A 72,089-nucleotide genomic window follows, 5' to 3' on the forward strand; every position below is an offset into this window, starting at 1 on the left:
ATAAAAGAAACAGGAAACTTTGCCATTTGCAACTACCGGATGAACCCTAAAGGCATTAAGTGAAATAAAACAGAGACAAATAGTGTATAATCTAACCTATACGTGGAAACAAAAATAAAAAAGAACTGAAAAAAAAAAAAAAACCACAAACTCATAGAAACAGAACAGACTGGTGATTGTCGGGTGGATGAAATGCATGAAGTGGGTGAAAAGGTACAAACTTTCTTTTATAAAATAGTAAGTCATGGGGATGTAATGTACAACATGGAGATGACAGTTAATAAAACTGTAATGCACATTTCAAAGTCACTAAGAGTACATCCTCAAAGTTCTCATGACAGGAAAAAAATTTTCTATATATGGTGACAGATGTTAACTACATTATGGTAGTGATATATATAACTATCACATCATTATGTTGCATACTTGAAACTAATATAATGTTGTATGTCAACTGTAATTCAAAAAAGTAAATAAATAAGGTCTGGGCAAAATGGTCCTTGGTACTAGGTGTACACCTAGATGATTACACGTATGATAAAATATTTTAAAGCACTGGAAATATATACAAAAACTGCTTTTTTGCTTTTAAAGGTTAAGCATATCACTATGGGTAAGAAGTCAACTAGTTCTTTTCGGTTCCTTTTAAGTCTGGAGACCTTGAAGGTACTCTCTGAATGCCATTTGTTACACATCCTGGAACTTAACTGTCTCCACTTAGCAAATCAGGTTAACTCTGGGGGATGTCGATTTCCAAACAGAACACCTGACAGCAGAGCCTCTGAAGTTTGCCAATTATCCTATTCTAATAGGGTGAGACAGACATTTTGACATATTTTTTTCTTTGTATTCCTATTTGGAATAGAACAAATTAGTCCTAAAGCTACTTGATTTCCCTGAATTTCCACTAGATCTGACTAGTTCGATTTAGACTTTGAGGTTGGGATACACCCTCACTCTCAGGCAAAGAACGGGAAAGCAGACTTTCCATCCGGAGGAAATGGCAATTATCTATTTCTTAATGAACATCTATCTGATGTGAAGATGACTGAGTGAGCCTCGTGTGTGCAAATACACGAGCGAATGGAGAAAGGAGAAGGAAATAAGGGGCCCCCCTCTCCGAACCTCTGTTTCAGCGAGCTGGCATCAACAGAGCGGAGGCACGGAGAAGCGGCAACTGGAGCAAAGGGGTACCAGGACAGCCAAGCGGAGCGAAGAAGGGGCGGGACGGCGCGGCCTCCGCTCCTCCTCGGTCGGGGCGGGCCCGAGACCGCGACCCACCTCTCCCGCGCCGTCCTCGTCAAGGCGCCACGGTACAGCCATGCCGGGCCGCCTGATGCGGAGCCTCTGGCAGCGATGGCGCCGTTACAGGTACCGCTTCGTACCCTGGATCGCGCTGAACCTAAGCCACAACCCGAGGTGAGAGGGCGACGCGGCTGGATCCAGGCCGTTTTCCTACCTCCCAGCGCCGCCATCGCGGCCGGGGCGACTTACGCTAGCGGACCGAGGTGGGCGGAGCCTTAGGCGAGTGGAGCCTCAAGCAGGCGGAGCCTAAGACGGCCTACGGGCCTGAGGCGGGCGGGACCTGAGTGGGCGGGGCTCGAAGTGGGCAAGGCCCCAGGTGGGCGAGGCGGAGGCTGGCTGAGTCCGAGGCCGGCTGGGGGCCTGAAGACTGCGCGGGGCTTTTAGGTGGGCGGGGCCTAAGGCGCATTTCCCATCGTTCCCGGCGCTGCGAGGTCTCCCAGACCGTGTTGCCCGCGGGCGCTGGCTGGCGTTTTAAGTCTTAACGTCTGCAGAGGTTGGGTGCTTGTGTTTGGGCAAAAAAATAGGAACTTTTGAAAAAGGGAAATAACTTGTACGGCGTGAAGGTGCGTGGCCTTCTCTCTATCCAGGCATAGTTAGGAGCTTGAAGTGCCTTAGAAAAGCCAAACCGTGGTTTATTTTTACAGCTCTGTAGTTTGTACGGAGAAAACAACCCAGCTCGGCTGTGAGGGTAACAGCTTGGAGTAGTTGACGTACAAAAACGAAGAAGAAGCCACCAAAAGCACGTCGGAGTATTGGGTTTAGAATACGGATTCAGTTCCTAAAGAAGGCCATCTAGCTGAGTGGATGGCCGTAGGATCAGTGTTAATACTGGCTTTAGTAAATAGCCTTCTTGGAAGAAGTCAACGCGATGCTTACTTAAATAGGCAGACTAGCTCGGTTGAAGGCTGGTTAATAGCCAAAGAGCTCTCCCAGAGTTTAGTACTACAGAAATGTAAATTCAGGTGCATCATTACTACTATCAAACTGTGAGGCGGAAATTGGTTCCTTGTAAGTAAAACAAAAAGTAGAATAATACTTAAAAAGTGATCCTTAAAGTACTCCTGAGAGAGACTGACGACATATATATTGTTAAATGTGTCTTTGAAGCTACACGCGTGTAAAAAGAGCCATTGCAATTTGAGGACGTAATGGCTTTAGGTGTACTGGGAACCAACCCATTTTCTGCTTCTGGTTCTGCTGTTTACCAGCTTTAGGACAGTTGGGCAAGTTCCCTAACATCTCTAGGCTTGAGTTTCCTTGTCTGCAAAAATGGGATAATGAAAGTAAGGACCCAACAGAATTTGGTATGGAATGGGCCTTTTGTAAGTATTAGCTCTTGTTGATTTGTTTAAGTATTGTTGGGAGTCAGGTAACTAGAACTGAACCCCCAAAACTCTTTTCTGAACTTCTTTTATGCGCTTCAAACACATGAGAATTATCTTCATAAAGGCCAGTAACCCTGAGAACATCAAGACAGTCTGGCTTTTATCAGTTGAAGGGTAGTGAATAGAAACTTTTCCCATTTTCAGGACCCTCCGATATGTTCCAGAAGAATCCAAAGACAAAGTTATCTCAGATGAAGATGTCCTAGGAACATTACTGAAAGTTTTCCAGGCTCTATTCGTAAATGATTTCAGTAAACAATCAGATATCTTGACTGTGCTTCCAGAACCTGTTAAATCAAAATATCAAGACCTACTGTCAGTTCAGCATCCAAGGGTGAAACAGCTTGAATACAGACATCAGCAGCAAAATACCTTTACGCCAGAAGAAATTCTTTATAAGACATTGGGTTTCAGTGTTGCCCGAGCACCTAGCTCATTGATTTCTGCTGGAAAAGGTGTCTTCGTTACTAAAGGATTGGTACAGAAAGGCGCGGTTGTATCTATGTATCCCGGTAATGACATAATTAGTACTTGACCAAGAGTTTCTTATATACAGATAAATATAAGTTCAACAGAATACCTAACCCTATAAACCTTACAGTAAGGGGTTGTATTGGAAATGATTTCCACAGATTTTTTTTTAATTGGCAGATAATTGCTTTACAGTGTTCTGTTGGTGTCTGCCATTCAACAACCTGAATCAGCCATAGGTATACATATGTCCCCTCGCTCTTGAGCCTCCTTCCACCACCCACACCCCACCCTCTAGGTTATCACAGAGTACCAGGTTGAGCTCCCTCTGTTAAACAGCAGCTTTCCACTAGCTCTCTATTTTATGTCTGGTAATATATATGTTTCAATGCTATTCTCTCGGTTTGTCCCACCCTCTCCTTCCCCATATCCACAAATCCATTCTTTATGTCTGCATCTGTATTCCTTCCCTGCAAATATGATTTCCATGGACTTTTAAATCTTGAGTTGGAAATTAACTGTTTGTAAATTATCTCATGTATTAGAAAGTATCCAGGAGCATTTTGGGATAAATGCATTTTTCTTTTAAGGAAATTTTCCTAATCAATATTTAAATTTAGGCGAGTTATAGTATGGCCTGCTTTGATAAGACTGATTACTTAGAAATTACTAGAGAGTAAGTCAGTTTGTCTTAGATAATAATTAAAGGTAAAAAATGATATGGATTAAAACATAAAGATTAAATTTAATCTATAAATCACTGAATAAAGATCTTCCTGCCATTTCTAAACTTGATAAGTAAAGCAGTTTCTTTGCAAAAGATCATTAACTGGAATCCTCAGTAGAATATGTTATTTGTTAAACCTGTTATTTGGTGCAGTAGAAAGTATGTGTGAATGTTTGTCAGACATACCTGTTTTTTAAGTAGTCATTCTACTATCTTCTAATTCTATGTCCTTAAACAGGGGCATCTCAGTTTCCTCCTTCACAACTGTCCTAACTCTGTAAAGACTAAACAGAACAAGCCGGCAACAAACAAATAAATACCAAAATAAACTTAATAAATAAATTAACAGGGCTTCCCTGGTGGCTCAGACGGTAAAGTGTCTGTCTGCAATGCAGGAGACCCAGGTTCGATCCCTGGGTTGGGAAGATCCCCTGGAGAAGGAAATGGCAGCCCACTTAAGTACTCTTGCCTGGAAAATCCCATAGACGGAGGAGCCTGGTAGGCTACAGTCCATGGGGTGGCAAAGAATCAGACACGACTGAGCAACTTCACTTTCAACATGCCTGTGGCATAGGAAGCACCCTGTAAATATTTGCTCCTTTCCTCCATTGCAGATGAAAGGAAAAATAGCCTGAATGCCAGCCTCATCTATTCCTGTACATATCTACACTAATTGATTAATAACAAAATACATTTCTTAAAAGTCTCTTTAATAGATGTCAAATAGAACTCTACTTTAAAAAGAAAAACAAAAACACAACTTTGGAACTGAGCCTAAAATGTGGTGTTCACATGTGTGGACAAGTTGGTTCTGTGTTCCTTCTGATATTGGGCACTTTTTAAAGAGGGAAGTAGCCAAAGAGAATATGATAGTCTAGATTGGAGAATGGAAACATTAGAAAAAGGTAGAGAAATTAAAGCAAATTCTTCCATGTTATGTTCCAAAGAAAGGTCCTTATCATGATGGTTATGATTTTTATAAGTTGCTATAATATGTTTTTATCTTGTATATTAGGTACAGTATATCAGAAGTACGAGCCAATCTTTTTCCAGTCCATTGGAAATCCGTTTATTTTTAGATGCCTAGATGGGGTACTCATTGATGGAAATGACAAAGGAATATCAAAAGTCGTGTATAGGTAAGTTGGTGCCATGTTCAAATTTAATTGTAGGAGACAGAACCATACCACAATGACTCTGACCACTGGCATTTATACTTTAAGTAAAAATCTATTTAGCAAGCCAGAACAAGATATGGAGGAAACTTAAGGGCATGTTACTCAGTGAGAAGGCTGATTTGGAAAAGGCTGCATAATATATATAAAGTCCAACTATATGACATTCTAGCAAAAGCCAAACTATGGAGACTGTAAAATGATGAGCATGTGCTAAAGTCTGGGGAGGTGAGGAGAGGGCAATAGGTGGAGCATGGAGAATTTTTAGGGCAGTGAAAATATTCTATGATAACCATCATGACGGATAACCTCTCATCATACATGTATCCAAACCCATAAAATGTACACCACCGAGAGTGAGCTATAAGGCAAACTGTAGACTCTGAGGTGGTTATGATGTGTCAGTGTCGGTTCATCAGTTGTACCAAACATACCGCTGTGGTTGGGGATGGTGAAAACGGGGGAGGCCGTGCATGTATGGGAATGGGGGGTACCTAAGAAACATCTGTACCTTTTCCTCAGTTTTGCTGTGAACCTTAAACTCTTCTGAAAAAGTCAATTTAGAAAATTGACCAAAAATAAAATCTATTTAATTGCCCAGTTGATTAGATAAGTTTTTTTAACACAGACTTCAAGAACGAGCTTATGGTTGCTGGGGGGTGGGTGGGGAGAAGAATGGGGGGAAGGGATAATTAGGGAGTTTGGGATAGACAGGTACACACTGCTATATTTAAAATGGATAGCCAGCACTGTATAGCACATGAAACTCTGCTCAATGTTATGTGGCAGCCTGGATGGGAGGGGAATCTGGGGGAGAATGGGTACATGTATATGTATGACTGAGTCCCTTCTCTGCTAACATGAAACTATGACAACATTGTTTGTTTATCAGCTATACCCTAATACAAAATTAAAAAGTTTAAAACAATAAAAAGTTTTTAAGAAAAATTTCACTGCTCAATTCTAGGGTTAACTGAATTTTAAGATACAGAGGGACAGTCTCTTAGCTAATGCTTCCACATGTTTCAGATCTTGCCATGGGAGGGATCGACTTGGCCCTTTAAAAATGAGTGATAGTACATGGCTAACATCAGAAATTCATAATCCATTGGCTATAGGACAGTATGTGAACAATTGCTCAAATGGTAAGTTGGCACCTTGGGGCTGTGAGATAAAAATATAGCAGTGGTAATGTTCCTCCTTTGCCATATGACTGAGTGCCAGAGGCAGTTAAGTTTAATATCTCAGATATTGAAAGCCCTTAAGTAAATTTTATAATCGCTGATATCAACCAGAGAATTTGGGGAGATAATGATATTTTTTAATTGGAATTCTTTAACTGTTTTTATTCTGATTTTGCAATAAATGAGGCAATTGATAACTGCCCTTTTGATCACTATTATTTATTTTTACTAGTTATCTTAGAAATTATTTTGTCAGTTCCTCAACACAGCCTTACAGATTAATCACTACATTGGTTCTGTTACTAAGTTTGTGAGTTACCAATCTTCTCTAGGGCTTTACTTTCCTATAAGCTTGATCATCTGGCTACATTTAACACAGACTTTGGTGTTAGACATGAACTTGAAGCCTGACTCTTCTACTTAACCTTTATTCTCTCTGAGCCTCTGTCTCCTAATCTTCAAAAAGTAAATAATAAAACATGCAAATATATGTATATATACAATCTCGCAGTGCCTGGAACATAATAGTGATTATTAATTTGAGCATTTTCTGATAATTTAGAAAACCATACATCAATTGCCGTAATTCAGTACTGTTTTCCATGACCTGATAAAATGGTTCTGCTTCTAAAAGTTTTATACTTGTTCTTAGACAGAGCAGCTAATGTCTGTTATCAGGAATTTGATGTGCCTGCAGTTTTCCCTATAGAACTGAAGCAGTATCTTCCAAACATTGCCTACAGCTATGACAGACAAAGGTTAGTCTTCGCGAAAAGTTTTTCCTATCTTCTGTCTTATGCTGTACCTTAAAATAGATACATATTTTCTAAGAAAAAACTATAGAGAGTTTGGGTTTTTGTGTGTGTGTGTGTGAAAAAGTATAACTTAGATTTTTATGTTCATCATAAAATGTGTTAATGTAGGTTATTTGAAATTTAAAAATTTCTATTAACTTAGCTCATTCTGGTTATTATTACCACCCACTTTTATTCTATGTAGTACTTTATAAGTTTCAACCTTAAAAGTTTTTTTAGGCGATTCTATTGTTTCTCCGACCTTCAAACACTTCAAATAAGCTTTAATCATTTTAAGAATCCTGTTCTCCATTTTACATGAAAGCACCCAGTTGAAGAAAGGGACCAAATTTTACATGTTATTGACTTTGTGTACTTCACTATTAGATTCAGAAACTTAAGAGTGAATAAAAGGGAAATATTCAAAAAAATATGCATTTTTTTTGCTTTTGTTTTTATTTTTATATAATTTTTAAAGAGTATTTTCCATTTACAGTCATTACAAAATATTGGTTATATTCCCCATGTTGTACACTGCATCCTTGTAGCCTGTCTTATACCCAGAAGTTTGTACCTCTTACTCTCCTACCCTTGCATTTCCCCTCCCACCCACTGGTAACCACTAGTCTGTTCTCTGTGCATCTGCTTTTTCCTTGTTATATTCACTAGTATGTTGTATTTTTTAGATTCCACACACAAGTGATAAGAATAAATATTTATGGCTGCACTGCATCTTCTTGGCTGCACACAGGCTTTCTCTAGCTGCAGTGCGCAGGCTTCTCACTGCAGTGGTCTCGCGCTGCGGAGCCCATTGGCTCTGGGCACACAGGCTTCAGCAGTTGTGGCATGTGGGCTTTGAAGTTGCGGTTTGTGGACTCTAGCGCTCTGACTCAGTAGTCATGGTGCGTGGGCTTAGCTGTCCCGCAGCATGTGGGGCTTCCCGGATCAGGTATCGAACCCGTGTCCCCTGCCTTGGCAGGTGGAGTCTTCACCACTGAGCCACTAGGGAAGCCCAAGAATATATGTATTTTTAATGTAACATTTATTTTTAGTGCATTAAGTGGAAAGTCTACTGAGAATACTCAAGTAACAATTTTTAAATATAAGTAATTATATATAGCTAAGAGTTTTTTTTTTTAACAATGCTATAGGAAGACATTACCTTTATATCATTTCACTTAGCTGCCAGTTGCTAGCAAACTTTATTTTACACAGGTCCTATTGTCCTTTGATGATGAATGATATTTAAAACTTAAACAATTCCCTATACTTAAAACTTGATGACTTTTATGTCTCTATATGTATGTGTGTGTGTGTTTTAACAATGAAGTTTTTTTAACCTGATATTCTGGGGCATAATATTATTACTGTTCAGCAAGTACAGGAAAAGTTAGAAGAGTAGGAACATTAAGGGTATGCATATGTCTTATTGTGTCCATAAAAGGTATTTTTTAAAATTTCAATAAATTTTAAGTAACGTTTCCAGCTTTGCAGAGTACAAAGATACAAATTAATTTTTTTTGAAGTGTTGAACTATAATGTCATTTTAAAATGCATCTTATGATACCAGTTTTGAGGACTGGAACATAGAAACATTTTCAAAGAAGTAGTCAGTTATATATACTTGTTAATTTGTGGGCTTTTTAAATGATGCAAAACAAATATGCTCTAAAATGCCTCCATCAGTGATGAGAGCTATTTCTTTATGGAAATCAAGTACATAAATTGAGATGATAGTAAGGAATCTGAATAAAATTATCAATAAAATCCATCTTGATGGATTTTGTATGAGCTTGTATCTGTTAACACTCCTAACATTTGTCTGTTTTTTTGTTTGCAGTCCACTACGATGTGTCGTTCTTGTTGCACTCAGGGACATTGAACAAGGAGAAGAGCTTTTTTCAAACTACTATACAATTGTCAGCTAACTCTATGAAATTACGTTTACTACTCAGTTATTGAGTTAATTCTAAATGTTTGTTATTAAGTTCCACGTGCAGAACAAATGTTTTATACCTAATTGGACTGGGAATTTTATTTTTATTGATATTAGTATTTCATCATAAAACCTATTTGCTTTGTTACAATTTCAAATTTGTAATGCAATTCCAGTGTTAATTTGGTTTTCACCTAAGTACATAGTAGCTCACTAAATTAAAAGCCACCATCTGAACTTATAATTTCAACTATTCTTTTGATTGTCTTTGATAGTTTATCAAATTTTAGCCAAGTCATCAGCAGTTCTTACATGTTGATGTGTACTAACATCCATAAAAACTTATTCAGAATAAACCAAGACCAAAAATATTTGTTGTGTTGTCATGAGTTAATTGGGGTTTGTGTATAATTTCAAGATTGTTTTAGCTGGTTAAGGGGGCAATGGGGAGTCATTATACTATTTTCTCTATTTGAACATTTTCACACACGTGCACACCTACAAAGCTTAAGAGACTGTAAGAGAGATTGTTTTGGCATGGAAATATAGTTAAAAGATAGTGGTGGGAGGAACACCTATTCCCCACTTCTCATGTTTAGAAGGCTTCCATTAGTAATTCTTCCTCTCTCTCCACCTTTTGGAGGAAGAATAGTTCTCTGAGATTACTTTTAGAGAAGAACTAGACACCATGGCCCAAACCCCACTAGTTCCTTCTCTGTGGACTCTCCCAGTAGAGTCTGTTCTGGGTGGTTCTCAGCCCTGGATGGGGAATAGCCTGTAGTCAGCCCAGCCAGGAGAGGAGTGAGTCTAGTTCAGAGGTGGAGTATCAAGTGAGCTGGCCTGGCATCAGCTCTGAAGCCACATTCTCCAGTTCTATTAGTAGGAGTTACTTTGATCCCCATCGACGTGACTCTTACATCCAGCCCTCAGCTCCATACTTGGATAGTGAGGGTGTGATTTATGGGCCTCTCCATGGCACCTGTACAACCAGATTCTGACCCTTTTTACTGCTACACCAACAGCTCTTCTCACTTAAGTTTATTGCAATTCCAGTAGCCTCCTAATTGCTTTCCATGCTTCCATTCCTGCCCCCTTTTCAGAATAGACAGCCAAGAGTGATTCTTTTAAGCACAAATCAGATCCTGCTGGCATCTACTCAGAACTCTTGACTACTCCTACTTTAGAATAAATGCCAAGTCCTTCACTGACCTCACATCCTGCTCTCTCCACACAGCCTCAGCTATCTCCTTACCACTCCTGAGACTCCGGGGTGCACTCCCACCTCAGGCTTTTTGTACTAGTTCTGCCTCCAAAAACCTCCCCGCAAATAGCCATATAGCTCATTCCGTCACCTTCCCTAACTAACCTACTGAAATTTACAATCTTCAACCGCCAACCCCAACACTCCCCATTCATTTCTCTTATGTAGCGTCTATGATGTATATGCACCTAAGTCCATGTGAGCATCTTTTTCTCAGCCTCATTTGTCTTTTATTTGTGCCACCAGGGGAACTCACTTTGTTAACAAGCCAAGGACTTCCCTGGTGGCTCAGTGGTAAAGAATCCACCTGCCAGTGCAGGAGACACGGGTTCAATCCCTGGTCCAGGAGGATCCCACATGCCTCGGAGCAGCTAAGCCTGTGCAACACACAGGCTATTGGGCCCGTGCTCTGGAGCCCAGGAGCCTCGACTACTGAAGCCTGAGCACCCTAGAGCCCGTGCTCCACACAAGAAGCCGCTGCAATGAGAAGCCCAAGAACAGCAACCAGAGTAGTCCCCACTTGCCGCAACTAGAGAAAAGCCCTCTTGCAGCAACAAAGACCCAGCACAGCCAAAAATAAAATATACAGTCTACATATATATATATATATAAAAGCCAAAAATAAAATATACATTCTACACATATATATGTAGAATGTATATTTTATTTGTATATTATTTATATATATTATTATTAGCATTATTTATATATATAGTATAGTATATATAAGTAAATAGTATTATTTATATATGTGTGTGTGTGTGTATATATACATATATATATATATATAAAAGAAGCCAAGTTAGTTGATCAAGAAGATCCTATTATCCAGAACTTTATGTTAAATACAGAAATGTAACTCCTGTGGTAGTGTTAGGTAGACTGATGCATTTAGGAGTGAAGTGTTGCCATGTCAGACTTTTTAAAAATAATTCATTAAAAAATGTGTATAACATAGAGTACAAATATGGTATAACATTAATTGTTCAATCAGGATTGTTCTTTATACTCTTACTTTAACTTTTGTCTTAAAAGTTTTACTATCTTAAGTTGGGAGGAAAGTTACCATCAGCTTAAGTGTAATATAGTGAAACAAACATCAAATTCATCAAACATTTACTGAATGCCTACTATGTGAAGGGTCCTGGAAGATTCAAAGAATAAAACAGTTCCTGCTGATAAAATGCTCACAATGGGAGCATAAAGCGTGCCAGTATGATGACTTGGTCTGGACTAGAGGGATGGAGTTATTTTTAAAAAAGAAAACACTGCTATTTTTTTTTAAATCATTTTTTCCTTACTGGAAAAACTTTTCAAGAATTTCTTGAACACTTTCTGAATAACTTTTCAAGATTTATAAATGACTTATTTCATTTCTGACATGTTTATGAAATATTTTTAATTCTACACCAGAAAAACAACTTCATGGCATTATTAGCTTTACTTGTATAAAAACAATCTCATCAAAATCTAGGTATACTATGAAGCATGTCTCTTGCTGAAGTGAATGCCAGCTAAAGTATATTAAGCCTTGAAAAATGTGAGCATTTCTGATCTAGGACTAGGACCTCAGTGCTCCTGTGCAGTTTTCTTCAGAGAACCCAGCCAGTCACAGAAAAGAATACAGATTAGAGATCCCTTACCTGGGTGGGAAATCCTAAACAGTGCTACACCCCAAGACTAATTTAAATTAAAAATGGAAGTGTGTATAACAAACTACCGAATTGAAGATGCCACGAAACCTTTGAAAAAGGAAGAGAAGCAGTATGCTGGAAAAGCAAACCATGGATGGATGAAATGGGTTAAGGTCTACAAGTGGCTAGATTACTCTGCTCTCACGAGGCTCTCCTCCCTCCCCTAAACGCCTAAAGTGCTGTGCTCTCATATGGCACCCGTCTGCACGCCTGGCTGTATTTAGCCAAGAAACACTGTTGTTTCTCCCCACTTTGAAGGCACTTCTGTGTATGTGTCCACCAGGGAGGCCTGCTCATCAAGGCTCTTTGGTGTCTGTGAATGAAGAAATGTGGTTTTAGATGAGCAACTGAAGCAAAGATGTCCTCTTGTCCTTGTACAAAATCTGGACATTATGCGCCATCTGATCACTGCATATTAAGAAAGCAAATAGAGAAAGCTCTGGTCAGAACAAGTGAAATACGGGGACTTGTGAAATTAGGCCAAAGTGAGATATTTAGCTTGGGAAGACGAAGACTAGGGAAAGTTATTTCCGGAGTCTACCAAACAAAAGACAGGGATCAAGACCATCCCCAAGAAAAAGAAATGCCAAAAGGCAAAATACTGTCTGAGGAGGCCTTACAAATAGCTGAGAAAAGAAGAGACGCTAAAGGCAAAGGAGAAAAGGAAAGATATACCCATTTGAATGCAGAGTTCCAAAGACTAGCAAGGAGAGATAAGAAAGCCTTCCTCAGTGATCAATGCAAAGAAATAGAGAGAAACAATAGAATGGGAAAAACTAGATATCTCTTCAAGAAAATTAAAGATACCAAGGGAAGATTTCATGTAAAGATGGGCTCAATAAAGGACAGAAATGGTATGGACCTAACAGAAGCAGAAGATATTAAGAAGAGGTGGCAAGAATACACAGAAGAACTGTACAAAAAATCTTCATGACCCAGATAATCACGGTAGTGTGATCACTCACCTAGAGCCAGACATCCTGGGATGTGAAGTCAAGTGGGTTTTAGGAAGCATCACTACAAACAAAGCAAGTGGAGGTGATAGAATTCCAGTTGAGCTATTTCAAATCCTAAAAGATGATGCTGTGAAAGTGCTGCACTCAATATGCCAACAAATTTGGAAAATGCAGCAGTGGCAACAGGAAAAGGTCAGTTTTCATTCCAATCCCAAAGAAAGGCAATGCCAAAGAATGCTCAAACCACCACACAGTTGCACTCATCTCACATGCTAGTAATGCTCAAAATTCTCCAAGCCAGGCTTCAACAGTACGTGAACTGTGAAATTCCAGATGTTCAAGCTGGTTTTAGAAAAAGCAGAGGAAACCAGAGATCAAATTGCCAACATCTGCTGGATCATCAAAAAAGCAAGAGAGTTCCAGAAAAACACCTATTTCTGCTTTATTGACTACGCCAAAGCCTTTGACTTTGTGGACCACAAACAAACTGTGGAAAATTCTGAAAGAGTTGGGAATACCAGACCACCTGACTTGCGTCATGAGGTATCTGTATGCAGGTCAGGAAGCAACAGTTACAACTGGACATGGAACAGACTGGTTCCAAATCGGGAAAGGAGTATGTCAAGGCTGTATATCATCATCCTGCTTATTTAACTTATATGCAGATTACATCATGAGAAATGCTAGACTGGATGAAGCACAAGCTGGAATCAAGATTGCTGGGAGAAATATCAATGATCTCAGATATGCAGATGACACCACCCTTATGGCAGAAAGCGAAGAACTAAAGAGCCTGTTGATGAAAGTGAAAGAGGAAGAGTGAAAACGCTGGCTTAAAGCTCAACATTCAGAAAACTAAGATCATGGCATCTGGTCCCATCACTTCATGGCAAATAGATGGGGAAACGAAACAGTCACAGACTTGATTTTCTTGGGCTCCAAAATCACTGCAGATGGTGACTGCAGCCATGAAATTAAAAGATCCTTACTCCTTGGAAGAAAAGCTATGACCAACCTAGACAGCATATTAAAAAGCAGAGACATTACTTTGCCAACAAAGGTCCATCTAGTCAAGGCTATGGTTTTTCCAATAGTCATGTATGGATGTGAGAGTAGGACTATAAAGAAAGCTGAGCGCAGAATTGATGCTTTTGAACTGTGGTGTTGGAGAAGACTCGAGAGTCCCTTGGACTGCAAGGAGATCCAACCAGTCCATCCTAAAGGAATTCAGTCCTGAATATTCATTGGAAGGACTGATGTTGAAGCTGAAACTCCCAATACTTTGGCCACCTGATATGAAGAGCTGACTCATTTGAAAAAACCCTGATTCTGGGAAAGACTGAAGACAGGGAGGAGAAGGGGATGACAGAGAATGAGATGATTGGATGGCATCACCAACTCAATGGACATGAGTTTGAGTAAACTCCGGGAGTTGGTGATGGACAGGGAGGCCTGGTGTGCTGCAGTCTCTGGGGTCGCAAAGAGTCAGACACGACTGAGTGACTGAACTGAACCAAACTATGAACATTATAATAAGGAAGACTAGTTTACTATAAATATATACTATGAAATAACATCTAATCAGATGTCAGGTCTCCCTAAATGACAACAGTTACTGAGAACAGTGTTTGAAACGTAACAGACATTCAATAAGTATTTCCTGAAGGAAACTAAAAGTACATATAATCCTCACTTTGGGATAGCTAGAGTTTTATTGTATTGATAGATGGACATTTACTGTAGAGGATTTAAAGAAAAGTATTTTACCTATCAATTGTATTTACCTATCAAATATCATTTACTACATCTAAAACCAACTTAACAGTGCTTAAATATCTGCCCATGTGTTACAGCTTAAGGGTCATTAGATAAAAATCTATTTGTGGAAATACTCACACGAACCAAGAAAAAAAAAGATTTCCAGCTTTTTATTTCTGGAACTGTACACCAGGTATTAAAGTACAACAAATACAAAATAATGCTCAAAAAAATCAGTGTTTATGTACAAATATTAAAATCAATGCAACAATAGCAACTTCCTCTTGAACATCTGATACTAAAACTTGTTCTGATTGTCACTAATCAATCTCATACTCACGGCGTACTTATTTCAAACCGGGACAACTGGAATCACTGGTCATCTAAGAGGAGTTTTAATATCTACCATATTTAACAATAAAACTAACAGTTTCCTCCTTTTAGTGAAAAAATTAAGAACTTTTTAAAAAACATAGTAATGTCAATATTTTTATAAATTATTTCAATTTCCATTTGTAGACAATGTGCTTTGAAACTCTGGGCAAACAATCTCCTTGGTGGTCAGGTTTATTCATTAGTTTACATTCAAAGTTGAAATATTTACTAGAGACTTTGGTTAAATTAAATAGTTTCACTATGCTCTATTAGAATCTGATGTTCTCAAATATTATGACCCTCAATTGTACAAATTAAAAAGGAAACAATTGCACAGTTCTTTGACCTAATTGTACAGACTTTAGTATTGTTTAAACAGTATTCTACATCCTTCAAGTAAATTCAGCAGTTGACCATAACAAGAGGAAAACTAAACACTGAAAAAGCTAGCATGAAAAAGTGGAGTACAACTAACAAAAGTAAAGTATTGCTATAATCACAGCACCAGTTTCACTTCTAAATGAATCCGCTGTCCTCTTCAAACCCCCTGTACATAAAAAGACACATCAGCCAACACTGCAACTGCTCACCGTGGATTTTTGGTTTGTTCATATGAAAATAATATGGCAAAGAAAAAAAAAAGAATTTATCACAGTTTGTTATAAGAATTGTGCTTAACTCTTGATAATAAAGGCATTATTGTTTCTTCAAAAGACTGCAAATCAGTTATTTTCACACTCTCAAACGCAATTCTTCTAAGAAACAGTAACAAATTCTCTGTTAAGATGCTTAAACGGAAAGGAAAAAAAACCCAGTAAATCCAGATTTAAAAGGAAATTCAATAAATAGTTATTTTACATGAATAAAGTCATAGTGGTACAATTATGAATGTCACATCAAGCATGCACAAAAATGGTATTATACATGGAGGAAGCAGTCAGAAAATATTGAATTAGATCTAAAAAGATATGAAGAATTTACAGATATATACAAAAATCTTGCAAATTATTGCCTCATTTTAACAAGGAATTAAAAGTAAACGTTACCAGCTAGTTAGCACTCTCTAAGAGGCTAAAATCAGATTGGTGTTTAAAAATCTATTAAACTAGCTGGAATTTATTTTTCTCTCATATCATTTCTGGATTTTGGTCAAAAATCTTTATTTAAATAACTAAAGTGTCCATTCAACTTGCTGATAATCAAAACTTTAGATAAGAAACACTGTTTCCATCTTATATCAAGATCCCAGCAATGCATAGATAAACTGAATATATTACTGCATCAGCTACTGAGAATGGGCATGTTCATTTAAGTGCAACTGGTATTAGCATTCAGTCATCTTTGTGTAAATTATTTTATACAGACCAGCCACTGTAAACCCAGAGTAAAAATTAAAGTTATAACAATGGAAGATTATGGCCAGTATCTTACTAAATTATAGATGTATTCATTTTTAACAAAAGAAATTAGGTTCAAAGTTTAGCACAACACCACAGCAATATGAAGCTGACAACTTGGATAAAAATATCTGAAAGCAACAAAAAGCCCAGGCTACCCATTATTTACTGTGTGCATACAGGAATGCTGACTTTAGATGTATAAATTAGAGACTGACTTTAAGTTATTAATTTAACTACTTTCGTCCACTGTGCTAAACTAACTTTTTTAGTAAATGTGCTAATGCGTAAACACTTCAAAGCAATCTTCATTAAAATGCTGCAAAGAAAAATAAGAATACACATCATCCAAAACTAAGGATGTCATTGCAGTTCACAGTTTGTATAATAAATACCCTCCCTTTCCATCACTAAGGTCACTACATTCTATCTAGTCATCAGCACAACCTTGAAGCGACATACTTAAAAATATCAGCAATGTAGCCAAATATTTAAGTTTTGGCAAAGCAAGACAACTAGTAGAAATTGAAAAATTTAATTAAGACGGTGCAAAAAAAAAAGGAAAATTCTATGTTTAACTGAATTATAAAAGCAAAGCTTATCACATCCTAACACTGCATTACATATTGCATGAATTCACCTTATAACTTAAAGATGCATGTCTACAGAGCAAAAATGGCCAGAGTTTATGACAATGGTTTCTCATTCACAATGTTTAGAATAAAAATAAAAGTGAGTTTTGAGACGCATCTGAACGTCAATCACTTTTTAGAACTTAAAAGTGGTAACGTACCATTGTATTTCAGATAGAAACTCACATTTTTTTCCCCCAACTGGTCCAAGTTAAACAGAAAAGTTTAAATATACTTCAAGGTTCTACTGCATTATGTGTAGGATCTAGAAATCCCACCTAAAGATTAACATTTGAACTGCAGCACTACAAAACAACTGAAAAGGTGTCCCAAAATGTAAACCAGTCTAAGTGGCAACATCCTCGGCTTTGTAGACTGTGCCCTGCAAGTCAACTGCCTCAGGAAAAACTAAGTTATCAATGACCAGTATGACTTTTATGACTACAATCTTGATAATGGTGGACAAAACCCCATCTAAATACCGTATCTTCAAATGCCAATTTTTTAGCCAATAAATGAAATTACACAGAAGTTTTCTGGCAGTAAAATGACCAATTCTGTGTAAGGTAGCCCTGGTCTAGAATTTTGAAACAGGATCCAAGCAAGCGTCTTCATAATTTGCACGCAGTTCCTCGTGCTGGCTTCTATAAAGATGGACTTGCTGTTTTGTAAACTGAAGTGCTCTAGTTGAATAACATGAGAGAAGTTTCCATTTTTAAAAAAATCCTTGCATGTTTGTGCAGTTTAAAGAAACCTACCCCTGCTTTTATTTAATTAAGAAAATAAAACCAAAAAATGCTACATTGAGCAGGGATCAGGATCGGTACCTGTAAACATTGTTATTCCACTGCATCCATTACGGCAAAAGGAATCTACACGAAGAGAAGCCACTCCATTCAGTTCAGAACATCTGTGCTGGTTTTGAGATGGTGGCCTCTGTCTACAGGTTTTAAAACTGGGAGTGAGGGCAGTGGGAACAGAAAAGAATAGAAAAAGAAGGGAGTGGGGAAGAGGTACTGGGGATGAGGAAGAGATAAGCAGAGCTTAAAGCTGCACCACAGAGTTCAATCTTAGTTCCCAACTCTGCTGATCATAGTTCATTTCCACATTTATGGATTGAAAATGAAAATACTCTTGATAAATCAAGATATAGTTCTATACATACTGACATCACTGATGTCATAGTGAAAAAAGTTCAAACTTCCAGTGAAAGACTAAGCAAACCTGATACTTTCCTGGTACTGGTACTGCACACCCACTGTTTCTGGGCCCTTCACTCGTTTCATTCAGAATGCAGGGCGGCATGCTGATGCAGAGCGTGGGCACTGATGAAACCATTGGTCTCGTTGGCAGACAGACTGCCAAAGTCAGCCACAGACACAGCCATTTTGGCACTGGTGATATGATGTGTGTGATTTTCAAAGTCCACACCCAAATTATTTACAGAAACCTCATTCATAAAGGATTCAGGAACAGCAATGCCCATTTTCAATCTCTTTGCTGGTCTTTCTGACTCTTCACTGCACATGTTCATGGGGTTCAGCTCTGAGTGATAAAATCCAGTCTCAAATAAATTAAAACAATCACTTTCCCCATTGCTGGGCAGGGTGAGTAACTCCTCCGTTACAACAGGCACATGATTGACTTGTCCACGGGGCGTGTTGCCCAGTGGAGGAAAGCTATCATCCAAACAATTCACATCCGTTGGACTGCAGACGGTCGCTACACTGTTGGTCAAAGCTAAAAAGAAATGAGAAATGGTTTCAGTAAGTGGTCCCACATCATACGACAAAGAGGATATAATTCTGTCCCACATTATACTAAAAAATGCAAAAAGATGCTCATGTTATTACCTGTCAAATCACTGGCAGTGAAAGAGTTGAGAATGTTTAGCTGTTGATCAGGTACAGGCTCAGGTCGGTTAGAAGTTAAGGCTGAAGAATTTACTGTCCCACCCAGAGCTTCTGTTTCATCCACCAAACGATCCATATAGTCCCTAAAAAACACACCCAAATAATGTTGTGACTGCATATCACAGTTAAAAACAAAAATCCCTGAAGTCAAGCCCATGGTACTTACGTAACTCCAGGGTGATGGTTGTATCGTTTCTTTCCAAATTTTGTCTGTTGAGCAAAGTAATCGTAACGCTCAGATTTCTTCCACATATAGTAGAATGCTACACACTCAGCAACTGTTCTAGTTCTCACCTAATTAAAAAAAGTTGAATTTAAAAAACCAAAAAATTCTACACACCTTTTACACATTTTTTAATAACTTTTTTTTACACCCTTCAGTCTTATTTTCTATCTTCCTAATTATGAAATTCTGAACATGTTACTAGTAAACTGTCTTTATTTTCACACTATTTAATAATGAGGCTACCTTCCAAAGCCCAAGGCTTTTTTCAGAATGTAATAGTAATAATAAATGTGCACCCAGAAATTATCTTACATCTTTACTGAAAATCTTAAAACACTGACACTATACTTTTCTTCACTGAACTTTCACCATAATTCTGACTGTACCAAGGGTACTTGTTAACCCTGAGTGATCCATGAATGAGCCTCAATGGGATGTAGTAATTCCCAAAATGTCATTCAAGTACACTTTTCTAGTGAGAAGGGTGTAGCTTCATCAGATTATCAAAGGACTCCATGACCCAAAAGAGACTCCGTTTGCAAAGGGATCAGTTCTCAACCACATCTGGAATTTAAGATGATTGCCAGCTAAAGGCAAGATTTTTCCTCTACCATGCATTTGGTTCTTAGCTGCAACAAAGTCTGGTAGAAAATCAACAATGATAATGAAATTTGAGCCTCATTCAACTTGGCTCCACATCCAGACTAAGGTTTCTGTAACTATATACAGCTAAAGGTATGAGTTTAGACGTACAGAAAAAAATTCCGTATCTTTACCCATATAAACACTTTCTCCCCTGCTTAATTACCCAATAAGGAAGTTTCAGAACCTCTATGGTGATTAGTGGCTTTGTTAGAAGATCATAATATAGGAACAAGCATTTTAAACCAAGAAATAAAGTATACCTTTCAATAAACACATTAACCATAAGTCTCCAAAACTTGAAAGCAATCAAGATGTCCTTCAAATAGCAAATGGATAAACAAACTGGTACATGCATACAATGGGATATTATTCAGTGATAAAAAGAAATGAGCCACAAAAAAACATGGAGGAACCTTAAATGCATATTACTTAAGTCAAGAAGCCAATCTGCAAAGGCTACATACTGTATGATTCCAATTATATGACACAATTTTTAGATCACTGAAACTATTCTGTAGGATACTACAGTGGTGGATATGTATCATCATATATTTTTCAAAATCCATTGAATATATAACACAAAGAGTGAACCCTAATGTAAACTATAAACTTTGGGGGATAAAAATATGGCAGTGTAGATTTATCAGCTGTAATAAACACACCACTCTGGTGTGGGATGCTGATGGAGGAGGAAACCATGTGTGTGCGGGAGCAGGAAATACATGGGGCCTCTGTCTACTTTCTCTATTTGGCTATGAACTTAAAAACTGCTCTAAAAAATAAAGTCAATTTTTAAAAAACTGTGTATATATTCTAAAAAGCTTGAGATAATTATATCTTATTAAAATATGATTTGTTTATTCTTTCCTTTTGTCCTACAGAAACTAGGATTCTAAAATATTTAACTGGATATTCAATGCTTATTGCTATTCAATATTCTAGGCCTACTGCTTTTTAAACTAGATTTTGTATTTCAGAGCAGTATTGGGTTTGTGGCTCAGAGGGTAAAGAATCTGCCTGCAATGTAGGAGACATGGGTTCAATTCCTGTGTTGAGAAGATCTCCTGGAGAGGGAACTGGCAACTCCCTCCAGCATTCTTGCCTGGAGAATCCCACAGACAGAGGAGCCTGGCCAACCATGGGGTCACAAAGAGTCAGACACAACTGAGCGACTAGATGACATGACGCTGCGTTTACAGAGAGACTGTTCAGAAAGTAACCAATATGTTAATAGCATGGGAGCATTAACAAGTTACAGCTTTTCCCCACCTAAGTGACTTATAAATTAGTTGCTTATATTCGTTGTAATCACTAAACAATTTTTCTGTTTGTTTCTGTCTAATCGCCTAACTTACCTTATTCTTCTGTATAAGATGAAAATCTTTTCCAAAAAGCATGAGTGCATGTTCAAAGCTCCGGCATTCTTCTTCTGTCCATGCAGTCATTCCTTCTAAAGAAATTTTAAAACAAAATAAATTGGCCTCAAAACTCTTATATACAAATCACTGATTTACTTACAGTATGGTTTCCTAATAAAAGACTATAAACTTCTACACACACACACATACAAGTCCTTACTGAAAGTATGCTTTTAGTAATCCCAACTAAAAAATTTAGAATACCAAAATATAAACATTGGGTTTTTTCTCTGTATAATTTTTTTCTCTGTAATTTATGTTCATTGTTTTTCTGATTTCTTTTTTTAAAACAATGAGCATTTTTAATTAGAAAAAAATAAAATGTTATTTCCTCTATGGAAAAAAAAAAAGCCTTACTTTGGTCTTACATCAAAATCATTTATGGTCTCTTTAAATTAGAGACCATAAATAATCAACACACATTTATTTAAAGTCAGTTTGCAGAGTGCTATACTGCAGAAATATGAAGGGAATAAAACACAGCTTTTGCTCTCAAAAGACTAAGTCCCATTCAACTTCCCAGCAGATATTAATACCGATGAATTAAATCTACTTGAAGCAGAGGAGACCTGAAGTGCCTCACTCACAACGGAGAACTGGTCCCCAAAGCCATTCACGGTAGTCCACCACAAAGGTGAAAAACAGTTTGACTAAAAAAGAAAATCTTAGAAATCTTGAACTAAAGAAAAATTAAATGCACTTCGCTTTCCAGAGTTTTGAGAGCTTAAAATAATTTTTCAAAAAAGCAGCTATTACAAGGAAAACTTTCACCCGCAAGTTTCAATGCATTGTTTTCAGCTTTTATATTTTCCCAAGTTTATTTATATATATTATTAAGCATTATTTCACTCTACATATACTTAATGAAAGCTATGGTGCATGCAATCCATTTATATTACAAAAATACTGAAATTAAAGTTAACCTTTTTTCCTTGACACACACAAATCAAAACCTAAGCACTATAAAAATGTTTTACATGATTACTAAAAATATACTTCTTGCATGTTTATTATACATGTTTGGAATATATTACACGTTTCTTTTTTTTAAATCTCCTTTTCATTTCCTGTCTGGTTTGAGAAAAAGAAAAACCAACTTTTTCCCCCAATGAAATCATAAAATCCTTCTTATTAATTACTTTGGATATACTGTCATCTCTGGGGTCTGCTTTGTTCTGGAGGTGACAGGGGGGTAACTAATTGTATTTGAACAATCTCTGGTATGTCTAAAAATAGAAGGCAAGAAAAGGAAAAAATTATTTGCTATGAAGATGAACATAGATCTTACACAAAAGTGTGATAGGACTGCTCCATCCTTATATGATACTTTGCTTATTCGGAACCCTAAGACCACCCCCTGTCCTTTCCCTCTCTTGATCTCAAGTGCTTCTTACCTTGAGATGCCTTTCCATTGCAGCAATATCTTTCGACTGCTTCCTTTATATTATGGTTACACTTGAGAAGTTCATATAATGCCTAGGGGCAAGGGGAAAAAAACTATTCAATAAAATTAACCAAAAGTTCATACTTGGCACTATTAAAAATAAACACACAAACAAAAACATGTGCATTTTAAGAATCCTGACAAATACCAGCTGAAATGCTCATTTCAGGACTTCTGAAGCGTATGTTTGCCCACACATTTAATTTATCCTGTACACTGACTCTGATATCGCAAAAGTTTGTTCATTCTCACGCTACTGCTCAGAAGTTATCTACCAATATCATTCCTCGCTTTTTCTTTTTTAATTGCTAGATCTTCTGAGCTGGGAGAATTCTATTTTAGATGTTTATTTCCAGTTGGGAAAAGTAAGAATCATGGTCTTGTCTCTTGTTACCACCTACTCCCTGACTTTTAGAGTTTTAATAAAAGACGACAGCAGCAGGCCTGGAGTAGAAGGAGAGATATTTTAATGACTGGAGTTTATTATGATCTTAGTTATTTCCATTTACTATGGAAGATACCATTTTTTAAAAAATCAGAATTTCTTCCCATTAAATCTGTTTGGAATTATGAATATACTAAATAGCAGGAGACAGAACTCAACTGAAAGTTAACTAATAATCTACTTTGCCAAGTAAGTTTCAAGAAAGGCAAGGATATGAGTAAACCTATTAACACATTAACAGGTTAATAATCAACCCATTAATGATCAACCATTAAAAACAATTTCAACAGTTGCTAAAAAAGCTTCAGATAAATCAGTACCCATTTTTATTTTTAAAAAGACAAAAAGTGTAACAGTTATAAGTAGCTGGATATTTTCTTATTCTAAGAAAACAGCCGGCATCAAACCATGGCTGGTATTATGCTTAATGTAAAAACCTGAGGAGTATTCTGTGGTCACTCACTCAGCTGTTTCCAGCTCTTTGAGATCCCAGCGACTATAGCCCACCAGGCTCCTCCGTCCAAAGGATTTTCCATGCAATACTAGAGTGGGTTGTCTTTCTCTTCTCCAGGGGATCTTCCCAACCCAGGGATTGAACCCGAGTCTCCTGCATTGGCAGGAGGATTCTTTACCACTGGGCCACCTGGGAAGCTCTTTCAACAAAAGCAGGCCTCATACCACTATTACTACCAAAAGTCTCTGAGAGTTATGGCTGATATAGTAGGACATATAATAGAATAAGAGATATAATAATGGTGAGGAAGGAACAACAGTCTAATTCAATAATAACTTTAAGACTAGAAAACCTAAGAGAAACCAAAAAAATCAACTGAAAAATCATTATACTAAATTAGTTTCAACAGCTTAAGAAAAAAATTTTTAATCTATATATTTCTCTAAATCAATAATATACAAATACAAATATACTAGAGATTCCATTTACAAAGCTAAATACACACACACATTTCAAGACAATGAGGAATCAATTAGACATGTGATATTTAAACAAAAACATTCAAGTGATTAAAAAAATCAAATAAACAGAGAATCAGATCATGCTCTTCAAGTAGAAGGTTTAATGTTTTAAAGGTACTAATTCTTCCAAAATTAATTTATAGTTTTAACAAAATATCAGTAGAAAAATCCAACAGGATTTCCTTTTGACAGCTGACAATTATTTGGAAATTCAAGTTTGACTCCACCTATCTCTGGGCACCATTAGTCAGGATTAACTAGACTAGCAATAACAAGTGAAAAGATATATGAGAGGGGCAAAACAATGCCAGAGAGAAAAAACCCTTATAGGCCATACTCCCACCTTTATCCCACATACCATTAGGAGACTGCTCTGCATCTACAAGTACAGAGTACTTAACAGATACCCCTAAAGCAAATTTATACACATAATAGACATTAACTTTAACCACTTCCTTAATAAAGTTCAAGAATAATCCAAGAAGTAAGTAACTTCATTGTAAAATCTCAAAAGTCCAATCACAGAGAATGTCTAAATATACAATGGAATATACAATCACCAAGAATGAACCATTACAGAAATCTCAATAGCAAAGAAAATGAGATTAAGGGATTAAAAGGATACAAAATGGTATATAAAGTAGAATATATGTGTGTATAAAGGAAAAAAGCCAGAAGACATGAAATAATACAGAACGGTTATCATTAGGTCCTGGGGTTTTTTTAAATCACTATCTTCCAAGTTTTAGAATCAGAAAGAGACAGCCAGTTCATACATTCTTTAATCAAATATAAGAATGTCAAGAGGATACTACATTAGTTAGCTGCTACTTCAACAAAAATTGACGTATACCTGTTCATTGTCCCTTGTATGTGTTCCTGCAGAAATTCGATCCATTATTTTTTCACTTCCAGTTCTTAATGAGGTCTCAACAAGGTACTCCTTAACTTTGCTCTCCAAAACCACACCAGGACGCCAAAGTAACTGGTCTTCATTTTCATACACTGATAAGAAAATCCCATTAACACATTAAATGTATCAATACACTACAAGATATACACAAACTGTTCTCCCTCTTATACAAGTAACTAACTTTGAAGACACTGCTCATCTGATTGTCTGGCAAGCTGAGTCTTTCATCAAGAAAGGTTTAAAACAATTTTTTTTTAAACTTTATTAAAGACCAAGTATTCCACTGACTAAAGCAAGCAGGTTTTTTTGGTGGTTGGATTTACCAAATTAGAGGCTTTCTGTGTAGTCAAAGAGAGACTTTTCTAAGTAGTCTAATATAAAACCCAGCAGTGGTATCTTACATTCTTCTAATGAGGGGATAAAAGTAACCTGTGTAAACTCAGTAATAACTTTGGTGAAATTTTCTCTTTAACTCCCTAAATGACTCTATGAAATGTCTAGAGGTTAAAAATTGCAAAGAAATTAAAACAAATCAACAGAAGCAAAAATATCAGCCAGTAATGAAATAACTAGGAAAGATCTATTTTTCCTTTAATACACTGATTAAAAATGGAAAAGAATGGTAAACAGTAAGAAAAGCAAAGTTTCCACCTTTTAAAGAAGCTCATACTTAATAAGCAAACGTCACTAAAGCAAACTGTTTATTTTATTAATGCAAACACTGCTACCATTCTCAAAGCCTCCATTCCACACAATAAAGTCACACAGATGGCCCAAGTATTTATCCCATTGCTTCAACTTCAATCCATTCTTTAAGTGTATAATAATTACTAAATATAGCTAATGAAAGTAATTTACTGAGAGCTCACTATATAGCGGAGACCATAGTAAGTGCTTTACACTCACAACTGTATAAGGCAGGCACTACTACTCCCAATGAGCAGGAAATTAAAAATAAAGTGTGCCTATGAGGAATCAGACTGAACTTTTGAGGTAAGTTTACTTAAACAGGTAAAACAGTTTGAGTTTATTTCCTCATAAGACAGAGAAGGTATACGCTCCTTTCTGAAGGTGCAGAACTGAGTAAATATCTCCTCCATTATGTTTCATCTAAGGACTGGCTGCTGCTGAGCATGACCTCTGCTCAGGGCCAAATCTATGTGGTTTCCAAGTTGAGCTAGGAAAGTGTACCTGGATTTTTACTTCCCACCACCTCATCCGGCCACATTTTCAGAACTAGCTATAGTTACAATATACCAAAAATGTGAGGGAAACTGATTACACTTAAGTAGGAGCGTGTAAGAAAAGCAGCAGAATCCTTGAAGTCAAGTCAAAGTTGCTCAGTCGTGTCTGACTCTTTGTGACCCCATGGACTGTATAGTCCATGGAATTCTCCAGGCCAGAATACTGGAGTGGGTAGCCTCTCCCTTCTCCAGGGGATCTTCCCAACCCAGGGATCAAACCCAGGTCTCCCGCATTGCAGCCGGATTCTCTACCAGCTGAGCCAAGGGGAAGCCTGAGAATACAGGAGTGGGTAGCCTATCCCTTCTCCAGCAGATCTTCCCGACACCGGAATAGAACGGGGGTCTCCTGCATTGCAGGTGGATTCTTTACAACTGAGCTATCAGGGAAGCCCTGAATCCTTACATTCTATCTTTCAGGGCTGGGGCAAGGGAACTTCTTCAAGCTTCATTTTTCTTAAGCATTTCTTCCCCAGAAGATTTTATCCCTACTGTTCTCATATCTCAGGTGATACAATGCTACCAGCTCCCACTGGAGTGGGATGTAGGCCAAAGAGTTGTACATTAAGAGTGGCTCCACTATTTTAACAGGTGCTTAAGCATACTAAGTGGCTCAGAGGGTAAAGCATCTGCCTGCAGTGCGGGAGACCCGGGTTTGATTTCTGGGTCAGGAAGATCCCCTGGAGAAGGCAATGGCAACCCACTCCCGTACCCTTGCCTGGGAAATCCCATGGACGGAGAAGCTGGTAGGCTGCAGTCCATGGGGTCACAAAGAGTCAGACACGACTGAGCGACTTCACTTTCCACTTTCCACCAGCATACTAAGAAGCACCACAAGTGGTGGGGGGAAAGGGGGGGGGGGGGCAGTGGTTCTCTGAGTCTCATGGTTAATTTTGATACATTATTCCTAAATCAGGCTAACTCTTCCCGGACTCCAAATCTATCTTTACACTCACAGGATGAGTATACAATCAGATACTGAAATAAACATATTGAGAGATAACTGGACTTACCAAATATTATCAAAATTAAAAGCCTTTCTTACCTTTCTCATTACCAGCATGTTCTCCAAGATATGGTGGAATCTCTGCTTGATATTGTAAACCAATCATTATTTCCTTCAGAAAAATTTAGAAGTAAAAACAAATTATAAAAATAAATACTGGAAAAAAAGTTTCAATTCATTCATCAGTTACTATAAGTCTAAAGTTATCTTGCAAAATTACCTTAAATTATTTCAGAAATGTTTTTAAAAGCTACTTTAAGCCAAATGATCTAAAGTTGCAATGGTAACTTAACATACCTTCCTCAGATCTTCAGGTGAATTACCACTTTCTGTTTCAACATCTTCAACCTCTGATTCTTTATCTCCATCACACGTAGTATTTGCTTAAAAGAAGAAAATTAAATTTTTAAAAAGGGTTTTACTGCCTTTTTTCGCAGCACCTGAAAGAGTGGCTGATATTTTGTGATAAAAATTTGCAGAATAAATGAGATCAGCACAAATACACTAAACTTGGTGTACTATTCTCATTTTTACACTAGTCAAGACATTGAAAACATGAAAAAAATGCATGCTATCATTATAATTATTTGGTGTACAGTCATACAGTTTGGAGAGGCTAGAGTAGAAAGTAGAGCACTGGACTACACTGATTACATTAATCCAGAGAGAGACACACACAGAGAGTGGCCAATGAGCTCATAAAAACAGGCTTTTTGCACACATGTGTATTGTATTGGAACTTGTTAATTGAACAGTTCTTCTACCAGAAAAATACCTGAGAAATAAGCAAAACTGCATGTAAGAAATTATTTCAGTCCAAAGACCTTTTAAATACTGCTGATATACATCAAAAGATAACACTAAGGAATTAAAAGGAAAGCATTACATAAATCACTAAAACTACAAAAATACTGTTGGCAACTGATGGCAGTTTTCAAAACCAGGAAAGTAGGAGCTTTTTAACAGAAACCTAAAAAATGTCTATAAAATTTCATGGCTGAACCAAGACTGGTTGCCTTAGCAACAGATGAGTCTTGAGAAAGAAAACAGCTTTGCAAAACCAAACAAATGCTTTCATTTTTAAACAGCATATTAGTTTACATCTCTCCCAATAAAAAAAGGTTATGATCTTATTCAGATTATAATAGTATTCTATTTCAATTAAGTAAAACACTTAAAATATTCTGATAAAAACCACATTACGTAACAAAATGTACTCAGGCCAGAGCATCAGCGCTACTACTGTTCAGTAATGACTGATGTCTTACAGCGTAAAGGTCTAGGGAAGAAGTCAGAAGCTTCATGGGAAGTCACAGATGGAGTCAGATCATCTGCAGAAGACTGAGTTTCCTCATCATCACCTGACAATAGGTCTTTTGCTATTTCCTCCTATAAGAAGAGGAATGCAACACTAGGGTTAGAAATAATTATATCCCATCAATATTGAAAAAATATCTTTATAACATTACTCATAAACATGATGGTATTATAATACAGTTAAGAACTATTAATAGTTGAAGCCTCAGTTTTGAGAAAAGTAAATTTGAAATTCTATAATTTACTTCATGTACATAATTACTTAGTAACATTTACTACTTAAGTATATATAATATTTAATGACCACATACTATTACACATTTATGATATAACAAACAATCTGTGGGTATTTGTGCCCAATTTGTGGGTATGCAGAAAACTTATCTGAAGTGGCAGACTAATTTTTAGTGAATTTACAACAAAAATAATCTTACTTCTAAGCAGTTAAAAATTAAAATTCACTTTCTGCCAACTTAAATAACTAAAACAAAACAGTCTCCAAATTCCACTCTTTCAGTAACTCTAAAAAGTTCAACAAATGTACCACTCAGACTAGTGATATAATTTTGAAAGAAACAGTTCTGAATTAATTTTATGTAAGTGTATAGTCATCCTTGTGCCTGGCACACAGTAGGCACTCAATATTTGCTGGATGACTGTGGCCATTAAGGTCTTTGGTACATTAACATCACTTTTGAAAAGTGGGGACAACACAACTCACAGGAGGAGGTTCCAAGATGTGGATCCCTCTCCCTGCTGGAGACCTGAAAGTCGAGGAAAGCCTCCCAGGGATCCATCAGCAGAGACCACGACTATGAATTTTCCTCGCCTGGGACTGGCCACCCCCAACAACCAGCCTACGTTAAAGACGTACCACTGAGGTCTTGGCTGCTATGGCCACTGTCACTCCCAGAGCCCAAGAAAACAGAGCTTCTCTCCAACCACTCCATGCCTAAGCCAGCTTGTTTGAAAACTTCTGGGGATCTATTAATCAATGCATTCATGTGTCCACAGGATCAAAAGAAGTTAGGGCAAAATCTAAGTGTAGATATAATACATCTACACAGGAAAGATAAAAAGTTATGGAAGAAAACTCTAATATTCAAATTATTATGAAGTTATTACTACTTTTAAAGCAGTGAGATCAAAGCCAAACAATATTCAAATCAGTCACCAAAATGACAAGAGCAACAGGTCTACAAGAAGTTTACAATTCAGAATTACGAAACACTTTAAAGAAACTAGTAAAAGCAGTCAATGGTAACAGATCTGGGATTCTTCTTCTACATGCTCGTACTTACTTTGTCTAGTGTCATATCTGGTAGTTCATCTGCAAGTTCACTTGGGGAGCTATTTGCACTGGAATTTGCAACAGCTGGAATTGTAGGTTCATAGCCATAGAATGCCAATAAATCTTCTAGAGGCATGTTTCCTTCCTATTCAAGCCAGAGTACAAACATGAGCTCAGTAGATGCCACAATGCTGAACGGCAGATAAACCATGATGCCATTAATGTTCATAAAGCACATATATCAAAAGGCAGTACCAAATAAAAAACCAAGTTTTAGTTTTGCGTTTTGTACAATATACAGAAAATAGGATCAAACACTAAGAGCTATAATTAATATCTGAACAAAAATCTAGCAATTAACACTTTAGTTTTCATTTTCCAGCATCATTTTACTTTTTAAAAACTTTGTCAAATATTTGCTTTAAGGCATACTTTTTCTTTCACTTTTCATTACTATATTCACCTTGAAGAATTACTTCATATAATTTTTAGCTTGTTTCCCTGCAATTAACAGTTGACCACTTGATTTATTCTTTGTGTTAACAGGAAGATACCTAATAAGAAACCTTGGCTGAACATTTATGAACACTATTATGTTTATATATTAATGTTCAAAACACAGTTATCCTTTGATATTCCTACTACTGTATCTATATTCTCTACCAGCTATTTTTTCCCCCACAACTTTCTGATGAAGTTTGCACTACCACCAGCTTACGGATGAGAAAACTGGGGCTTAATTCTGCATCTGAATTCCAGGCACTCTAGCTCTCTTCCTGGCGATGCTGCTTTGATAAAATTACATACTCTGACTGCAGTGCTGCCTATGTTATGAATACTTATGCAATGCCAGATAGTGGCGCTCAGTCAGTTTTCCCCCTCCACTAATCTGAAAATAAGTGCTATATTTCCTTGTTAAAAATATTTTAACTCAACCACAAAGTGCATAGAACCACTTGTAACTATCATTTAAATAACTTCACAATCATACACCCCTAATGTACAGCACAGAGAACTCTACTTGGTGCTGAGGTAACCTAAAATGTGAAGGAAATCCAAGAGAGGGGAGACATGTATATGTTTGGCTGATTCACTTTGCTGTACAACAGAAACTAACATAACATGGTAAAGAAACTACACTCCAATAGTAAAAAATTTTTATAAACCCATACATTGATGAACTAGCTAATTTCTTAAATATTTTGAAGATGTTTATGTCCATCTATAAAGAGGTTTGCTTTTAAAACTTGCTTACGGTTCAGTGTTCCCTTTAAGAAAAAACATCTAACTTGTGACGCAAACAGCATGAAAGTGTGAAGCAGAGTATGCAAAAATATGCCCAGCTGACCACAACAGTGAGCTAAGGAGGACCAGCGATGCCCACCCGAGCCCAAAGGGGACACGGGTTCTGGAGATCCCTAAGAACTGGCCTGCAGTTTACAGCTGGGCTTCCCTGGTGGCTCGGACAGTGAAGAATCTGCTCACAAAGCAGGAGACCTGGGGTCCATTCCTGGTCAGGAAGATCCCCTGGAGAAGGAAATGGCAACCCACTCCAGTATTCTTGCCTAGAGAATCCCATGGACAGAGGAACAGGGTTGGCTACAGTCCATGGGATCGCAAAGAGTCAGACACGACTGAATGACTAACACATTTTTGCAGTCTAGAACTTACATTCTGCACTATGCCTGAATGAAACAGGTTCACGTTATGAGCTTAGAATAAGGGATATGACAAAAGGCTAATTTGTAAATTTGCAATAGGAGACACACACCTTCCCAATGACCATGCCATTCATTAAATCTTTCCAGCTTGGAACTGAAACTGCTTCGAAGCATGGACAAATACAGCACAAATTACGCTGTATGGTCAGGATGAACAGAAGTTAACCCATGCCATGGGAAAACCTCATGAATTATTTCTCCAAAGAATGCCTCGAAGGTGCCAGAACCACATTGAGAATTTCTCCAGTCCTGCTCCTTGTGAAGTCCACACAGCCCATTCCCTTTCATTCACACTATTTATGAGACTGGGTTGCAGCCTTTGCCAACCACCTGTTAGTGACATTTCTTCAAAACTTTAAAGTCTCAGATTCCCCCCATGCACCGGGGAGATGGCACTTTTCACTCATCACGCACTGATAGCCCACCTTACCATCAACACAGCATTTACTGGACTCTAGGAGCTGTGTGGAAGACTACCAGCTATAGAAAAAGAAAATAAAAAAAATCCTGCTCTCAAGGAATTCAGTCTTGGTGGAAGGAACTGATAAGTTAACAATTATAAAACACCATGACAGCTGCAATAATCAATTCTGGAACTGGTGCTATGAAAAGGTGGGAAGGAAGACCTACATCCAGGATTTAATAGTATACAATAGCCAAGTGTCACACAGAGGATAATGACTGAGCGAAGTCTTGAAAGACAAGAAGCTTTTAACAGATAAGGGTTGTATACTAGGGACTTGTGGTTTGTCATCAGACACAGTGACTGAGTGGTGACTGCCAGGAGGCAGGAGCTGCTATGAAACACAGGTCTTACCCTTCTACAGCTTAACAGATGAGGGGGATACTGACAATACTCAAATACAGAGCTGCCAATTATCATGAGGGCAAAAGAAACAGTCCTGAGATACAGAATTACGTGGAGAGCCTATTGTCATGTGGTTGCAGAGGAAGACAAGTGACCTTCAGCTGAGGGCCGAAATCTGAGAAGTGACCAATCAATCCTGTGAAGAGCAATCCAGGCAAAGGAAACAACACACTTGAGGCCTGAATGTGGTTTTCCACTAAGCCAATGGCCAGAACACAAAGAGTAGAGTGAAGAAAGGTTCAAGAGGACATTAGAAAGAGAAACAGAGGCAGATCACGAGAGGCTCCTCGGCAAAGAAACTTGGGATTTATTCTCAAGGCAATGGGAAGCCACTGGAGAATTATAAAACTAGAGTGACATGACTATTTCTTCTTAAATCCTGAGCAGCTGTACAAAGAAAAATTGCGGGAGGTGGAGAGATAAGAGAAAAGCAGGGAGACCACTTGGGAGACTCATGCAGGGTTAGGGATACAGACTTGGAAAGAAGCAAATAGGTGAGATCCATTTTGAGGTGGGAATCAAACAGACTATGGAGTAAAAGGGAGAAAGAAGGACAGCTCCCCAGATTTCTATCTGAGGAACTAGGTGGTGGTGACTTTTACCGAGACAGAAAAGACTCAAGGACAGGAAGGCTGATGAAGGATTAAGGAGTTCTGCGGAGGACACAAGTTAAGTCTGAGAGGACTATGAAACATCCAAGTGGAAAAGTCAAGCTGGATGAGAGCCTGGAGCTCGGAGGATCAGGCTGGGCTAAAGATATAAATCTGGCATTCATTAGCATCTAGATGATATTTAAAGCCACAGGAGTAGATGAGCTCACTCAGCGAGAGTAAAGAGAAGAAGATCTATGTTTTATGAGAAGAATTTTCAGATATACTACCCTATAGGCAATGGGACACATCTGGAAAATTTTGGACATGATTTTCATTCTGAAAATAATGTCCTGGGGGAGTAGAAGAATAAGAGCCCAAATTAAAGAAGGGAATGATCCAAGCAAAATTAAGAAAAAAGCATCGGTTTCTTGACTTACTTGATAGAGGGAATGTAGATAACACAGTAGTCTAAGTAGATTGCCCATTTCTGGCCTGAGAAGGTTAAATAGCTACAGCACAATTATGAGACCAAAACAAAAGACAGATAAACTTCAGGGTAGAGGGTGGGATGGTAGATGATGGTTTAAGGTGAAAGTTGAAGCAATGGGCTTGAATGAATCATCCAGAAAAGGCAGAGTGAGAAAGACAAAAGTTAGAACCCTGGAGTACAGGGTTTAATTGATGATATTCATCAATTAAAATAGGGGTAAATAAAGTAAAGCTCATAAACACAATGGAACTAAGAGAAAACGCAGGATTATTAAGTAAGTTAAGGAAAAAGCAAAAATGGAGAAACTACAGATGGTCACTCAGGTCAAATATCAAAGAGAGATAGAGCAAGATAGAGATAGACATGAATTCTTTGTATTTGTCAATCAGGAATTACTGGTGACCTTACAATCTGTTGGGAGAAGCAAAGCTGAGGACCGAATGAGCGGAGAGATAATACACACACCATAAAAGATGAATGAAGAAGGCAACACAGGGTCAAAGAAAAATTTCCAAATGGGAGAAATGTATGAATAGGACTCCACATTGAAATTTAAAAAAAAAAGGTGGGGGCAGAAGAATAAACTGAGGACTAAAAGAATGAAAATTCAGGACTAGCCTGGGATGTGGATGATACTTTTGGAACCAGAGGGTACAAAGAAAGAATAAGTATAAAAGCTAAGTTTGCATGTGTGGGGCAAACAGATCTGAGCAGTTATTCATGAAAATTGTACTTTCTCTATAACGACACAAGTATGATCATCTGTTGAAGGAGGAAGTGACCATCTTAGTGGAAAGCTCATTAAAACAGTCAAGGGATGACACTACAATGACCCTGAGAAGGGGCTGGTGCTAAAACACAGAAATTATCTGTTCTAAGACTTTAAAGCAAAACTGGAAAAGATTAATCCAGTCTCCAAAGTACTTTACAAATGAGCTTTCTATTAGAGCCTATTAATAAATCACTTAGTCCTTTGAAGCATAGGAGCAATGTTTTCAAAATTGAATTAGCAAATCTTCAAGTCTCTAAGGATCCATGGTGTTGAGATCAACTCAGAAGTTTGATATAGCACCATATTCCAAGGATGAGGACTTTATTTCTAAGGCATTTTGTTGACTATTTAAATTTCAAGGGTCAATTTGAGTCCAGTCATACTTATAAATGAACTGTTTTATAAGTTGAAGGATTTCTAACAGGAAGAGCACATGATTTAGAGACAGAGGACTCCCTAATTGTTAACTACTACTGTGGGCAAATCACCTAACCCCTCTCATCTCTATTTCCTCATCTGTAGACAGAAAAATACACTATTTCCTGAATCCTATGATGCACAGCCTCACATACCAGAAATCAGGATGCATCCTATTACCAATGTACAGATTTCTCACAGTAAGGCTCCTCTCTGCTCCCATCTATGCTATTTTTGAATCTACAGTACATCTTACAATCAACAAGGCCTCTGAGCCAAGGGAATAATGCGAATATTTCTCTGACACACCTGATGGTGTTGCTAGATAGGGCCAATGATATTGTCTAAGTGAGGTACAAACTAATTTTAATATAACACCAGTCTGATACCTTAAAATACAGGATGCAAAACACAATACATGTAACTTTCTAAAATGCTTTAAAAATAAGTAAATAAGGATGTAAACCAAAGTCTAAGTGGTAGAAAAGATGTTTTCTACTTTTCTCATTTTACAATGAATGTCAGAGGAGAAATCTCTATATTAATAAAAGCAGAAATATAAATTACTTTTGAAAAAGTTTTAGGTCTAATTCTAGGATTATTAATTAAAACCTATCAGGAAACAATAACATGAATAAATTAAAATATAGTACAATAATAAACACAAACCTTATTTTAGTATATTTGGCAACTAAAATCTTGTCACACAATCTATCTCTATACTTACCAAAGTGCCACTATAAGAAAACTAACTTTATACCTCTCTTATTTTCCATAACATACAATGTACTAAAAATCTGTAAGAACCAAAATAAAGGGCATATAGAGACTATAAACTATCAAATTTGTTTACTATGAGCATAAAAACTTGTAATTTCTTAAAACATGAACATCAAATCCCTAGGACTGTTACCATGTACCAACATCTGAATCACTGTTCTATAATATAAGATTAATAGAATACATTATTTTAAATTGTACAGAAATAATTTTAAATTTCTTTTAAAAGTAAAATGATGCTTACTCTTTATATATGTGTGTCTATCTACTATTTCTTTTATTTTATGTTTCATTAAACATCAATAAAGAATAGAGACCCCATCTACAATCATGGGCTTCCCAGGTGGCTCAGTAGTAAAGAATCCACGTGCCAATGCAGGAGACTCAAGAGACATGGGTTCGATCCCTAAAATGGGAAGATCCCCTGGAGTAGGAAATTGCAATCCACTCCATTCTTGCCTGGAGAATCCCATGAACAGAGGAGCCTGGAGGGCTGCAGTCCACGGGGTCACAAGGAGTCAGACACGACTGAGCGACTGAGCACACATGCACGCAAGCACTACAGTTACGCGCTACTGTAAATAAGAATCACAGTGCAGGAGGGGGGAGCAGTCAGCCACTCTTAGAAATGGTTCTTCTTGTGCCTTGCTCAATGAGAGAAGCATGAGCCTTCTGAGCAGGCACATAGCACTCAGGTCTTCACTAAATTTATTGAAAATCACCTGTATTTTTCTGTCCCAATTTCCAAGAATGTGACAAGATGCCAAGAAGAAAAACTGCCTAAATACAGAGAAGCTGAAATATTTAAAGGCCTATAATTTTTCTGAATCTACAAATTCAGTAATAGATATCATTACAAAGCAAAGATTTAATTACTGGAGTTTACTAAATGAAATGAAAATCACAGGAATAGAAACTAGGTATTTCTGTGAATAGCTAAGTAAATAACTCTTTGCTGTTATTTCTCTATATCTTCCCTAATTTTCTTTTAAAACTCATTAAACACAGATTAAAGCAGATATTACTATAATCTCTGGAAGACTAAAACCTACATATCTGAAAAACAAAATTTTACTGGTCCATAGATCTCTAAGATTACCCATACTCAAGTAGTAACTATGTTAACACATTAAAAGAAATTTAAAATTCATACTGGTGACAATACATCTATTTGCATATTAAGGCACAGTCTAGTACATTTGTATTATTTTCTTATATCATGCTGTAACTAGACTGCTGTCTCCCTATCTTTAACAACAAACATATAATTAAAGAAAGTGCATCATGAGACCTCCTGGGACTTTTGCTCATGCCCACAGCAGTATCCTGACTTAAAAAACTACAGGAGAGAAGTAAGAAGAAGCCTTCCACGAACTTCCACGTGAGGCTCAACATCTTTTACTACACATAAATCCTTTCTCCCATAGCTCTCACTGCTTACTGCTTTCACAGTTCTTAGCAGAGGACATCAAAAAAATCTTTGTTCCCATTTGTCACCCCACACTAGACCGTAAAGCTGCTGGAGTCCAAAAACACTGTCAACCTGCTAATTTTTGCAATCCCATGACTTACCACAATCCCTGGCTCACTGATAATGCTAGTTGGATTATAATTCTCAGTTATTCTAGGCTACCCACTCATGAGAAGTAGAAAGGAATTGCCTGAAAAAACTCAAGGCAGACCTTGAGAATACTGGGTATCTTTTCTTATCAACAGGCAACATACTGTCATCACCCCTGAAAGAAGTAATAGGCAAGACTTTCCTTCTAGAGTATTTCCAAGCAATTTTATCTCTATATTCCCAAATCTGTTCGGCTTTTGTAGGAGATATACGTATTTTTTAAATGATTAAATCTAATTGCAACCATGTTGCATTAAGTTGTGGAAGGAATGAACATGTTTAGAAAATTTCAACTCTTCAGGAGCAAGCCTGGCATCTAGACCCTGAAGACTCTCCTTCTGTTTTCCTGTGTGTTAAATTGAGGGAAGAAATGAACTAATAGCCCAACTTTGCCTCACAAAAGCAGAAGAGACCATACAAGAATGTGCTTTGTCTTCTTCAAGAAAAAGAAATATGAAAAATTCAGTAGTATTCCTGAAAAATGTGTTATTCTGGGTTGATTAGAAATTTGCAAATAAGGTTAATTTATAGATAAATATAACCTTTTCAAGGAATCCTCTTTCATGGAGGCCTCTCTCTGTAGTTTCTGGTTATAAAGTATGTGTTTAAAAATCAGTTCATTTGAACTTACACTGATTGGGGGTTTTAAAAGTTATAAACTACATTTACCCTACCAACTTTTTAAAAGATAACTGGAGGGTAGGATAGAGGGTATTACTAATTCAGTAAAACAATGTGGTATAGTGCCAAGAGGCTGGGCTAGGATTTAGAACTAAGTCTTCTACAGTTCTCTAGATCTCAATAATCTCACCTGTAAATGTGCCTATTTCATTGTGCTGGTATAAACTTAAAAATGGTTGGAAGCAAAAAAGGAAGCATTAGTCACTCAGTCATGTCTGACTCTTTGTGACCCCATGGACTGTAGCCCACCAGGCTCCTCTGTCCATGGAATTCTCCAGGCAAGAATTCTGGAGTGGGTTGCCATTTCCTTCTCCAAGGGACCTTCACAACCCAGGGATTGCACACCAGTCTCCAGCATTGCAGGCAGATTCTTTACAGTCTGAGCCACCAGGGAAAAACCCCACCTCCCACCAAAAAAAAACAGGTTAAGAGATGAAAAATAAATTTTAAAAATTAAATGAAAGTGTACTTATTAGACTATTCTTCAAAATAAGAAAATCAGTAACATTCTGTACAAAAGTAAATATGCTGATACTATTTTTTTAATTGAAGTATAGTTGATTTACAATGTTGTGTTAGTTTCAGGTGTGCAGTCAAGTGATTCACTTATTTATATATGTGTGTGTGTGTGTACATATTCTTATATACAAATATATATATTCTTTTTCAGATTATTTTCCATTATATGTTATTACAAGATACTGAATAGTTTCCTGTCCCATACAGTAGGTCATTCTGACACCACTTTTATTTCAGATAGGTTGTAAAATAATTTATAATTCAAAATTTTTACTATGTTTGTATTAAATCTTCACTATAAGTTTGTATTAAAACCCTAAAGTAAAATCCTTTACCTTTTCTAAGTCTTCGATTTCAGAACTGAAGTTTTTACCCTCATCCATCATTTCCTCTTCTTCAAGAGTTCTTTCATCATCATAGTCATGGACCAACATCTCAGCAGTGGGGTCAAAATCATGATCCTCAGAAGACAAAGACCCAACTAGAAAGAAACACACTCAATCACTTTACAAGTTCATAAGGCTATTTACAAAAGAAAATAATTTGTGTTCTACTGCCAGCTCCTTTTAACGTTTATATGTGAGCTTTATTAAATGCATTTATTATGTACTTCACAAGTTATAAAGACCATACAGTTTCTGAAAAGATATTTAAATCAGCAAAAGAAAAAAGGCAGTTTATAACCATTTTTATAAGGTGTCCAATCCATGAGAACATGACTTCTAATAGCAACAAAGTGATTTAAATGGAATGGTCTTTAAAAAAATGTTCTAATAGAAAAGTCGCTTATCAGTTAGTTTAAGATGTTCCTCTAAAAGCAGTAGAAAAATGTCAAAAGGGTTATGAACAGAAGACTTCACAAGAATCTTCTATACACTGAGGCTAAAAACTTCAGGAGAAGGGAATATTAATTTTACTCAATTCTCACTCTCAAATAAAAGTTCAAATCACAACAGAAACCTGGTTTTTTAGAACAAACACAAGTTTCCGTGAGGCAGCTACACAGCAATTCAGTCTTTAAAAGCACCACATCACTTTTCATGTCTATAACAGTATTTCAAGCTCCCCAAAACTAAACCATAAGATTATGTGAAGGGAATACAGAAAATCATATCCATGAGCTTTAGAAGACATATCCCATTGCAAGCTGTTTTGGTCAACTCAAACTTGTTTATAAGATGGTAGTGCCTGGAAATTCCCTAGAGGTCCAGCAGTTAGGACTTCCACAGCCAGGGGCATAGGTTCGATCCCTGACAGGAACTAAGATCCTGAAAGCCTTGAGATGTGGCCAAAAAAGATGGCAATGAATGATTTTTAATGGCAAATCTGAAGTCAACAGGATCCCCTGAAAACCAAGTGGAGAAATGAATACTATCTATAATCGCAAGAGAATAAGGTCAAATTTAAGAAAAACAGAGTTTTCTCCACTTGTTTTACTCTAATATGTAATTCAACTGGACCGATGACTCTCAGAGGGGGAAGACAAGAAGTAGAATATTAAGAGTGGAGAAAGGGAGAACTGGAAGGAAGCACATTCAACACAAAAAAGTCTGATGTGTTCTTACTTAAGCTTTAATATTTTAAAACTTTAAACACTGAAGGACATTGAGATCATTACCAAAACACTGAATCAGACCAAAGATTTTTCCAAATCACAGACAATTCAGTGTTTTTGGCTCTGAGTTCAGAGGATTCTAATCATTAGTCCTGAAAATAATAAAATTTCTACAAAATGTTTTTAGGAGGTGTGCATTATGACGTTATTTTTCACATGCTGAAAGATTTTAACCTGCTGATTTAAAAAAATCTGTTGACGTATAGGTGGTTCAACAATTTTAATGAAAGATGAATACCTGTTAAACAGTAGAAAAGCAGAACAGCAACCATTACGAATTTTCTTTTTTGGAGAAATTCCCAGATACCTTTGGGGTATGCCAAAGTGTAAGGTAGGAAATGTGAAGTGAAGTCAGTCAGTTGTGTCCGACTCTTTGAGACCCCAGGGACTGTAGCCCACCAGGCTCCTCTGTCCATGGGATTTTCCGGGCAAGGGTACTGGAGTGGGGTGCCATTTCCTTCTTTTCTACCTCTTTGATGGCTGAGCTCTATCCTCTTCCTAATCCACATCGCTTGGCTCAATTCAAGGCTTCCCCTTGAGGAAAGCATTCATTCAATAAGGGCCAGAAATGGAAGGGCCTGAGAGTCTACTCTTGGCTCTGTCCCTGGTTTTCTGGGACCTGAGGTAAGTCATTTAAACTTTCTGGGCCTGGGTCCAGTTTTTCATTTGCAAAATATATAGGGTTGGCTTAGATGACCTCTAGTCTCTTCTGGTTATAAAATTCTCTTAAAAATTGGCTAACTGATTAAAAATAAGTTATAAGTTTGTTTAAACTCCAAAATCACACTCTCTTGCTTTTTATTTAGATTGCAACTTCTTAAAAGCAGACAGTGATGCAAAATGGAAAACTTCCATTATCATCCAGATGTTTGGCATCTTGTACATAAATATTCTTTCCCTGAAATCAGTTCTAACAAAGAAACGTCTGTCTCAAAATCAAACAAACTTAGAAGTAATTTAAAAGTAAAGACTATTTCCAAAAGCTATTTTCAAAATAGCCTCAAATTTCTTCTATTTGGTGTTAATTATTTTATAATACCTTAAATGATAATCAAATGAGACCCTGAAGGTTGACTAAATATACAAAGTAATATGCAAGGAAAATGGTCTGTTCACTATAAGGCAACATGTGGTTAACTGAAGACCTGGGAGCCCATCCAGACTCTATTAACTAGGTAACTCTCAGCAGAGTTATTTAAAAGTCTCCTCCAGTGTAAAATAAAGGAGTTGAACTAGTTGAGAGGCGCTTTTCTTAGAGACTATGAGGGAAAAGAGGCGGCCAAAATGGGGCTGGAAAGGGGATGAGAAACAGAAATAAAGCTGTCCTTCCATTTCAGCACATGAGGAAGGGTCTTTACCATGGGACAGGTTTCAGGGGTTCCACCAACCCCAAATTATATGCTATTACCCATTATGTGCAGAGTTCTGTAAACAGAGTCCCTTGCTTTCATCAGATCATGACAAGGGCTTCTGACACCAAAACGGTTGAGAAACACAGTCCTAGATGGTCTAATGTTGTCTCACTTCAAAAATTCTGTATGACCAACCTCAGAAAGTATGTGTTTCTTTTAATTAGGCCAGCTTTACCTAACTCTCAGTTTTCAAAATTTAACATAATCTACAGGCATTTCTCAATTTTGAAAAATGTATGAGACAAAGTAAGGGGAGATGGGGAGAAATGAGTATCAATATGAGCAACCCCCAAATCCTGACAAAGCAGAGAGGCGAATTGTCAAAGAAATTAAAATCTGAACTGCTTAAGTTGGAGGAAAGTTTGGGATAGATGTGGGATTAACTGTTTCAGGCTTGGAGAAAAATAAAAAACAGTGTATGTGAGAATTAGATATATTACTTTAAAAGAACATGTCAGTTAGCAGCTTTGTAACAAAGTATTTTTTTCAGCATGGAAGGATAAAGAGAGAGAACATATGAGATAGAACAGTTGTTCCTTCCTCAAGCAACTTAATTACCAAAAAGAACACCGAAACCTCTTAAAAACAAATGATGAAAAACTCGCAAAACAAATTTTTGTTGGAGGAACTGAGCAATAGATCTTTGGGCCCCCATCACCACCCCCTGGGGCCCACTGAAAAGGTAAGAGAACAGAACAAACCTGGGCTCGAACTTCCAAAAGAAGCCTAGGAGAGAAAAGAAGACGTGCGGTTAGATCGCGAAGCCAAGGGAAGAGGCAGCGCCGGCAACAGGGCGCAGAGGAGGCGGAGCCCAGCGCTCCTCCGCAGCTGCCAAAAGTGCAAGACGTAGCTTCGCTCCACTCGCTCCTGGCCCCCTTCGGGCCCCTCTTGGCTGCCTCGCCTTCCTCCCCGAGTCCCCAGTGTACAAACTCGCAGACCCGGGACGAAGCCCGGTGTCTAACAGGCAACTCCAAGCCGCCCCTTGGAGCTCAGCAAGTTACAGAGAAGCAGAACCCAGAACAGTCGGCTAGCAGCATCAGTCCCCCCATACCCTAGCATTTCAGTAGTCCCCCGAATCCCACCGGCTCTCCAAGCCCCAAGCAACACCTCGCAAGGCAACACCCTTTCCTGGAAGGGGCTCGCCCTCTGCATCGAGTCCACCCCCTTGGGGCCCGGTAGCCCCAACTCCGGGGCTGTCCTCTGTCCCCGAGCGTAGGCCAGCTCGAAACCGGACACTCGCCCCCAAACCAAAAACGCAAGCCCCCCATCCTCTCTCCCGCGTCTAGAGATGCGGATCCGCAGTTCCAGAGACAGTGGTATCCTCCCGGAGTATTTAGTCGCCCCCCCCCCCCCCGAGCCCAACAGCGAGCTCCTCGACCCAAGGGGCTCCTGCCAAGGGGCTTCTGCTGCGCCACCCGCCCCCCATCCTCCCGCCCCAGCTCACTAGTCCCGGGGGACACGTCCAGGGCAGCTCCGCTTGCCCTGCCGACCCCCTTAATCGGAAGAAAAGTGGGGCTACCGAGAGCCCGTGGAGAGAGCGTCGAGGGTCTTGGTTCTCCCCGTTTACCCCCAGGGGCTCCCGCACCTCCAGGGCTGCGGGGCGGGGAATCTTGCCTCTGCCGAAGCCCAGCGGCCGCGCATCCCGCTCGCCTCCGCGCCGGAGCAAAGTGGAGCGTGAGACTCCTTCGGCCCGCAGCCCGGACCCAAAGGGCCGGGGGCACAAAACACTCCTCCCGCAGGGCAGTGGCGCAGCCCGCTCCCCGCTTTGCGATCCGGCCGCGGAGGTGGGGGCTCGGCCGGTTTCCACCCACCCCGGCCCCGGGAGGCGGCGCGGAGGCTCCAGCGGCCCGCGCAAGCTGCTCGGCGGCACGGCACGGCGGCGTCCCCCAACCGGGGCTCGCTGCCGCCGGCGGCCGCCGGCCGCCGCCTCCCGTCCGGCCCCGTCGCCCGGCCGGGTCGGGGCCGGAGCTGCCGCGGCCTAGTCCCGGAGGGAGACCGCTCCCGCGCCCGCTCCCGCCCCCCGGCCGGCCCCGCCGCCGCCCGTCGCCGCCTTGCGGCCCCACACCGCCACGCCGCCCCCCGCAGGGCCCCGGGAAAGGCCTCGGATCCCCGAAGCCGTCTTGGAGACCGCGGGAGACCGCCGGGCGCCCGCTCCAGCCCGGCCGCTCCTGCCCGGTTTCCCTGCTCACCTCCGCCATATTGGTACCTTTAGGGCGAACGAGCAGCGCCGAGCCCAGTCCCCGGATGGGGCGCCTGAGCCAATCGCAGCAGCCGCCGCCGCCGCCGCCGCCGCGGTCCGCCCGGCACCCGCCCGGCGGCGGAGGCGGCTCGGCCCCTTATAGGGCAGGGCGGCCCGCGACACCCCCGGCCCGCTCGCAAGCCCACCCCGCCCGGCGCCCCTTGCCGCGCCCCGCGCCCGCTGCGGGCGCCTCGACCCGCACCGGCGCTCACCCGCCCTTCCCCTCTCGGCTGGAGTAAAGTTCCTGCCGAATTGGAGGCAGCCGGGGGACGGATGGAAACGCTGGCGCGGGACAGACTCACGTCCAGTCAGTCGAGGCCCAAGAGCCGGTCCGGGCGGCTGCGGACCGACTGACAGACCCTCCGATCCCGGTGGGCGTGGGGGAGATGGGCAAGAGACTTGGAGGGACAACTCGACAGACTTCCCTAAGTAAGGATCAACGGCCGAGAGGAAGCCCTGGAGAAATGGGAGGTGGACTGAATGGATTGACTGATGGACGTGAATAAGCCCAGAATGAGAGGACAGCGACCAGGCATTTTGCGGTTACCCGTAAGAGACCTGCAGAAATGGGAAGTGCTGATCCCATTGCGCTGATACCCTGGCGCATGGAATAAACGGTGGAAGAGGTCATTTGCCAGAATCTGGAAGATAGTGACAGTACAGAAGAAAGGGCAATGGGGCAAAGAAGTGATGGTGAAGAGACTTCCACGATTCAGAGAAGATGCTTATAAAATACAAACTGTGCACGCGCGAAAAAAATTAAAACAGTACTAGAGATTGTTAGTCACCAAATAGGGTGATTTGGGGAATGGGTTAATCCCAACCCTGCCCCCCACCCCCCCAACAGGAATGACCCAGAGGTATACACTCCCTAGACCTGTGGAAGGGCAGAAATAGTATATCAAGAGTCCTGAGCCCAGTCTTAAGAACTCGACCTCCCACTTCCGTCCCAAAAGTTCAAACACTTGCTTAGGGTCAAATGGGAAGCTAGACCTGTGGGCACGTGGGTGGGTTAAGGATGGAAGACAAGGTTTAAGAGGTGTGCCTTCTCCTAAGCATGCCTTATAGCAGTTTGGTCTTGTTGGGAAGCCTAAGTAACTCCTGGCAGGTCAGTTTTCACGCAGAACAACTTTGAGCAAAGTACCCAAAAATACTCACCAGCTACTGGTTTTTATCCCACAAAGGTAAATCTTGCAAGAAGTTTGAGCCCATATTCCTAGTTGGCTTGGCACAGTTGGCTTGGCACACAGTTGTCTTGATGCAGGAGACAGAAATAATGATATGTATGGAAACCAAAGTGAAGGAAAAAGAAGATAATGTGGAAAAGAGAAGTCGACTGTAAGGTCCTGGATAAGTGAGATGCAAACGCAGAGAAGTATGGCAGGACCCTATGAAGGCTTGGACAAGAGTGTAATCGCTGATATCATGGCCCTTCTATCAACTTTTGCTGAAACACTAGTATGAAAAGATAGAGTTGAGGTTATCTGCCGTAATCTCACAAATTGAGAGACTTTTTAGAAGCTTCAACTTTCCATTCTTTTTGTCCAAACATGAAAGATCTGGGTTGTAATCTGGGGTTGCCTTGGATTCTCCCTTCCAATGCTGGAAACTAGATTATGGATAGGAGTGGAGAGGGTTACTTTCAACATTTTTAAGCAAGGCATCTCAAAATTAAAGTTATTCCACTGGTAAAGTTATTTATTTATGGAAGTTTTAGGAGAAAAGTCACTTCAACCATTTCAAAACATCATAAAGACATGGAAAATTACACTTTCCCTGCTGTGAAAGATATCGTTCGACCTTTTGTCCAGTCAAATAACTCAAAAACAGCTGAACTTTGAAACCAGAGGGCTTGGCACACATTGTATGTTCTGTCCTCAATGAGGTGTTTAGAGTTTTCAAAGTAAAAAATGGCTTGAAATTAAGTGCAAGTGATTAACTTTAGAAATGTGGCAGTGAGCACATCCCATGGACAGAGTCATTAAACTACCCTGAGCTTTTGACCACAGAACGGAGGCTAGGATAGAGTCATGAAGTATCTCCAACCGCCCTCCTTGTCATACTTAACACTAAGGAGAGACGTTTTCTTCATAGCAAAATGTGGCCCATCTAAACTATAAATCTGGCCTTAGGTTCCATTTTGCCATATCTGTGAAATACACACTCTCACACACTTGCATAAACTTAGTAGAGAGTGTCTGCAAATTCTCTTTTTATTAAATTGTGAAGATTTTGTGTAGACACTTTTAATTTTGACTGCTTATGTTCTCTTTATCCTAGTGCATAATTTATGTAGTCTATGTCCAAGGTATTAAATAAGGATTCATAGAAAGATAAGTAAAGCTAAATTAATTTGAAGTTTAAAGAAACAGAGCCACTTTCCACTCCTAATCCCCAGAGAAAAAGTTCTCCACCAGTCTTACATAACATATTCCTTTTATGATAAAGTGTGTACAGTCTACTGTTTGTACATGGATCTTTCATTCTTTTTGATGACATGACTTCCAAGAGTCAGTACAGATTAAAAAGTCCCCTTGTTCTAGAGAGCTGAAATAAAAAATTACTTTTTATTATTGTTATTATTATACTGTCACTACACAACAGATGGCATGTAGAAAGTAAGTCCTATACTGGATGCTGGACAATATGGGATCACTGCAGAACTCCTTGTCAAAGCTTATGGTGCAACTGAGTAATATTTATATGTGGTAGATGGGAGCCAGAGCAAGGAAAACTCAAAACTGAAACCAGGGTATTCCCTAAGGAGGACCAAAATGTAATAGAGCCTCCAGCCATCTTTAGAAATGAAATAAATCAAGACTATAAATGTGTGGTCTGAGATGTCTAACAATAAATATATACAATAAAATAAGAAAATGTAAATACTGTACAAAAAATGAGGACCAGTGAAAATAATTAGCCTAGATTAGATGAACATTCAGAGAAGAAGTTAGAACAAGAATATATGCAGGAAATGAGGTGTGACTTGCAACATGAGAGTTAAGCCATGAATTTGGCTTAGAACTTTCTTGAGTCAAAGCAAAAACATAAATACAATCAGATGCTTGTCCTTGAGATTCTTATTGTCCTTGAGAAGAAATGTACAAATTCTTCCATGGAAACAAAGCTTTTCAGAACCTTTAAAGAAATGCCTTGCCTGAGCTACATAGCAGCATAGAGGGAAATACCCTCTACTAGATCCCCAAAGGGTACTAGCAGGGTTTACAACACTGTTTCTTTTAGTGACCATCCGTGAAAGTTGAGCGGACCCTATAAATGTATGACCTACTGAAAGCAGTTTTAATAGGGTCACGGTAATGCAATACAAATATTTAGCTTTCTACAGACTCCATCTATTAATAACCGAAGAGAAAATAATAGACTATCCAAACTTAAAGTCTCAATCTCAAGTGCCTGTGCTAGTCAGGCAGGCGCAATGAATGACTGAAGCCGAACATTGTGAAGACTAAAGGGGCAACAGCAAACCAGAAGGTAACCCTGCCCGAATGGAGCAGCGGCTAACTCAGTCTCAGCAGACTGGCTCTGCTTTGTGAGAATGTGGGCCCAGTGTTTACAGGCATTCTCGATTTCCAAAAACAGCTGGAAAACTGGATTATTATGTGAATCTTCTGATTTTTCAATTTTATCAAATAATTTAAAAACCATCCAACACAATGTAGGACAAATAAATCATACTAAATAAGTCATGTGAACTGTGAGCTTCCAGCTTGCAGACTTTTAGAATATCTCTTAACCTTACCTCTTAAGATGGCTTTGGATAAGACTAATACCAACAGTTCAGCTCTCTATTACATCAGACTTCTTGCATTTTTCTAAATATATCCATTTATCATGTGTGAAACTCAAATACTTTTTGATGGATAGGTAGAATGGATGACTACTCTCTGAGAAAGCTAATTCACTGTAGTAAGTTTTGCCTAAACAAAGATTGTGAGCAGAAGGGAGATGATCTATGTAGTAATTTTTAAAAAGAAAAGAGCTTTCACAGAGATAAAAAAGAGAGAATGAATCCTCAATTCACTACAAAGCAAAAGGAACCTGGTACCCTGACAGGAGAATCTACCGGACCCATGAGTCAAGGCTGTGCTTATAACAAGAAGATGTTTTCAGGCTAACATACTTTTGCAAGGCAAACCAATTGTAAGATCTTATAGCTCAGTAATGTCCCTTAAGGGACATTATCAAAAGAATTTTGAAGAACTGTATCCCTTTTCACATATCCAAAAGTGTGAGTCTCTCAGTCATGTCCAGCTCTTTGCGACCCCATGGACTGCAGCCCACCAGGCTCCTCTGTCCATGGGGATTCGCTAGGCAAGAACACTGGAGTGGGTAGCCATTCCCTTCTCCAGGGGGAACTTTCTGACCCAGGGGCCGAACCACATATCCAAATTGACATCTAATTTTTTCATTATAAATTTAAATAGTTGCAGGCTTCCCCGGCCAACCAGTGGTAAAGAATCTGCCTACCACTGCAGGAGACATGAGTTCTGTCCCTGGTGCGGGAGAATCCCATGTGGAGCCGCTAAGCCTGTGCGCCACTACCGAGCATACACTCCAGGGCCTGCAAGCCGCAACTGCTGAGTCCACACGCTGAGGCTGCTGAAGGCCACGCGCCCTGGAGTCCGCGCTTCACAACAGAAGCCTCTTGTTCACAGAACGAGAAGCCCGCACACCGCAACTAGAGAGTAGCCCGCTCGCGGCAACTAAAGAAAAGCCTGCACAGAAACAAAGGCACAGCACAGCCAGAAATAAATAAAACTATTCAAAAGTTTCAATAGTTGCAAAGGATATTCTTTCCCACGTATTGTAATGGTGGTCATTTAAAAACAAAGCTATTATATAACACTATAAAATGTATGCAGTGGAATTTAAATACCATAGCAATTTTATACCTCCATCATTCTGCAAAAAAGGAACATAATTCTTCTTTAACAATAGGAGATTTTACATGATTTCTCTTTCTCCTTCAACTCATATTCTCATTTTGTTTCCTCCAAAAATTCTATTCCACTGTAATATGCTTTATGCCTAAAAGTCTTTTGTGATCTATAGTATCCTTCTCTGCCACAAAAATAGCTCTATAAATCAACACTCAAAATTAAGTAACTTTCCTCTAGACTATCAATACAACTATTACTAATTCACAATTGATAAAAAAAATATGAATGTATTATAAACTTTGATTAAATTTTATTGAACAAAAATACAAATTACCTTGGAAATCAGTATCTTAATGAGTTGAACCTTAAAAAAACTTTAGTTCATGTACCTATGGATAAGTATTTCTTAATGCGAGAATGAGAATAAGTTTAAGAACAATTGCATTCTTTTTATTTGTGTAGAAGTAAGCTCTGAGAAACCATATTTATACAATAAGAAGATAGAATGGAAGAGTTTTATTATTAAGCCATCACTCAATTCTTTGAACTTTTTACTAACAGAGCATGCAGTGATCTAGCAAACATCTTTAATGATCTTACACTGATATTTTGATTGTCTCCAATTTTTTAATGAAAACAAAGAATTAAAGACTACCTGACTTACACAAGGATTTATTTCCTAGCCCTTACAGTCCTGCACTATACTCACTTTAATTTTGATGAACACAAAAAAAGACTTTGCCAAGATTTATCAAATGACCCTTAATTGTAACAGTTTTATTTATTTTTTTCCACTTAGGAGTACCTGTTTAACCTAACATACTCAGAAAAGGGAGGTAAAATGGAAATATTCTTAATTCTAATACTTTCTTCTGAATACAGTATTTTAAATAAAACTTATTTATTTTTATTATGTCATGTGTTTTAAATATATTTTTGTTAAAAACCTTAGAGCTGTGAACTTAGTTAGCTCTTTCAGTTTGTGGAATATATCTTCCACATACCCAACTAGCAAAGACTGTCTTCTTTGTCACAACAAAGTGCCAGGTCAGACTTGCTTTCTTTCAGAAAAAGCCTGCCTTCCTTTTTCAATCCTAATGAGCATGTTAAATCTTATCTTTAAGGATGTTACAAAACCACAGAGAAATAAATTATAAACCATGTACAATAAGATACATTATCATACCACCAAAAAGAGGCAATTCAAAATTAAAATGATGTAAGATCTAATAGAGTTAATTTATTCAGTTTATAAGTTTAAAAAAAGACTAATCAATAAGGAATTACAAAGGAGGCAAGAATATACAATGGAGAAAAGACAATCTCTTTAACAAGTGGTGCTGGGAAAACTGGTCAACCACTTGTAAAAGAATGAAACTAGAACACTTTCTAACACCATATACAAAAATAAACTCAAAATGGATTAAAGATCTAAATGTAAGACTAGAAACTATAAAACTCCTAGAGGAAAACATAGGCAAAACACTCTCTGCCATAAACTACAGCAGGATCCTCTATGACCCACCTCCCAGAATATTGGAAATAAAAGCAAAAATAAACAAATGGGACCTAATTAAAATTAAAAGCTTCTTCACAACAAAGGAAACTATAAGCAAAGTGAAAAGACAGCCTTCAGAATGGGAGAAAATAATAGCAAATGAAGCAACAGACAAAGAATTAATCTCAAAAATATACAAGCAACTCCTGCAGCTCAATTCCAGAAAAATAAAAGACCCAATCAAAAAGTGGGCCAAAGAACTAAACAGACATTTCTCCAAAGATGACATACAGATGGCTAACAAACACATGAAAAGATGCTCAACATCACTCATTATCAGAGAAATGCAAATCAAACCCACAATGAGGTACCATTAAATGCCAGTCAGGATGGCTGCTATCCAAAAGTCTACAGGCAATAAATGCTGGAGAGGGTGTGGAGAAAAGGGAACCCTCTTACACTGTTGGTGGAAATGCAAACTAGTACAGCCACTATGGAGAACAGTGTGGAGATTCCTTAAAAAACTGGAAATAGAACTGCCATATGACCCAGCAATCCCACTACTGGGCATGTACACTGAGGAAACCAGAATTGAAAGAGACACGTGTACCCCAATGTTCATCGCAGCACTGTTTACAATAGCAAGGACATGGAAGCAACCTAGATGTCCATTGGCAGATGAATGGATAAGAAAGCTGTGGTACATATACATAATGGAATATTACTCAGCCATTAAAAAGAATTCATTTGAATCAGTTCTAATGAGATGGATGAAACTGGAGCCCATTATACAGAGTGAAGTAAGCCAGAAAGAAAAACACCAATACAGTATACTAACGCATATATATGGAATCTAGAAAGATGGTAACGATAACCCTGTATGCGAGACAGCAAGAGAGACACAGATGTATTGAACTGTCTTATGGACTCTGTGGGAGAGGGTGAGGGCAGGATGATATGGGAGAATGGCATTAAAACATGTAAATTATCATATGTGAAACAAAGTCCAGGTTCGATGCATGATACAGGATGCTCGGGGCTGGTGCACTGGGATGACCTAGAGGGATGGGATGGGGAGGGAGCTGGGAGGGCTTCAGGATGGGGAACACATGTACACCCATGGCGGATTCAAGTCAATGTATGGCAAAACCAATACAATGTTGTAAAGTAAAATAATAAATAATTTAAATAAAATTTAAACAAACAAACAAAAAAATAAGCAGTTCCTCATTACTAAGTTTGTTGCCATTCAATGTGGTGGTTTAGTTACTAAGTCGTTTCCAACTCTTGCGTTCCCATGGACAGAGGAGCATGAGAGGCTACAGTCCATGGGATTCTCCAGGCAAGAATACTGGAGTGGGTTGCAATCAATGTAATGTGTAACTAAAGTGGATAAGTTATTTATATTACAAGGAATATGATAAAAGGCACAATATTCCTTTGGCAAACATGTGTACATGTATGTGATGACCCTTGGTTTTTGCTTCAGCAATAAAAAAGAATTATCAGTAAAAAATCAGAAACTCCATTAATTTCATTTGTGTTCAAAATTTCTTACATATTTGATAACAGAGAAAGGTATGTGTTGGTAAAAATAATCAGTCCAGAAGTTGGCCTTTCATTTTGTTTTTAATAGGAAATGGAAAAACATTATAAGATGAAATCATACAAGAATTTTTACCTGTAGCTTTTTTCTAGTGTTCATAGAAATGTGGAGGTCTCTGAAAACACTTGGTTCCTCTCAAAACATGGCCTACAGACAGGCACTGAGATTAATTTAAAACACTTGCTTAAATAGTTTTTAATATTTCCTCTCAATTCTTTATTTTGCTCTTTCCAGAACTCTCCTTCAAGAGCAATGCATTCCTTGACAGTGGTCAAGAGAGAAAAGAAAGTCATTACATAAAAATTATTCTCCCCCTCACTACCTATACTCCACAACATAAGTCTGATGTCAGAAAGTTCCAACAAGGGCCAAAGCATTCCATTCCTCATGCCACACTTTATCTTTTACTGAAATTAGATAAGACAGGGAGATTTAATATGTATTAAAAATGGTCTAAAAGCTTATTGTTTCCTTTATTTAATGAAGTTTTCTTCTTAAACCTTATTTACTCTGCTGTTGTTGTTCAGTCACTAAGTTGTGTCCAACTCTTTGCAACCCCATAGACTACAGCATGCCAGATTTCCCTGTCCATCACTGTCTCCCAGAGTTTGCTCAAATTCATGTCCATTGTGTCGATGATGTCATCCAGCCATCTCTTCCTCTGTTGCCCCCTTCTCCTCCTGCCTTCAATCTTTCCCAGCATTGGGGTCTTTTCCATTGAGTCAGCTCTTAGCATCAGGTGGCCAAAATATTGGAGCTTCAGCTTCAGTATCAGTCCTTCTAATGAATATTCCAGGTAATTTTCTTTAGGATTGACTGGTTTGATCTCCTTGCAGTCCAAGAGACTCTCAAAAGTCTTCTCCAGCATCACAATTTGAAAGCATCAGTTCTTCAGTCCTCGGCCTTCTTTATGGTCCAACTTTTCCATCTGTACATGACGACTGGAAAAACCACAGCTTTGACTATAGGGACCTTTGTTAGCAAAGTGAAGTCTCTGCTTTTTCATATGCTATCTACGTTTGTCATAGCTTTCCTTCCAAAGAGCATCTTTTAATTTCATGACTACAATAGGTGGCACTAGTGGTAAAGAACCTGCCTGCCAATGCAGGAGACGCAGAAGACGCGGGTTCGATCTCTGGGTCAGGAAGATCCCCTGGAGTAGCAAATGGCAACCCACTCCAGTACAGTACTCTTACCTGGAGAATCCCATAGACAGAGAAGCCTGATGGGCTACAGTCTATAGGGTCACAAAGAGTTGGACAGGACTGAAGCGACCAAGCACAGTGCAATATTTAATGAAGGTATGTACATTCTAAAGACATAATGCTATTGCACACTTAATAGAAAATGAGGCTGAAAACAAACAAATGGCAACAACAAAACCTAACCCTGTTAAAGACAAACATTGACAAGGAATCTTGGGGCTGATTCTGAGCTAAATATCATTTGATCAATAACATGCTCCTTCATTATATACATCATGTTCAGAGGACTCATCATCACTCTTTATGAAATATGAAATTAGAAAGTATACCGAGTGGCTCCAACTGTGAATTATTCTAAGATTTAAAACATAGGAAATTAATCCATGAATTAGTTATACAGGTCATGATTTGACTGAGATGCCAAACAGGGGACTCTGAAGCAATCCATAAATTTTCAAAAGCAGAAAGTGCTACCACTTCTGAGCTGGAGAGACAAAAAGAAGAGTCAATGTTCCCGCAGCCCAGAGGCCAGTCACTGGGGGAAACTGTCATTATAGTATGCTTGACCAGCTACAGTGGAAGATACAGCTATGATGAGGACGCCACCAGGGACAGAACGAGAAGGACAAATACTCTGGCTTTTCTCTTCCCCTTCCAATTTCCCACCAGCTCCTCCCATTACCTGAACTTGGGAAAAAGCCAGCTGATCCAGAAGCCTGGGAATTGAAGCCTATAGAAGTTGAAGCTTATCATATGGAGCAGTTCAAGGGAAGGATATAGAGTGAAATTAATACACTTTGGTCACCTGATGCAAAGAACTGACTCATTGGGAAAAGAACCTGATGCTGGGAAAGACTGAAGACAGGAGGAGAAGGAGATGACAGAGGATGAGATAGTTGGATGGCATCACCAACTTGATGGACGTGAGTTTGAGCAAGCTCCGGGAGTTGGTGATAGACAGGGAAGCCTGGCGTGCTGCTGTCCATGGGGTTGAAAAGAGTCAGATGTGACTGAACTAAACTGACTAGCACAGGGTAAAGATTGGCCAGGGCTTCCCAGGTGGCTAAGAATTAGCTTGCCAATGCAGGAGACATGTGTTTGATCACTGGGTCGGGAAGATCTCCTGGAGAAGGAAACGGCAACCCACTCCAGTATTCTTGCCTGACAAGTGGCATGGACAGAGGAGCCTGAAGGGCCAAAGTCATGAGATCTCAAAAGAGTCGGACACAACTTAGCAACTAAATCAACAACAACAAAGACTGGCCCAGAAAACAAGATAGGTTAACTTGGAGAAATTGTTAGAAGGCCAATAATTTTACAGGCCAGGGAACTGTACCTTGAGGGAAATATATAAAAAACACAACTATAGCATAGATAACAGTGGAAAAAAACAGCCTCAGGGTTTTTTTTTTTTTTTTTTTCAAATGCCATTAGCACATGTGACTTTAGAGAAGTCATTTAATTTATCTGAACCTCAATTTCCTCTTTTAAATCTGTGCTCTAACCCTCTTAGAAACAATGTGCATTACATCAGAATTGTCCCCCGGAGGGGTGAGGAAGCTGGAATTTTATTTGCCAGTTTTATCCCATCTCCCTTGAAGGTCACTCCTGGGCACTTTTGGCCTGCCCTTCCTTCAAGAGGGCCAAGTCCACCCTGCAGCATGCCAGCCTCCACGTCCATCACCAACTCCCGGAGCTTACTCAAGCCTTAGGCAGAGAGATGCAGAAAGCAGGTGTGTACAGGTACTGGCTGAAGATGCCTCCAGGGTAGACTGAGGAATGTGGATCAAACATTGGCAGTATCTGGTGCTGATGCACAACTGAAAAAGATCTGGGAATCGTAATGAAGACAGAGCTATGCTGGAGATGTTACCAGGGACAGAGAGAGATGGACAAACACCCTGGCTTTTCTCTGCCCCACTCCAATTTCCTGCCAGTGCCTCCCATTACCTGAACTCGGGAAAAAAGCCAGCTGACTCAGGAGCCTAGGAAACATAGCCTATAGAAGCTGGACCCTATCACAGAGAGCAGTTCAAAGGAGGATATAATCCTTCCCTTAAATCAACACAGTTGTGCTTTTATGTTCCCCTAGATCAGTGCTCTTCAAACTTTCCTGACCTATATCCACAGTTAGAAATATGTTTTTACATAATTCCACAGTGACAAGAGAACAAACTCTCTATGATTTCAATACCTTTAGATCACAAAACTTTTGCCCCTTGTTTTATCTCTTTGGATATGTTCCAGTGTCTCCTAGTTTATACTCTTTGGGAACTTGAATAGACTTTGTATCCCACTGTTGTGTGAAAACTGTATAAATCTTAATTATGTTAAATTGGTTCATGGTACTTTTCAGGTCTACTATATCCTTCTACTTGTTTGTATATTCATTCTATTAATTTTTGAATGTTTGATACTGAAACTTCAACTAAATATCTTAATTCATCTACTTAAAACTTGTAATATATAGTGGAATTATATGTAACTTTGTTCTGGATTTTAAAAGTCTCCTGTGTGTTATCATACTTTCATAATTTAAAAAATAAAAAAAGAAATAAGTTTTTACATTGTAATATAGTACACCTGTGTGTTTGTATACTTACACATGTTTAACTAAAACAAAACTTTCATTAAACAAAACTTATTCCAAGCAGCATGGACTCTGATAGCTTTATGTCTTTAGTTTTTTTTTTTTAAACAAAGGTTGCAAGTCCCAAAATTGATTTCATGATCCTCTGAAGACCTTAGTTCATTTTCCTTGCTGCTCTATCTATAGGCTGCTGCCGTGACAAGGAATTGGAGCCAGAAGGTAGGTAAACTTTGTCACTACGCACTAAAGTCAATAAGCACTAAACTGAGCTGACGTTTCTTTCAGAGCAAGAGATTCTCAATGAAGGAAGCAGTGTGTTGACTCATATTTTGGCTCAAACTCCTTGTCTAGTCAAAAACCAGTAACAAACAGTTTATGGATTCACACTTTGAGTAGTATTGCCCTAGACCACACTTGAATGGGGTTTTAAAAATGGCTTAGTTTTAAGTGTAAAGAAAGAATTTTTCTAACATTTACCCTTCTCTGTTAAAAGATCCCTACCCCTCCCAGATTTTATTCAGTTATTTCTTGGAACTTCTAAGGGACATCTCTGATGCTGTCATCAAACCACATTTACAGATGGTCCCCACTCTCTCCTTCGTGCCAAAGACTGGAAGCAACAGGAAAGACCTCTGTCAACCCTGTCTGCTTACCCCTGCAAGAAGGGCCACTTGGCTGGTCCTGGCTCCCTTTCTGCTGCACCCAGCCTATTTGGAAATAAGACTCAAGCTCCCCTTTTGTGGGCCAAAAGGGGAGGAAAATTGGGTCTCACACCACAACCGTGGACCCTTCTCCAGGCTACAGGTTAGTTCTCTGAAGCCACCACCTTCCAGAACAGCAGTCCTCAAACTGGTGAATGCTAGGGCAGTGAGTGTCAGCCAGGACCCATTTTGCCCCCATCCCTGGACACTGAGTGATACCTGGAGACATTTTTACTCATCACAACAAGGGGGGGCAAAGGGGTTGCTAGTGGCATTTTAGTAAGCAGAGGTCAAGGGTGTTGTTGAAGACTCTACAATGCATAGGACAGATTGCACAACAAATAATCAAATGATCAAAAGGTCAGTGCTGAGACTGAAAATACCCCACCCTAAGGGTACACACAGGCTTCCTGGGATCAGCAGGCAGATTGCTCTTAGCCGATTGGTTGCCATGACATGCTGTACTAAGTCACTTCAGTCATGTCCGACTCTTTGCAACCCTATGGACTGTAGGCTGCCAGGCTGCCAGGCTGCTCAGGCCGTGGGATTCTCTATGTAAGAATACTGGAATGGGTTGTCATGCCCCCCTCCAGGGGATCTTCCTGACCCAGGGCTCGAACCCACGTCTCCTGAGGCTCCTGCATTGTAGGCAGATTCTTTATGGCTGAGTTGTTACTTATCTTCAATTATAATTGTAATCTTTCCTAAATTTGGCCTTCCACAGTCTGCTAATTCTCCTTTCCCACCTCCCTTTTACAGTGGCCTTTCCCCCAAATCCCAGATATACATTCCCTGATATAAAAACCTCTGAGACACCCAATAAGGGACAATTTGAGTATATGGCTTTTTCCTGTGAGGCAATTTCCTGGGTACAAATCAAAAGAGCTTCATAAAAACACGAAAGCAGCATGCCTTGTCTCATGCAGTGCTCAGAGTTCTCAGGGTGAGAAACTCCTGACAAATCTCTGAAGCTTATGCATACAACTATATGTCTTGGAGTTAGCATCCCAAAGTAAGATAAATTGATCACAGGGAGACATATGAACATGTTTGTATTAACTGATCAACAAAGTCAGATTTTTTTCTAACTGAAAATTCAATTTGGTTAATGGGTCTGACAATGAGGACTGGCTTCATTTCAATTATATAGCAGACATTTCCATAAACTAAATAGGCTAAAGCTGCAGGTCAGTGTACAATATATGACATGCCAGAAATGACATCCTTTTCAATGATTTAGATTTACAGTAGAAAATTTACATGCTAACTTAAAAATGTGAGAGGAGAATGATACTGTTGGTGCAAATGTATGGTGGTGCAGCTACAGTGGAGAACAGTATGCAGGTTCCTCAAAAAAATAAAAGTAGAATTACCATATGATCCAGCAATCCCACTCCTGGGCATATATCCAGACAAAACTCTAATTCAAAAAGATACATGCCCCCAAATGTTCATAGCAGCACAATTCACAATAGCTAAAACATGGTCAAAAGAGTCAACAAGAGTCCAAAATGCAGTACTTTGGTGCAATCTCAAAAACAACAGAATGATCTCTCTCTGTTTCCAAGACAAACCATACAATATTCACAGTAATTCAAGTCTATGCCCCAACCAGTAATGCTTAAGAAGCTGAAGTTGAACGGTCTATGAAGACCAACAAGAACTTCTAGAACTAACACCAAAAACAGATGTCCTTTTTATCATAGGAGACTGGAATGCAAAACTAGGAAATCAAGAGATACCTGGAGTAACAGGCAAGTTTGGCCTTGGAGTACAAAATGAAGAAGGAAAAAGGCTAACAGAGTTTGCTAAGAGAATGCACTGGTCATAGCAAACACCCTCTTCCAACAACACAAAAAGCAAATCTACACATGAACACCAGATGGTCAATACTGAAATCAGACTGATTATAGTCTTTGTAGCCAAAGATGGAGAAGCTCTATACAGTCAGCAAAAACAATACCTGGAGTTGACTATGGCTCAGATCATAAGCAATTTGCTTTATTGTAAAATTCAGACTTAAATTGAAGAAAGTAGGGAAAACCACTAGGCCACTCAGGTTATGACCTAAATTAAATCCCTCATGGTTACACAATGGAAGGGACAAATAGATTCAAAAAATTAGATCTGATAGAGTGTCTGAAGAACTACAGATGGAGGTTCATAACATTGTACAAGAGGCAGTGATCAAAACCACCCCCAAGAAAAGGAAATGCAAAAGGACAAAATGGTTGTCTGAGGAGGCCTTACAAATAAGTGAGAAAAGAAGAGAAGAGAAAGGCAAAGGAGAAAAGGAAAGGTATACCCATCTGAATGCAGAACAGCAAGGAGAGATAAGAAGGCCTTCCTAACAAATCAATGCAAAGAAGTAGAGGAAAACAACAGAATGGGAAAGATGAGAGATCTCTTCAAGAAAATTAGAGATACCAAGGGGACATTTCATGTAAAGATGGCACAATAAAGGACAGAAACAGTATAGACCTAACAGAAGCAGAAGATATTAAGAAGAGGTAGCAAGAATACACAGAAAAACTATACAAAAAAGATGTTAATGTCCCAGATCCACAATGGTGCGATCACTTACCAAGAGTCAGACATCCTCGAGTGCAAAGTCAAGTGGGCCTTAGGAAGCATCACTATGAACAAAGCTAGTGGAGGTGATGGAATTCCAGCTGAGTTATTTCAAATCCTAAAAGATGATGCTGTGAAAGTGCTGCATTCAATACGCCTGCAAATTTGAAAATCTCAGCAGTGGCTATAAGACTGGAAAAGGTCAGTTTTCATTCCAACCCCAAAGAATGGCAATGCCAAAGAATGCTCAAACTACCTGACAATTGCACTCATCTCACATGCTAGCAAAGTAAAGCTCAAAATTCTCTAAGCTAGGCTTCAACAGTACATGAACCGATAACTTTCAGATGTTCCAGCTGGATTTAGAAAAGGCAGAGGAACCAGAAATCAAGCCGCCAACATCCACTGGATCATAAAAAAAACAAGAGAATTCCAGAAAAACATCTGCTTCATTGACTATGCTAAAGCCTCTGACTGTGTGGATCACAATAAACTGTGGAAAATTCTTAAAGAGATAGGAATACCAGACCACCTTACCTATTTCCTGAGAAACCTGTATGCAGGTCGCAATAGTTAGAACTAGAAGTGGAACAACGGACTGGTTCCAAATTGGGAAAGGAGTACATCAAAGCTGTATATTGTCACACTGCTTATTTACTTATATGCAGAGTACATCATGGGAAATGTCAGACTGGATGAAGCACAAACTGGAATCAAGACTGCAGGGAGAAATATCAATAACTTCAGATATGCAGACGATACCACCCTTATGGCAGAAAGTGAAGAATAACTAAAGAATCTCTTGATGGAGATGAAAGAGGAGAGAAAAAAGGCTGGCTTAAAACTCAACTTTCAAAATACTAAGATCATGGCATTCGGTCCCATCACTTCATGGCAAATAGATGGGGAAACAGTAGAAACGGTCACAGACTTTATTTTCTTGGGCTCCAAAATCACTGCAGATGGTGACTGAAGCCATGAAATTAAAAGATGTTTGCTCCTTGGAAGAAAAGTTATGACCAACCTAGACAGCATATTAAAAAGCAGAGACATTACTTTGCCAACAAAGGTCCATCAGTAGTCATGTATGGATGTGAGAGTTGGACCATAAAGAAAGCTGAGCACTGAAGAACTGATGCTTTTGAATTGTGGTGTTGAAGAAGACTTTTGAGAGTCCTTTGGACAGCAAAGAGATAAAACCCGTCAATCCTAAATGAAATCAGTCCTGCATATTTACTGGAAGGACTGATGCTGAAGCTGAAACTCCAATACTCTGGCCACTTGATGCAAAGAACTGACTCATTTGGAAAAGACCCTGATGCTGGGAAAGATTGAAGGCAGGAGGAGAAGGGGACGACAGAGGATGAGATGTCTGGATGGCATCACCGACTCAGTGGACGTAGTTTGAGCAAGCTCTGGGAGATGGTGAAGGACAGGGAAGCCTGGCGTGCTACAGTCCATGGGGCGGCAAAGAGCCAGACATGACTGAGTGGACAACAACAACAAAACATGGAAAACAACCTAAATGTCCATTGACAGAAGAATGGATAAAGATGTGGTACATATATACAACGGAATACAACTCAGCCTTAGGAAAGAATGAAATAATGGCATCTGCAGTAACATGAATAGAAGTCGAAATTACCATACTAAGTAACTCAGAGAGAGAAAAACCAACACCTTATGATGTAATTTATGCGGAATCCAAAATATGACACAAGGGACGCAGAAACAGACTCTCCGACATAGAGAACAGAATTGTGGTTGCCAAGGGGAAGGTGCTGGGGGAGGGATAGACTTGGAGTTTGGGGTTAGTAGATGCAAACTATTGTAGATAGAATGGATAAACAACAAGGTCTACTGTATAGCACAGTGAAATATATTCAATATCCTGAGATAAACCATAATGGCAAAGAATATAAAAAGAATGTACATATATGTATAACTGAATCACTTTGCTGTACAGTAGAAATTAACACAACATTGTCAATCAACTATACCTCAATTTTAAAAAATGTGAGAGGAAAGTGAGAGAAGCCAGCATAGAGGTTGCCTATAAGTAAGAGAGGGCAGGTATCAACAAAAAGGGAGCATGAGGAACCTGCTAGGGTGCTGAAAATGTTCTACATCTTGATCTCAGGGGTGGTAACGTCAGTGTATAATTATGGAAAAATTCACTGAACCATACACTTAAAATCTGTGTACTTTAGAAAAGTTCTATTTTAATAAAGGCCAAAAAAATAAAGTTTTTTTTCAAAAATATTTTATGAGAGTATTCAAGCAAAAAATGACTACTGCTTTGGGAGAATGAGAGGACTAGAGTTTCCTGGACTTTTTCCTTCTTTTCTTATAATCATAGTCTAAAATATGTCTCTTCTATCCTTTCTCCTCAAGACTTCTTCTTTCTAACCTATCTCATTTTCTTTCCAAATCCTTCCACTAAGGCCCCAGAAGCTGCATTCTGTAATCAACATAGCCCTACAGCCTGAGTCACTTACCATGCATGTCCCTCTGTCACCTGCCTTACCTGAAATCTACTCCCTCTCCTTGATCGCCCCTCCCCTCCCCCCACAGGACTTTCTCATCTTTTCAGACTGCACATACCTCAGAGTCACGAGGGGCAGTCTGTGTCCTTGCTCTTCTGATATAAGCAAGGTGCTCCACCTTCTGAGAATCTTAGCACTCAGTCATACAAACTTCACCCCCGTCAATGTCATTTACTGACTTCTTGGCCACTGCCCTTCACCCGCTGAGGATTTGGTGGGCACACAGCCTTCTCTACCTCGATCCCTGCTATTCTCTTGGTTATATTTATACTTAAAGAACAGATGACTTCAGTTTCAGTAAAGTTCAATATATCCATTTTTTAAATGGTTGGTTCTTCTGTGACTGTGTGTGTGCTAAGTTGCTTGAGGCATGTCTGACTCTTTGCAACCCCTTGACTATACCCTACCAGGTTCCTTTGTCCATGGGATTCTCTAGGCAAGAATACTGGAGTGGGTTGCCATGCCGTCCTCCAGAGGATCTTCCTGACCCAAGGATCAAACCCACGTCTCTCATGTCTCCTGCAATGGCAGGCGGGTTCTTTACCACTAGCACCACTATGTAATTTTTGCCCACTCCAAGTTCTCAGAGATTTTCTCCCATATTTTTTTTTTCCAAATATGTTACAATTTTAACTTTAACATTTAGGTCTATGATCTACTTTTATTTTTATATTTAGTGTGAATAAAAGGTTAATTTTTCCTATCTAGAACATACAGTTGTCTCAGCACCATTTGTAGAAAAGCTTCCCCCATGGAAATAGTTTGACAGCTTTGTCAAAAATCAGCTGTGTACAGTGGTCCCTTGGTATCTATTGCGGGTTGGTTCCAAGACTCCCCCCCTAGATACCAAAACCCACAGATGCTCAAATCCCTTATAGAAAATGGTATGGCATTTGCATATAAACTAAACCTCCCCATATACTTTAAATCATCTCTAGGTTACTTATAATACCTAATACAATGTAAATGTTATGTAAATAGTTGTAAATACAATGTAAATGCTATGTAAATTGTTACCAAAGTACAGCAAATTTAAGTTTTGCTTTTTGGAAATTTTTGGAATTTTAAAGACGTATTTTTGATCTGAGCTTGGTTGACTCTATGAATGTGGAACACATCAATACAGAGGGTAGACTGTACTATGCAATTTTACATGACAGACTTGAGCATCTGTGGATTTTGGTATCTGTAGGCAGTCCTGGAACCATTCTCTCAGATACCTAGGAACAACTATATGTATATTATGTATACATATTCAACTGAATCAACTGAGATGTTTATATTACGTTACATAGATATTATATAGAGCTTCCCTGGTGGCTCAGATGGTAAAGAAACTGCCTGCAATGCAAGGGACCTGGGTTCTGTCCCTGGGTTGGGAAGATCCCGTTAGAAGGTAATGGTTACCCACTCCAGGATTCTTGCCTGGGGAATTCCATGAACAGAGGAGCCTGATGGGCTACAGTTCCTGGGATCTCAGAGTTGGACACAACTGAGCTACTAACACTACTACATACAATGCCTATTTCTGGGCTTCCTATTTTGTCTCATTGTTCTACATGTCTATCCTTAAGACAATTCCAGTCTCAATGACTTATAGTAATAAGATACATAATAAATCTTGAAATCAGGTAGTGCAAACTCTTCAACTTTGCTTTTTCAAAATCATTTTAGCTATTCAACATCCTTTGCTATTTCCATATGAATTTTAGAATCAGTTCATCAGTTTCTACAAAATGCCTATCAATGTCTTCAGTGAGATTACACTGAATCTGTACATCAGTTTGGAAGGAAATGATATCTGAACAACAGTGAGTTTTCAAATCCATGAACATGATATACCTCTCCATACGCTGAGGTCTGTCTTTCTTTTAGCAGTATTTTATAGTTCTCAGTTTACAGGTCTTGCACTTCTTTTTATTAACCTAAGTATCAATATTTTATGTATTTTCAAAACTAGTTTAAATGACATTTTAAAAATTTCATTTTACAATTGTTGAGAGTGTATAAAAATTTAAATTTTATATATTGACCTTGTATCCTACAACTTTGCTAAACTTGTTTTAGAAGGTTTTTCATAGAATCTGTAGAATATTCTGTTCACAAACATGTCATCTATAATTAAGGCAGTTTTACTTCTGCCTTTCTAATTGAAATTATCTTTTTCTTTTTCTTGTTGTAGTGCAATGGCTAGGACCTCCAGGACAATGTTGAAAAAAAAAAACATATGTTTAGAGTACTTACCCTTCCTTGTTCTTGATATTCCTGGGGTAAGGCATCTTATTCTTTTACTCTTGTGGTAATTATAAAATATATTCATGATTCCTCTTGACACTTCTCCCTTCAAAAAGTGGAGCCTAATACCCCTCCGCCTTGAGTGGGCTGTAGTTAGTGACTGTTTGTAATGAATAGACTCTGGTGGAAATAATGGCGTATGACTTCCAAAAGACCAGGTCATAAAGGGCATTGTGGCTTCCTCCTCCTTTTCTCTTTCTCCTGGATCACTCACTCCAGGGGAAACCACTTGCCAAGACATGAGAACATTCAAGAAGCCTTGTGAAGAGAGCCACATAGTAAAGACTTGAGGCTTCTACAAACAGTGAGTAAGAACCTGAGCTTAGAAAATCCTCCAGCCTTAGCCAGGCCTTCAGATGGATACAGCCTTCACTGAGGTCTTGGATGCAACCTCACTAGAGAACCTCAAGCAGAACCACACTACTAAGCTGCTCCCAAATCCCTAACCCTCAAAAACTGTGAGATGGTATTTACTGTTTAAGATGCTCAGTTTGGGGATATTTTTTATACAACAATCGAGAAATAATATAGCCATTAAGTCTCATCATATTTCCAATATATGCTCTTTATCAACATTCCCTTCTATTACTAGTTGGCTGAAGTATTTATCATAAATGAGTGCTGAATTCTGTCAAGTACCTTTTCTTCATACATTGAGATGATCATATGGTTTTTCACCTTTATTCTGGTAACATGGTGATTTTCAATGTTTGACCAAACTTTCATTCCCAGGATAAATGTTACTTTATATATTCATCTTGTTGAGCAGTAAAAATTAATGAACTGATACATACAACAATGTGGATGAATCTCAAAAGCACTCTGGTTCCATTTACACTAAATTTCATAAAATGGCAAACTAATCTAGAGACAGAAAGTAAATCAGTGTTTACCTGGCACCAGAAAGAGGATGGAGATTGACAGAAAAGGGCAGGAGGAAAGGGTAATGGAAATATTCTGTATCCTGATTACAGCAGTGGTTCCACAAATGTATAGCACATTAATCAAGGCCCTTAAAATGGTGCACTTAGATGTAAGTGAATTTCACCTAAAGAGAACTGATGTTTAAAAGTTTATACCCGAATTCTGTGAAATTAAAATAGCTTGAGAATGTATTTCCATGTCATGCCCATTAAATAAAAACACTAAAACAGTAGGTCTAGGTTATCTTTAAGCATGGTTATCTGTGTTACAACTAAAGCTAGCAATTTGGTTAATGACCACAGTAAGGAAGAAAACACTGCCCTAGTTAATGGCTTTAATCTATTTTGCAAGTCTAAATGGCTGTTAAGTAAGGCTTCTGCTGTGTATAGAATCATTACTGTTTCGAAGTGTACTCACTGGGCCTATTTTCCTACAGAGAAATTCAAATATATTTGGGAGATCCAAACTCAAGTCAGTTTTCCAAGGAAGAAACCTCTAGTTCAGTGATCCCAGCCTCAGAATAAAGGGTTAAACAGAAACACAATCCATGACTTTTCTAATGGTTTTTCTCATTGTGCTGACAGCATTCTCCATTAGCTGAGGTAATCTTGAAATCTGTATCACCCTGAACTAGGACTCTTCAGCCTGGAACACATACAACACCAACTGATTGAACGCCGGTGGTACAAGCGATGGAACCCAGGTCTCCCGCATTGCAGGAGGATTCTTTACTAGGGAAGCCCAAGAATATTGGAGTGGGCAGCCTATCCCTTCTCCAGTGGATCTTCCTGACCCAGGAATCAAACTGGGGTTTCCTGCATTGCAGGTGGACTCTGTACCAGCTGAGCTACCAGGGAATCCACAAATGTCAACGCTTGTTTCTAAATAAACCAGCCATAAAAGAGAAGCTATTGATAAGAGGAACAATTAACATTATCAATTTTAAGCTACTGTTAGTAAAAACTGATTTTTTTATAACCAAATCTAATGCTGACCCTCCTCTCTCTTATCTTTGCATCTGCAGAAAATGAAAAGACTGGAGGCAATGAGAGTCTATCTGTAAATTGGTAATTGCACTGATCGTGTTCTCATCCTTGTCACTCTCAGGTTGGAATTCTAGAATAGCTGCTGCCCCCAAACAGCTCCTCCTTATTTTAAGGGTGGAATCTAAGAACCTCATTATCTGCAATCCCTTTTCCTTAGTTGGGGAAGCCAACAGCTGGTTATACCTCTGTGATGGTAGATGCCTTCTGTAAGAAAACTTGAAGAGCCCTGAAATCAAGGACGTGTGTATACTCAATCGCTTCAATTGTGTCCAACTCTTTGCAACCCCATGGACTGTAGCCCTCCAGGCTCCTCTGTCCATGGGATTAACCTGGCAAGAATACTGGAGTGGGTTCCCATTTCCTCCTCCAGGGGATCTTCCCAACTCAAGGATCGAACCCGCATCTCCTGAGGCTCCTGTATTGACAGGTGAATTTTTTACCACTGAGCAGCTGACAATTGAGGTCAGGGAGCCAAGAGCCAATAGGAAGAACTAGGGGACCATAATCAAAAAGACAGATAACTGTGGATGAAGATATGAAAAAATTAAAACCTTCATACACTGCTGGCAGGAATGTATTAATAAAATGGTGCAGCTGTTTTGAAAGGCATTCTGACAGGTCTCAGTAGCTTAAACATAGTTACCACGTAACCCAGCAATTCCATACCTAAGTGTACACCCAAGAGAAAGTAAAACTTGTGTCCATGCAATACCTTATAGACAAATGTCAGAGCAGCATTATTCATAACCACCATGGAGTGGAAACAACCCAAATGTTCATCAATTGAAGAGAGGATAAACAAAATGTCGTATATCCATGCAATGGAATATTACCTGGCAACAAAAAAGAAAGAAGCACTGATACTCATACAATATGGCTAGATCTTGAAAACATTATTCTGCGTGAAAGAAGCCAGTCACAGAGGACCACATATTGTTTAATTCCATTTATATGAAATGTCCAGAATAAGCAAATCTATCGAGACAGAAAGTAGATTAATAATTGCCTAGAGTGATAAGGGGAAAGTGGCTCATGGAAGGGGGTGTGGGTTGTTGACTAACTGGTACAGTGTTCCTTTTGGGGGTGTTGAAAAGATTCTAAAATTAACTGTGTGATGGTTGCACAACTCTGAATTTACCAAAAGCCATTTAACTGTACACTTTAAACTAGTGAACTGTATACGATGTGAATTACATTTTAGTAAAGCTCTTACAAGAAAAATGAAACAAAACAGGGGGCCAGGGCAGGAATGGAAAACCCAAAACTCAGCCACAGAGAAAAAGGAAGCAGGCAGGTGACCTGAGGCAGTTCATAGGCCACGCTACATGCTGCTGCTGTTGGTCTCTACTTGCTACAACAGGAGGCACAGATGAGATGAGCTGAATTTTTTTTTTTTTTAAATGGACAAGTTATTTAATTAGGTTCTTTGCAAGAAGTTCAGAATACTACTTTGTGAGGGTAAATTCCATTTGTGAGAGCAAACACAGAGCGGAGGTAGCCCTGGAGCTGAGGGACAGCTTTGATTCTTCGCAGGATTTGTGAGTCCACAGCTTTCTGATCAACCTTGCGCTGCTCTGTGATCTCGTATTTCTCTCTCTCTGTGTCGAAGATCTCACCCTCTTGGTGTCTCGGCTTACGCAGCTTCTTCTTCTTGAAGTAAGTGTCAGTGAGATGTTCTGGGATTTTCACACCACTGATATCGATTTTGGTGGAGGTGGCAATGACAAATTTCTGGTGTGTTCTACGCAGAAGGAACTCGATTGAGGGAGAGAGGCCCAGTCACAAGTAGCAAGCCACTGCCCAGCTGCTTCAGGAAAACGACCCTCTTGCCTCTGTGGCGCCCCGTGAGGATGATCAGAACGGTCCCAGGAGTGATGCTGGCACGCAGCTTCCTCACGTGCTTACTGAACGGTTTCTTGCCGTGACTCAACAGTTTCCGAGGCACATCTTCAGTAGGGTAATACCTAGGCATTTTGCGAAGTTTGACCACTCGGGTACCACCATTCTTGTCGCCACCAACTGGTTTTGTGACAGTAGCAAGGACCCGAACCTTCTTTTTCTTTTCGACGTTGGATTTAGCTGCTGAATACTTTCTCTTGTACAGGGCCTTTCTGGAGTACATGGCTGATCGGGAATATCTGCCAATTCCTCTGACCAGGACAGGGTTTCGGCTGCAGTGGGGCTTGCCCTTCTTAACTTTCTTCACCACTTTCACCTTTTTAGCCTTGTTGACAGCATCAGCCTTCTTCTTGGCTTCAGGTTTTTTCTCCTTAGTATCTGGCTTCTCAGCCTTTTCACCCGCCATCTTGCAAGATGGGAAAGAGAGATGAGCTGAATTTAAACTGTGCAGTGAGCTACTGTTTTTATAGCAGAAGACTGCTTCTATAGTTGCTATTGAAAGGTTCTAAAAGGCTGCTTTTGTATTCAGGTCTTTTTAGAGGGCAGGTGGTGAGTACCTTGTTGATTTGTTTATTTAGGTCCTCAGAGTTAGGAAGTTGAATTACTCATACTCGGTTCAAGACATTTTTTTTTTATCCTCATCAAACCCATCCAAGACTTTTTTGCAGGGATATATTCTTTTATATTGATTTCTTTTTACTCCTATATTTCACTCAAACCATCATTCTAGTAGGCATAATGAACATTTTTTTATCTGTGTGTGTGTACTTGCAGATTGTTATTGCTTTGTATGCAAGTACTCTTAATTTTAATATGATTGCATTGGACATCTCTTTCTGGTTCTTCTTCCTCTTCTTTTCACTAAGCACATTGTTTTTAAGACCAATCCACATATCCACACTGTTAGGTATGTATCTTTGCTCACTGGCATGTGTCCACTACATATTACCTAACTACTTTCCCCATGATTGACATACAGGCTGCCTTCTTCTCTCTGCTACCCTCAGTAATGTGTGGCATCCATGAGAATGCTCCTCACAGACTTCAGACCTCAAGAAGGGCAACTGAGCAAAGGCCCCAGCTGCTGTACTCTGAAATCCAGCTCTGGGTTTCACCCGAGTTCACACTGCTCACTGGCTGCTCCCAGCCAGGGACTAAGTACCTCAGGGACACTAAGACGGGCCCATTCCTGGGAGACATGGGATTCTTCTCACAGCTGATTTTGGCTTGAGGACTTCCTGGTGGCCTCAAAGAACCTTCCTTAGTTTGTGTGGCAATAATCTAGGATACTTCCACCAACCTATCTTCCCTCTCTCCTTCACTTGGGATCAGACTTGCATTATGCTATGACAGTCCTCCCAACCCTCCCCATTTCCTCTCACAGGCATATCCCCCAGTAACATCTTTGTAAACTTAAATGATTTAATCCATATCTTGGCATCTCCTTTTTGAAGAGCCAGGCTAATCCATAAGGCTGTACCAAACATCCTCATAGATGTCCCCTAATAAAGTGGTGTAAAGATTTCTTAGGGATGTACATCTAGGATGGAAATTGTTGGGTCCTAAGCTGGGGCCAAATATCTGCCTGTAGGGGCTGCTCCCATCTGCTTTCTCAACAGCAACATATGAGATTCCTATGTCTTCTCATCTCTCTCTCTCAATGGCATTATCTGCACATTTCTGCCCATCTTACAAGCATAGAACAGTACCTCTTCATTGTTTTAAATTTCTTTTCTCTGATTACTAAAGTTACCAGTCATTTCTTCATATTTTTTTAGTCTTTAGGGATTCCTCTTCTATAAATTGCCCGTTTCATTCTTTGCTCATTTTTATGGGGTTGTTTTTTGGGGGGCAGTTTAAGGAATTCCTTGTATATCTTAGATATTGAGCCCCTGCTGATTTTAGACTTTGCAAACATCTCCCAATTTACCATTTAGTAACTTTTTCCATGATATCCTTAATGGAACAAAATCATTCGTTTAAATATGAAGAGCATCTCTAGGAAAGGGGAGAGTTATTAAGATGTCATATCATGGTCAAAAGCTTGAACCATGGCCCAAATCACTCAGACTTCATTCCAGGCTTACCAACTCCAAGATGTGGACATCTAGGCAAGTTATCTTTCTTTCAACTTTTTATCTCTAAAATGGGGGTAATATAAGAGAACCCAACTCCATCTGAAGCAATTTGGATAAGTAGATCAACTTAAGATGAAGAATCATAAAAATCCATACATATGTTATTTTCTTTTAACTTAAAATATACAAATATTTATGTACACATCTTCATACAGAACATAGGCCTTTTCTTTGACTAGTCTTCACATCTTTTTTCTTACCTAATCCAGTCTATAATGCATTGGCAATAATTTCCAGTTTGGGATTCCTTAAGGTATATCAAGAATTTACATCTCTTTTATTTTTACAGTGTTTTTCTTCCTTTAGCAATTGTTCTTAATTGACAGAAACTTTTTGTGATATCTTTCCAGAGCATTCTGCTTAATCTTCTTAGAAACAACTCTTCATATTCATATTTAATATTTATGTCCTAACTAATCAAATTGCAAGATTGTAACAAGCACAATAGGCACAAACAGGTTTGAGAACAAAGATAATTTCTTTTCATAAGCATATAATTCAACATATGGGAGCAGCTGGAGAAGGGAATGGCAATCCACCCCAGTATTCTTGCCTGGAGAATTCCATGGACAGAGAAGCCTGGAGGGCTACAGTTCATGGGGTCATAAAGAGTCGGACACAACTGAGTGACTAACACACACACACGCACACACACGCACACACACACACACACACACACACACACACACACGGCAGCAGCAGTGCACAGGCAAATCAGAGTCCTTGGCTGTAAATATTCCACGTGTCCTTAGAATTCATCCTTGTAGGTCATGGAGGAAATGGAGTGCCTTGGAGAATCTGATGGATTGTTCTAGTAGACTCTGCTTGGAAGTTTCCATTGTTATGGAAACCATTGTTATGGAAACTTCACCCTTCTCGGGTGAAGGGCCACCCTTCATGTGGAAATGACTTGTGGAAATGACTTTGATAGCGTAATAAGAATCACATTATCACATTATAAGAGGGTTTGGCATGAAAGGAAGCTGCATAGTGTACGCCCTAAGGATACTTCTATAGTCACATCCCAGAAGGTAAAATTGGGAAATAGTGAAACTATGACACAGCTAGTTTTTTTTTTTTTTTTTTTTTGCTTTCCTCAGAGAAGATTTGCATGTGACCCTCAAACTTCTCTGCTCATTCAAGTTTTAGCCATTCTTTTTGTGACACGGATCTACGGAACAGCAAGTGCCATAACCTTTAACTCACGCATGATTGTCTTCTGTGTAACTCTGTGGGATTCAGCCAGGCCTGGCAATACTCACGTGTGGACGGAAGGAAAGGAGACAGTGAGACTTGGACTGTCTCTGTTCTTCAGGGTCAAAAACTAGGGAGGGAGAGGGAACCAGCAGCTGCAGGGAATTTCAGCTCTGCGCACATTGCAGGGTGGGTGTGGCTGCAGAAAGCTGAGCAGGCAGCTGAGAAGGAAGGAGAGCCCAGCAAACACAGCAGTGGGGCACTGGAGGTGGAGCACCCTCAGAGGTCAGGGACACCCAGCCAGGAATCTGTCAGCACGGGAGATATTTCTGATTCTGATCCTGGGATCTGGATTGGCAAGGCCAAGGGAGGCTCCTGTTCTGAGATGGGGACACGGCCAGGTTACTGAGAACAGGCTCCAATACAGAAGCCCAGACTCAAGAGCTGGAGGCCTGTGAAAGAAGGTGGAGAATTCAGAAACAAATTAGGTGCTGCTTATGGACCTGTGTGTGGGTTGGCCCCAGCTAAGCTGTGGTAGAGAGACTGCTTTCTGGGAAGAGAAAAAGGAAGAAACCAGGCTCTAAACTGGACGAAAGAGGTGGGGGACTGTCAACTGTCAGTCGGCAGTGGGATCCTTGATAGCCTCTGCTGCCCCACTCTGAGCTCAGTACTCTGCTCCCTGGAGTCTCTGGGCTGCAGAACATTCCCTTCCCACACGCTGGTCCTGGAGTAGACCCACAGGCCACACCACAGAGCTATTACCAAGGCGATAAAGGAAAACCTGCAAAACCCTCTAGGCTGAGATTTCATTTTATTTTATTTTCAATTTCTAAGACAGATCACTTTTTTTTTGGTGGTAACTTTATTTATATTTGCATACAGTAATACAAGTACAATGAGGTATCGTATATTCAGATTATACTTAGCATTAAGTTTAACTATAAGCTGTAAAAGACCTTTGGTATAACAGCACTAAAGCACTGGCAGGTGAGGGTCCATCCATCGTCTACAGCAGCCTCCCTGCTCCTCCCCACCAAAGAAGACTTGTTTCATTTTCTCCATTCTCCTGTGAGGTGATGGCAATTTCACAAAACTGTGGCCCAGCTTAGGCTAGATTTTAAATATTTAGTCTTCTCAGCAATTGATTCTCAGTCGACTTCTTTGCTCCCTGCTGCCACCTTGCACCTGCCACTAGAGCTCTTTCTAGGCAGCCAGCCCCAGCTTCCTAAACCTGGGAGCATTCTCTTTAAACAAAGTCCATCAGAGGTGTCTAAATGGGAGAGAGAATTGGACAAAAGGAACAGAGGAGGGAAAAGGGCCAGTTCTAACTGAAGTCAAAGTTGGAAAGATACTGAAAAGTAAG

At 39.3% G+C, this 72,089-nt stretch overlaps 2 protein-coding genes and 1 pseudogene across 3 annotated transcripts; 1 reads left to right on the top strand and 2 right to left on the bottom strand.

Moving 5' to 3' along the window:
* Positions 1 to 1,268: 1,268 nt before the first annotated feature.
* On the top strand, positions 1,269 to 9,348 carry SETD9 (SET domain containing 9). Its single transcript, XM_020894127.2, has 6 exons — positions 1,269 to 1,419; positions 2,835 to 3,202; positions 4,904 to 5,027; positions 6,093 to 6,208; positions 6,900 to 7,005; positions 8,882 to 9,348. The coding sequence occupies exons 1-6, from the start codon at positions 1,322 to 1,324 to the stop codon at positions 8,967 to 8,969; spliced, it is 900 nt and encodes a 299-aa protein (XP_020749786.1). The 5' UTR covers positions 1,269 to 1,321; the 3' UTR covers positions 8,970 to 9,348.
* A 5,452-nt stretch (positions 9,349 to 14,800) lies between these two features.
* Positions 14,801 to 48,193, bottom strand: MIER3 (MIER family member 3). 2 transcript variants are annotated; one of them, XM_070476706.1, is made up of 14 exons: positions 48,101 to 48,193; positions 44,771 to 44,866; positions 42,075 to 42,099; positions 38,682 to 38,827; positions 29,895 to 30,029; positions 28,545 to 28,665; positions 27,574 to 27,659; positions 27,316 to 27,388; positions 24,970 to 25,121; positions 22,647 to 22,728; positions 21,190 to 21,284; positions 19,130 to 19,257; positions 18,904 to 19,046; positions 14,801 to 18,790 (listed from the first exon to the last, which is right to left on the bottom strand). In XM_070476706.1, the coding sequence occupies exons 4-14, from the start codon at positions 38,778 to 38,780 to the stop codon at positions 18,333 to 18,335; spliced, it is 1,572 nt and encodes a 523-aa protein (XP_070332807.1). In that variant the 5' UTR covers positions 38,781 to 38,827; positions 42,075 to 42,099; positions 44,771 to 44,866; positions 48,101 to 48,193; the 3' UTR covers positions 14,801 to 18,332. The 2 variants fall into 2 exon arrangements, with proteins under 2 accessions (XP_070332807.1, XP_070332806.1); XM_070476705.1 differs by lacking the exons at positions 44,771 to 44,866; positions 48,101 to 48,193 and adding an exon at positions 43,563 to 43,627.
* An 18,711-nt stretch (positions 48,194 to 66,904) lies between these two features.
* On the bottom strand, positions 66,905 to 67,822 carry LOC139038265 (large ribosomal subunit protein eL6 pseudogene; annotated as a pseudogene).
* Positions 67,823 to 72,089: the final 4,267 nt, after the last annotated feature.

The sequence above is a fragment of the Odocoileus virginianus genome, chromosome 14 (genome assembly GCF_023699985.2).
Source record: "Odocoileus virginianus isolate 20LAN1187 ecotype Illinois chromosome 14, Ovbor_1.2, whole genome shotgun sequence".
Classification (NCBI taxonomy): domain Eukaryota; kingdom Metazoa; phylum Chordata; class Mammalia; order Artiodactyla; family Cervidae; genus Odocoileus; species Odocoileus virginianus.

Coding starts and splice junctions, on each gene's coding strand:
- SETD9 (XM_020894127.2), top strand. CDS start 1,322: ATGCCGGGCCGCCTGATGCGGAGCCTCTGGCAGCGATGGCGCCGTTAC. Junction 3,203..4,903: donor GGTTGTATCTATGTATCCCG/GTAATGACATAA, acceptor CTTGTATATTAG/GTACAGTATATCAGAAGTAC. Junction 6,209..6,899: donor TGTGAACAATTGCTCAAATG/GTAAGTTGGCAC, acceptor ACTTGTTCTTAG/ACAGAGCAGCTAATGTCTGT.
- MIER3 (XM_070476705.1), bottom strand. Junction 30,030..38,681: donor AAATCGAAGACTTAGAAAAG/GTAAAGGATTTT, acceptor TGGCTTGAATAG/GAAGGAAACATGCCTCTAGA. Junction 28,666..29,894: donor CAGATATGACACTAGACAAA/GTAAGTACGAGC, acceptor CTCTTCTTATAG/GAGGAAATAGCAAAAGACCT.